Here is a 72,089-nt window from a genome sequence, read left to right on the forward strand (position 1 = left end):
TAGGCCCGCCCCAGGAGATGGATAAACCCAGCATTTCATGAACACTGTGATGGAGACCTTTGGTTTGTGTAATGTTATAAATACTCGGATACTCCCCAGAGGCTCCAGACTTTTACATAAAGATATTATATTCAGTCCTGTAGAAAGTTATATATTTAAAAATATATGATCCTCTCTGGTTATTCTGGGATGAATAACTCTGAATCACTTTATGGTAAATAACACACTATGTGCAAAAAACTGTGAAAGAATTCCAGATGACAAGTTTGTAGTTCAACATACAAGTGACGACCTTTGACCTTCATCAGGTTTTATTAAATTGTGTTAGAGAAAATCTCATATGCTCTTCGTGCAGCTGAGTACATCAAGTGTTTAAAACGGAAACTGTGCAGGTCTGAGATCAGCAGCTTTCTGAAACACCAAACTGAGGTCCTGTTAATGCTGATATATAGTGACACAGTTACATGAGTGATTAATCCTTTTGTTTTTTTGTCTTTAACTTTATCAATAAAACAGCTGCAGCTTTCACTACACCGCATTTGGTACTTTAACCTTTGTACTGTTTTCATCAGTTCATTTTGCAGTTAACATGTTGGATGATCTGTCTGCTCTCACTGGGTGGTGCTGAGGTCTGAATCTGAGGGCAGCTCCTGTAATTACAAAGACAACAGAACCATCAAACTCAGATATAAATTTTATCCCTCAAAATTGAAATAAAGCAGATTCTTCTGTCCTCACACACTCAGGATCTGAAGTTCTTCTCTTACATTTTTTTTCAGTATTACAGTACACTACAGTACTTTATTCCATAGTTCCTGATTAATGAGGAGTTACTGAAGTACAAGCTTTTAAAAAATGTTACTATCTTTACAGAGGTGGCAAGAGACTGAAAACATGCTGCTGTTTGCACATATTTAATATTCACCTCTGCACAGGAGCTGCAGCAGGGTGCAGCCTGTTGCTTTTTGAAGTATAATACTTGTAATAAAAGTACAGTAACAGTAATTAGTGACTGAGCAGCCCGGGGCGTTTCTCTTGATTTCTTTAGTCAGGGTAAATTCATTCATGTAACCGAGGACAAGGTATGAGTAAACGGGGCAAGGAAATAAATTGATCATTTATTTATTACATCAATTAGACATACAATTTCACAGTTATTTCCAGACAGGACTTACGACACATCCTGCTGATATCCCAGCTGCACATGAGACTTACCACACAAACGTGCGAAAATAACAACACTGCAACCCGTCACACCCCGCTTAGCGACACTGCAATCGTGGCACGCACTGCAAACAATTCGGGTCTCAGCGGAGCTGGGAAACAGCGCTATGCATGGCCTGCGATCTGGGAGATAAAGGGAAGTGGCACAAACAATTAAACAAAAAAACAAAAAGGGAGGTTAGTCCGCCCTTACACAACCCACTCTCAATCAATAACCGCCTTTACGGCTGGACGGACTAACCCAAAGAAAATTACAAATCAATCAAAAGAACGAAGAAACAGGACAGCAGAGACAGCACAGCTGAAAAACAAACACATTATCAATTAAAATTTTACCCAATAAAATACCAACTTTATGAAACCATTCAAAATCATGAAGCTAAAACAAACACTCAATATACCTACAATATTGATCAGTTTCCCTGCGCGCAGTCAGGGCTTGATCAATTCTTCTATTAAAATTCGTGGTCAAAAAAGTCCAACGACACATTAAAAATAGGCACATACAATAGCAAATGATCCCCCCAAAAAATGGCAAAAGTCTCTTACCGACTGTATACCCACTCGCACCCGAGTGAATTAATTGCCTCTGGTTTTTTCCACAGAAGAGCGCTGACTTCACCCCACACACCCACTACCTTTTCACAGTTCTTCAGCCAATCACCTGGCAGAGAGCAACAAACTGCCAGGTGACACTTGTTACATTCACCTTCACAGATTAGCTAAACGAACCCTGACAGCCGAGTGCTCATTTTAGCTAGCTAGGTCTCAGGACCGAGCTAAGGACGGTAGTTACGGATTAGCTTACAAACACGTTTAACTTACCGAAAAAGTGCAGCGGGGCCTCGGGTCCTTCAGTCGGGTAGTCCAGTTTCAGGGCTCGCAAAATTTCAAAATCCCTGGTAGCCCTTCGGGCAGGGACTCTTCAGTTTTTGGTAGCCCAAAATAAATTTAAGTAGCCCGAATAATAAAGGGAGCAATTTTTTGATTGATGTTTTGTTTCCTGTTTTGTTTCCGTTACAATATTATTCATTAAAGTATAATATTGTAACGGAAACAAAACATTAATCAAAAAATTGTTGAAACACAAATTACAACATTGTATAAAAATTACAATCATCAACTCAAATACTTGGTTCTAATTGAACAGAAATTTCTATGAACTTGTAAGAACTGTGTAGAACATGAATCAGTTTGTGTCAGATCCTGAATTTGAAATTTCCACTTTAGTCACGGGTAAGAGGCAAGTGGAACCAAGATCTAGGCCATTTGCTTTTTGAAGTTTGCAAAGACTGCTAAATTGTGCCAGTGGTAGTTCACTCTTTGCAACATAGTACACTTTTCTAAACAGATTTTTCAGGTTTATCTTTAGTATGTTATTTGCAATTGGTGTTTGTTCTGGGAAAGGTATTGCAGACTGAGCAATAATGCATTTCTTGCATTTCTCATGGATTCTAATGGGGGCCTTTCTTAAAATTACTGGTCCCAGTAACAAAGGCGCTTGTCGACTCAGAAATCGAGGGAAATCCAACAACACACCCGGCAGAACATTATGTTATTTACACGGGTGCACATAAGTGGTCCGCATGTGCGCATTCGCTGTCAAAATAAAAGACGCGCACCAGATAAGAAGTTGCAACGCGCGTTTGCGTCCATATAAAAGGCACTGTTTTTGTCCGCTAGAGTGGGATTTTCACGGCACATTCTGCACCAAATCTCTGTGCGTTCATCATTTGTTTGAAGCCAGCTCACCTCCTGCAACCACTTTTCCGAGAATACGCGCTTCTTTTGTGGTTCGGACTCCTTCTGACGTTTCTTTGGAGGTGGAGGAACACCAAAGTAACTGCTTAAAGGAGCTTGCTTCTTCGACATCTTTAAGAGTTCTAAACAAATGTCTGTCCTCCTCCAGAAAATCTTATGTACGCAAACACGCGTTGCAACTTCTAATCTTGTGCGCGTTTTTTATTTTGACAGCGAATGTGCACCTGCGGACCACTTATGTGCACCCCTGGTTATTTAGCTTATTGCAGCCACAGAAATTCTTTTGTCCATGAAACCATAAAGTCAATCAAACAAAAGTCAAACAATCAACCTCTCACATGTTTAAGCTTGCTGCGGGAGATTTCACTTGTCATGTTTGCATAGTAAGCTATATTGATAAGACGATGTCAGAGGAATTGGTGCGCAAATTATCGTCACTCACCAATCAGTACTGTCGCTCTCTATACACAGTTCGCGCGATTGCAAAGTGAAAGCAAAAAACAAGCGCAAATTCAAACGCGATTTCAACATGTCACATATTGACAGTGGCTCACCGATGCCAATGATATAATTACCCAGCTACATTTCTGAAAGAATGCTAAAGCATTGACATATATTTTTCCTTCCTATGATAGCCCGACGGGCAGGGCAGAGATAGATTTTGGTAGCCCGACTGGAAAAATCGCTAGCCCCGGGACGTCAGGCTAGCGATTTTGCGAGCCCTGCAGTTTACTGAAGAACACCTCAGGCTGTCAGGTTAAAACACTCGGCCGTGTTTTCGTAGCGTAAACGCTGGGCGTCCTCTCAGAGCCTACGCTCTATCTGCTATTCCCGAACAGAGATACGCAAGTTTCTCCGTGACTTCAGCTGCCAGTCAAAGCTGCTATGATGACGTTTCACCCCAATTTAACATCACCGTGGTAGGAATTAGAATCAAACTTATGGGAAAGGAGACCTCTTGGACATCAATCAGCGTGATGAGAACTATTGATAACAAAAGAAAGAATCTTTGGAAAAAAATTATCTGAGGAGAATAAATTTATTTTTAGTCTGACCCCAGTCCCATCCGCTAACATGGAGGAGGCGGGGTTTTTGACCTATACTGCAGCCAGACACCAATCAATCAATCAATCAATCTTTATTTATAAAGCACTTTTCATACAAACTGTAGCACAAAGTGCTTTACATGGTTAAAAGCAGCCCACCCCACCCTCCCACTCATTCCCCGCACTGTCATTAACAGAAGCGGTCATGATACACACATTCCCCCCCCCCCCACACACACACACACACACACACACACACCTAAAGAGTAAAATTGGGCTGGGTGCGCATTAGCCAAGTGAGGAAACACTATCACAGGGAGCTGTCTGCACCGGGAGCCGATCACAGACCGCAGCCTCCAGGCTGGGCACACAGCAGGAGGGAGGCAAAGAAGCCCCCAGCCAGGCTCAGGGGACCCACAGGGCCCCAGCAGCCACGGTCGATCACAGCCCCGGTGCAGAGAGCCCCCTCCGAGGAAACACTGGAGATATGACCTAATAAGAATATAAACAGGATAAAAAGATAAAATAAATAAGAGTGGGATATAATATAAATATAAGTATAAACAGAGTAAGAAGATAAAAAATGAATAAGAATACAATCAATCGGTATTAGGTAAAACTAAATGAATAATATAAATAGAATAGCAGGATAGAATAAATAAGCATTAAATAAATAAACGTTAGGTAAAAGCTAAATTAAAAAGGTGGGTCTTGAGCCTGTTTTTAAAAACATGAACGTTCTCTGCGGCCCTGAGCTCCTCCGGCAGGCTGTTCCACAGTCGAGGACCATACCACTGAAAAGCTGCCTCTCCGTGAGTATGTGTCCTGACTTTAGGGACAATCAAAAGGCCAGTACCAGAGGACCTCAGGGTCCGCGAGGGTTCGTATGGTAAAAGCAGATCTGAAAGATAAGAAGGCCCAAGACCATTAAGACATTTAAAAACCAATAAAAGAACTTTAAAATCGATCCTGAAACACACGGGGAGCCAATGCAGCGATTGTAAAACCGGTGTAATGTGGGCCCGCCCTCTGGTCTTCGTCAGCACACGAGCTGCAGAGTTTTGCAAAAGTTGCAAAGGTGAAATATTCTTTTTGGGGAGACCAGAGAGCAGGGCATTACAGTAATCAATGCGACTGGTAATAAAAGCATGCATCAGCATCTCCGTGTTGGCCTGAGAGAGAATAGGGCGGACTCTGGCTATATTTTTTAGATGATAAAATCCAATTTTGGTTACATGTTTAATATGTGGGATAAAACCAAGCTCAGAGTCAAGAATAACACCCAGGTTTTTCACTTGTAGTGAAGGGCATAGTGAAAATGCCTGTAATTTAGACAAGAGTTTCTCTCTCTGAGCCTCAGGACCGATGATTAAAACTTCAGTTTTGTCCTGGTTAAGCTGTAAAAAGTTTTCTGCCATCCAAGATTTTATATCTAAAATACAGTTAAAAAGGGCATCCATTGGTCTGGTGTCATCAGGAGACACGGAGATATACAGCTGAGTATCATCAGCGTAACTGTGGAAGTTCACTCCATGCCTCCTGATGACGCCGCCAAGAGGGAGCATATACAAATTAAAAAGTACAGGGCCTAAAACCGACCCTTGAGGCACACCACATGTCATTTTATGGATCTTAGAGGAGCATGTATCCATACTCACCATAAAAGTTCTGTCTGAGAGATAGGAAGTGAACCAGTTGTGTACAGCACCAGAGAGGCCCACCAGGGGGCGAAAGAGACGTTTTGGCTTCATTTTTGGGGAGCTGTCGCGTCGTCCATGTTTTCTACAGTCAATGGAAGAAACGGTAAAAAAAAAAGCACTCTCCGCCTGTGAGCAAAGACAAAACCAAAACACCCCCACCCTTTCCCATTGGTCAAAAAATGTACCATGTTGACCAATCAAAACATGGCATTTAATTGTTAAGAAACGGAAGTTGTTAAGAAGAGGAAATTTTAGGAGTGACGGCGGTGTTTTGAGATGTGAGAGATTTGCGACGTTTAGCGCAAATCTTGTGTAGTGAGTGTGTAGTGTAGTCAATAGTTTTGTTGTGTGTGTCAGAACAATGAGGTGACTGCTGAAAGTTACAGGTGTTACAGGAGTGATACATCTCCTGTTGTCAGGCCTGCAGGTATCAGGCTGGTGTTCTCCTTTATCTCATAGTGGACAGAAATTATTTTTTGGAGAGGCACAAATAATTTGTGTGGCATCAGATTTGATGCAGGACACCTGATTGTTCTGTAAATAGTTTGAAATGTTTGTTTAAAAAATTGCCTTAGCAGCATTTTTAGGTAAACAGCTGGAAAAATCTTTGTTGTTTGCAATACTCAGCAACTTTTTTGAAGAAGTAACTATATAATTAATTGCCCAGCATTGGTCTTTATACATTGTATTTTGCAGAGAGAGAGTTTCAAAGTGGTGCTCCATGAGAGTCCTGTAGACGAGCAGGGAGGAGAAAGCAACTGCAAACTGCTGTTGCAATGCAGGAACATCCGCTTTATTGGAATGTGTGAGATGTTAACCACAATGACTCTTAAACACACTGTCTGAAAACTTCATGCCAACAGCACGTTTTTAAGGAAAATCAAACATATTTTCCTTGAAGATCATTTCAGAGTTTTTAATGAGCTGCAGGATCCTTGTTCTGTGTGAGTGGAGAACAGCCAAGTCGCCTCCTGTGATAAACCTCCACATGTACCACTGAAAACAGTTAAATTAGTTTGAATCTGAAATCATGGCTCAAATTACTTGTTCTGAGACCATTTCTTTATTTTTCACACCAAACTGTTTAATAAGACAAACGTTACACAGAGTTCATCAAATATAACTAACACTTTAACATTATCAGGATTTCATAATACAAACTTCAAATCAACAAGAAAACAGCTGCAAACATGTGGATCAAAATTCATTAAAATAACAACATGTGGACTTCAAGGACTAAATACACTAAAGTGAAAGGAGGAGCAAAAAATAGAGGTTTAACAGAATTTGAATTAAGTAAAATTAGTCACCTGTGATCTTTAAAATGGTCCAGATGTGTGCTGCTGTTTTTAACTTTCAACATTTCTTTGCTGCCACTGTGAATAAGATTGTGTTCTTTGCCTAATTGAATAAAGGTTACACTGACTCACTGCTCCATCTTCTGGTACAAACTGGTATTACATGGAAGTACAGCCCAAAACCAGTTTAGCTTGAGTTTCTTTTTTCTGGACATAAAGTCACAGCAGGTGTTGTTTCAGAGCTGGTGGACAGATTTAGTTCATTTTGGAGGTTTTAACAGCAACTGTTGTGAAATTATTTGCAGTTTTGGGAGAAAATGATTTAAGAGAAGATTTTACAACAGCAAAAGATTAAATATGAATGTAGAATTGAAATTTAACTGAGGCAACACATTAAATGAATACCTTAAAAAGAAGTTAATTTTGGAAAAACTAAGAAAGCTAAAATAAAAGAAATTGATATATAAAACCATATCTGCAATTTTGATACATTATCTGTTTGGTAAAAAAGGCATTCCTATAACTTTAATAATACAGTAACAAGTACAACTACTAAACACTACTGTGTCCTAAGGAAACAAAGACTAAAATGTAACAGGGATAACATAAACTTGATATGCATATCTATACATGCAGCTTCCTAAATGTAACATTCAGGATTATTCACTGCAGGTCCAGAAATCAGAGCTACCTCATCAGATCCAAGTGTGACATCAGCTGACACTCTTTACAGGAGATTCCATCTGAACTCTGTGGAGCCTGATTTCAAGGTTTTTAAGTCTGACCCTGAAACCAGAAGAGGATCTTTCTCTCTCTTCAGATTAATTGTGATCCAGTGATTTCAGTCCTGCATGATCAGCCTGATGTTTGCACAGAGCAGATAATGAAGTGAATGTTTTTGCACATTGGTAACAGTGAAACAGTTTATTTACAGTGTGGAATTCTTTGTGTTCGGAGTATGAACTGACATTCCTGAAGGTCTTGTCACACTGGTCACAGCTGAAGTTCACTTCCATGTGTGTACATTCATGTTTGTTACGATGACCTGATTGTGAGAAGCTTTTGTCACAGTGTCTGCACTTGTATGGTGTCTCTCCTGTGTGGATTCCCTTATGCTTTTTCTTTAAGCTCACGTGCAGTGGTGAAGGATGACCCACACTAGTCACAGATGTGCTTTTTGACCCCACTGTGGAAGACTTCATGTATTTTTAATGTACTTGGTGTGGGGAAGCCTCTCCCACATTCTTTACATTAGTTCATTTTGTCTCCAGTGTGTCTACGTTGATGTGGTTTTAGGTCCTGTTGATGATTGAAGTTTTTTCACAAAGGTCACAGAGAAACTCTTTCCCACCACCAGTGACGACAGGGTTGAGAACTGGATCCATCTGCGTCGCTCTGCTTCTAAACAAAGACAGTGTAAGTCAGGGAATTCCTTCAACGTTTTTATCCTGAACGTCGCCTGAAATAAAGAGCATCTCTGCCAACGTCCAATTACATTTTACTGTTTACATTATAACACTCAGCTTACTGAGTGAAAATGAGTCTTTATTTTTCTAAACAGTTCATTCAGTATAACTCCATAAGTTTACTGATCAGACTTGTTCCAAACACTCAGGTTACAATTACAAGATAAAAATAAATACATACCTCACAGTAACTGCAGTTGTAGAGTTATTTTGTGGTGTGGATCCGTTGGTGGATATTCAGGTGATATGGAGATTTAAAAGTCTTCTCACACAGGTCACATTTATAAGGTCTCTCCTCAGTGTGGCTAAACATGTGTAGTTTTAATTGTGCATCTGTTGCAAACAGTTTCCCACACTGATCACAGCAGTAAACATCATTTCCAGTGTGAATCCGTAGGTGAATATTTCGGTAGTGTTTGTCACTGAAACTTTTTCCACAAAAGTCGCAGCTGTACGCCTTAATTCCAGAGTGGGTAACTAGATGCTTCTGTAAGTTTCTACTTTGAGCAAAAGCTTTACCACACAACTCACAGCTGTATGCTTTATATCCACTGTGGAGGAGTTGGTGTGTTTTTAAACCTCCAGCCTGGGTAAAAGACTTTCCACACAACTCACAGCTGTAAGGTTTAACTCCACTGTGGAAGAGTTGGTGTGTTTTTAAACCTCCAGCCTGGGTAAAAGACTTTCCACACAAATCACAGCTATACGCTTTAACTCCACTGTGGATGAGTTGGTGTTTTTTTAAACCTCCAGCCTCGGTAAAAGACTTTCCACACAAGTCACAGCTGTATGCTTTAACTCCGCTGTGGAAGAGTTGGTGTGTTTTTAAACCTTCAGCCCGGGTAAAAGACTTTCCACACAAATCACAGCTGTACGCTTTAACTCCACTGTGGAAGAGTTGGTGTCTTTTTAAGCTTCCAGCCCGGCTAAAAGACCTTCCACACATCTCACAGCTGTAAGGTTTAAATCCACTGTGGATGAGTTGGTGAGTTTTTAAGCTTCCAGCCTCGGTAAAAGACTTTCCACACAAGTCACAGCTATACGGTTTAAATCCACTGTGGATGAGTTGGTGTATTTTTAAGCTTCCAGCCCGGGTAAAAGACTTTCCACACAAGTCACAGCTGTAAGGTTTAACTCCACTGTGGATGAGTTGGTGTGTTTTTAAGCCTCCAGACTGGGTAAAAGACTTTCCACACAACTCACAGCTGTAAGGTTTAACTCCACTGTGGATGAGTTGGTGTGTTTTTAAGCCTCCAGACTGGGTAAAAGACTTTCCACACAACTCACAGCTGTAAGGTTTAACTCCACTGTGGATGAGTTGGTGTGTTTTTAAGCCTCCAGGCTGGGTAAATGACTTTCCACACAAATCACAGCTGTAAGGTTTAACTCCACTGTGGATGAGTTGGTGTGTTTTTAGACTGTCCGTCCGGGAAAAATCCTTCCCACACTCATCACAGCTGTATGTTTTCTCTCCCTTTCTTCTGTGAAGTTTGTCCGCCTCCTGAGAGCGCTGACTTCTTGCTCCATGTTGGTCCTGCAGTGACAGAGATACAAACAGAGGCAGTGAGTGAAATGCAGTCGTGGAACAAACTGAAACTCCTTCCATTAGTGGAATCAAACATGTCAACAAACACATTGTAGGTGTGTTAGCACCACCTTCTAGTGATAGTATCACATTACAATGATGTGCTACAATGAGAGTTGTAATGAAAATGACATTATTGAAGAAATATTGATCAGTAGAGAAACTCTTTTACTTAAGAAAAAATTCAACTGATGATATTGTCGTTTCAATGTGTGCTTATAAAATATGATTTTTGTATTTTCGAGTAACTTCTGTGGTTTTTGGTTGTGAATGTAGATTCTGTATATATGGAGGAGCCCAGGATGGAAAAGATAAAGCTGCTGTTAATGGGTTTTTAAAAACCAACCAGCTGTGCACACAGTTTCAATAACAGTGTAACTGTGATACTTTCCTCACCTTTTGTGTTGAAGTCATTGTTTCCTCTGTAGTGGCTGAGCTGAGTCCAAAATTGTCCCTTTGCTGCTCCACCAGACTCCTGTTACTCAGCTGGGACACACACACACAAAAAATATACACACACACATATGTATATATATACACATATATGTCTATATATACACACACACACACACACACACGTACGTATACGTATATATATATATATATATATATATATATATATATACGTATATATATATATATATATATATATATATATATATATATATATGTTACTGGTGTCAGCTACTCCTGACACCAGTAGCTGGATAGCGTAGTGGTTAGACTACACACCTTTGGAGCAGAGGATCGCAAGTTCGATCTGTATCCAGTAAGGGTCCTAAGGCTAGACCCCCTATGCTAAGCAAGCCTACCGCAGACATGAGCGAGACAGATAAATATGAAGGCATGCCGGCTCGGACGTCGCCCGGATCAACAAGGTCCGCGTCAGGTGTTGAGGAACCAGGGCACCCTGACGACAAGTGGGCTACTGGAACAAGAAGGCATCGGTGGGCAAGAGACGAAAACAGGGCGTTGTTGGAATGCTACTACGCAAGTAACCCTGGCGGAAGGGGCTACATGAATAGGATGAGGGACCTATGCATTCTTCGATACCCAACATCCACAATGACGGCGAAACAACTAGTAGCTCAGTGTTACAACATTCGAAAGAAGGGACTGCTCTCACAGCTAGAGATTGACGAGGTACAACATACATGCTACGGCAAGGAGGAGTCAGGACGCTAGGTCAGGGGGGAGATATCATCACCCCCACCCGAGATCGGGTACATAGGAGTTCTGACTACCTTCCCTCTCTTTGTTATCATCCGACTACACTTCTCCATGGGTTTTTAAAAACCCATTCCAATGTCGGAGAAGGATCGTTGAGTGCGAAAGGAACTGACCTGAAAAATAGGATCATGGCCAAGCTTGAAACCTGGATCCCCCGTAGCCGGTTAACAAGATTACGTGAAGTACCCTCAGAAGGTCTGCTAGATGATATTAATGCAGCACTACGGATGATACCTACAACCACGATTACCGACACTAACAAGCTGATCTACACTACGGCAGCAGTGATCAGTGAGATGCTTGGCTACAAGTTGAACAGCCACAAGGGGCAGTACCCTCCATGGAGAAGGAGGCTAGAGGGCAAGATCAAAGTAGCACGGAGGGAGGTTAGCCAACTGACGGAGTTGCAGAAAGGTGCGACAAAGAAGGTGCATAAGAAATACAGCAAGCTGTCCATACCAGAGGCCTTGGAAACTGCCAAGCAAAGACTCACAGCCTTGGCCAGCCGCTTGAGGAGGTACACCAGAGAGATAGATAAAGGAGGAGAATAAACCAGCTGTTCTCCACAGAACCAGCAAAGGTGTACTCTCAGTGGCAAGGGAACAATAAGAGAACAGCACCACCAAGGCTGGAGACGGAGCAATACTGGAAGAGCATATGGGAGAAGGACGCAACCCATAACGGCAATGCTCAGTGGCTAGTGGATCTGAGGGCAGACCATAGCGACCTCCCTGAACAGGGTCCAGTAACCATCACAGTGGCAGACATCCAAGAAAGGGTCTCCAGTATGAAGAGTTGGACAGCACCAGGGCCCGACATGGTTCACGCCTACTGGCTGAAGAAGCTGACTGCACTCCACGAGTGTCTGGCAGCACAAATGAACCAGCTGCTAGTTAACGAGAGACACCCGGAATGGCTAACTGAGGGTCGGACGGTCCTGATCCCCAAGGACCCCAAGAAGGGACCGGTCCCATCCAACTACCGACCAATAACCTGCCTCAGTACTACATGGAAGCTCCTGTCAGGCATCATATTGGCTAAGATGAACAGGCACATGGGTCAATACATGAGCGGGGCACAGAAAGGGATTGGCAAGAATACCAGAGGCGCAAAACACCAGCTACTGGTAGACAGAACAGTCAGTCGAGACTGCAAGACCAGACGGACCAACCTGTGCACAGCCTGGATTGATTACAAGAAGGCCTATGCCCCACAGCTGGATACTGGAATGCCTAGAATTGTACAAGATCAACAGGACCCTAAGAATTTTCATCAGGAACTCAATGGGGATGTGGCGTACAACACTAGAGGCCAACTCCAAGCCCATAGCACAAGTCACTATCAAGTGCGGGATCTACCACTGATCTGTCCCCACTGCTGTTCTGCATAGGCCTGAACAACCCTCAGTGAGATCATTAACAAGACTGGCTACGTATACCAACTACGAAACGGAGCGGTTGTCAGCCACCTCGTGTACATGGATGACATCAAGCTGTATGCCAAGAGTGAACGAGACATGGATTCACTGATACACACTACCAGGCTATACAGCAATGACATAGGAATGTCGTTCGGACTGGAGAAGTGTAGTCGGATGGTAACAAAGAGAGGGAAGGTAGTCAGACCTGAGGGGATTGAACTACTAGAAGGCAACATTGCAGACATAGAGGACAGTTACAAGTACCTGGGGATCCCGCAGGTGAATGGGAACCATGAAGAGGCCGCTAGGAAAGCTGCAACCACCAAGTACCTGCAGAGGGTCAGGCAAGTCCTGAGGAGTCAGCTGAACGGTAAGAACAAGATCCGGGTCATCAACACCTACGCCCTGACCGTGATCAGGTACCCTGCTGGGGTAATAGGCTGGCCAAAGGAGGAGATAGAAGCCACTGACATAAAGACAAGAAAGCTCCTGACCATGCATGGAGGGTTTCACCAGCACCCTGAGGCTGTACACTAAGCGGAAGGAAGGGGGCCGGGGACTGGTAAGTGTCAGCACCACAGTCCAGGATGAGACAAGAAACATCCACGAACACATCACGAAGATGGCCCCAACTGACAGCGTGCTCAGTGAATACCTCAGGCAGCAGAAACCCAAGAAAGAGGAGGGAGACGAGGAACCATCATGGAAGGACAGGCCCCTGCACGGCAATGTTCCCTCTAAGCTGCGCACGTGCGCAATTGCGCACTGCTGGCACAGTCTGTGCGCACAGAAAATCTGCGTTGCGCACACAAAAAAAAAAAATCTAACCTGAATTGAAATTAAAATTAATACTTTAACAATTCTGTTTTGCAGTGTTAGTCAGTAAGTGACTGGCTGCTCCCGTATGGGTTTAGAACGATGCCACCTTATCCCATAGTTCAGCCAATAATGAGTATATACGCAGCCAATCAACGTCGTTGACAGGCTATGACAGCGTCCTTATGTGCCGACAACGGTGTTTTAGCTAGCAAAGCAGCCTGGCTGATGTGAAGTGAAGCCACGTTAATGACAAGGTGTACAACCATTGGAGATGTGAACAGGACAGACGAACAATTGACGGGAAAAGGGTGGACTTTATACCAGTTTTTAAATCGTGTTGATAGGCCACGTAAAACCAGAGTTATGATAAAAATATCTGCAATGTTTGGTTTTCTTCCTGAATACTGTTGTTGTTTATATTTACTGCGGGAAGAAACAGTAAAAACTGCGTTTTATAAGAAAAAAAGGAAAGCACTCTCCACCTGTGAGCAAAAACAAACCCCACCCCCCTCTTCCTTTACTATTCGTCGACCAATCAAAAAATGATATGGCAATGTGGCATCTAGTTGTTAAGAAACGGGGGGAAGTTTTAGGAGTGACGGCGGCGTTTTGAGATGTGAGAGATTTGAGACGTTTAGCGCAAATCTTGTGTAGTTAGTGTGTAGTGTCGTCAATAGTTTTGTTGGTGTGTCAGAACAATGAGGCGACTGCTGAATGTTACAGGTGTTACAGGAGTGATACATCTCCTGTTGTCGGGCCTGCAGGTATCAGGCTGTTGTTCTCCTTTATCTCATAGTGGACAGAAATTACTTTTTGGAGTGGCACAAATAATTTGTGTGGCATCAAATTTGATGCAGAACAGCTGATAGTTCTGAAAATAGTTTGAAATGTTTATTTAAAAAACGCCTTGGCTGCTTAAAAAAAAACATAGCTGCAAAAAACTGTTGTTTGCCAAACTGAGTTACTTTGTTGAGGAGTAACTATATAATTAATTGCCTAGCATTGGTCATTATATACTATATTTTGCAGATAGAGAGTTACAGGACTCTTTCCCAGACCACAGACTCAGACTCATAATACAAGTCAGAGCTTTATAGAAAAATAAAATAAAAAAGAAAGTTGTGTTTTCGAAATTGGAGTAAAAGTTATTTTTACTTCCAATAGTGTTAACATACTACACAGGTCAATGACTAGATTTTTTTTTATTTTCATTGTAAGTGGGCTAAAGCAGTTAATTAAAAGTAGTCTAACATAAATGTAAATGCTGTAATTTGATTATTTTATTAAATCATGTAACTTGGATGGATTAGATGCCGGTGTGACCACAGTGCACACGTCTGATGTCGCTCACAGTGGTTCAAGGGATCGCTCAGGGAGTTTGCGTGTTCGCTCAGACATGTGAAAAATTAGAGGGAACATTGCTGCACGGTATGTACCACCGGCAGATAGAGGAGGTGGCTGATATCCAGAAATCCTACCAGTGGCTGGACAAAGCTGAACTGAAAGACAGCACAGAGACACTAATCATGGCAGCACAAGAACAAGCTCTGAGTACAAGATCCATAGAGGCTGGGGTCTATCACAACAGGCAAGACCCCAGGTGCAGGCTGTGTAAAGATGCCCCAGAGACAAGATGCACCCTGCTGTTATGGTAGAGGACCCGAGCTTGAAGGATAAACCGCCCGCAGGGGCAAGATGGGTGGTTTTTTTTTTTGTTTTTTTTTATATATATATGTTTTCTTAGTGCTTATTTTCTAAATTTTATTTTGTTTTATGTATTTTAATTATAAAGGCCTGTACTGGTAGACAGAACAGTCAACCGAGACTGCAAGACCAGACTGACCAACCTGTGCACAGCCTGGATTGATTACAAGAAGGCCTATGACTCATTGCCCCACAGCTGGATACTGGAATGCCTAGAATTGTACAAGATCAACAGGACCCTAAGAGCCTTCATCAGGAACTCAATGGGGATGTGGCGTACAACACTAGAGGCCAACTCCAAGCCCATAGCACAAGTCACCATCAAGTGCGGGATCTACTAAGGAGATGCTCTGTCCCCACTGCTGTTCTGCATAGGCCTGAACCCCCTCAGTGAGATCATTAACAAGACTGGCTACGGATACCGACTACAAAATGGAGCGGTTGTCAGCCATCTCCTGTACATGGATGACATCAAGCTGTATGCCATGTATATATTTATAAAAAAAAAACACTCCTGCAAGTCTTTACATTAAGATTAGAGGAACACACTCTGACATGACGTCACACAAGTGTAGGAAATATTTATATATACACAGAGGGGCGATGAGGGGAAGTGGAGACAGTTGAGGAGATTGAAACACAGCTGAACTAAATCACAGACGATGAGACAAATAAGCAAAAGTAAAAGCAAAGCACACTTTAATGATATTGAGGTCACCTCAAGGAGCTTGAACACCAAAGAACAAAGGAAACGCTAATTCAAAAACAAAGCACTAGATACAAAAAACAAAGGGCGAAAATATGAATAAATTAAACCAAGACTGGCTACGGATACCGACTACGGAATGGAGCAGTTGTCAGCCACATAAAGCTGTATGCCAAGAGTGAACGAGACATCGATTTACTGATCCACACTACCAGGCTATACAGCAATGACATTGGAATGTCGTTCGGACTGGAGAAGTGTAGTCGGATGGTAACAAAGAGAGGGAAGGTAGTCAGAACTGAGGGGATTGAACTACCAGAAGGCAACATTGCAGACATAGAGGACAGTTACAAGTACCTGGGGATCCCGCAGGCGAATGGGAACCATGAAGAGGCCGCTAGGAAAGCTGCAACCACCAAGTACCTGCAGAGGGTCAGGCAAGTCCTGAGGAGTCAGCTGAACGGTAAGAACAAGATCCGGGCCATCAACACCTACGCCCTGCCTGTGATCAGGTACCCTGCTGGGGTAATAGGCTGGCCAAAGGAGGAGATAGAAGCCACTGACATAAAGACAAGAAAGCTCCTTACCATGCATGGAGGGTTTCACCCCAAGTCCAGCACCCTGAGGCTGTACGCTAAGCGGAAGGAAGGGGGCCGGGGACTGGTGAGTGTCAGCACCACAGTCCAGGATGAGACAACGAACATCCAAGAATACATTGGGAAGATGGCCCCAACTGACCGAGTGCTCAGTGAATACCTCAGACAGCAGAAACCCAAGAAAGAGGAGGGAGACGAGGAACCATCATGGAAGGACAGGCCCCTGCACGGTATGTACCACCGGCAGATAGAGGAGGTGGCTGATATCCAGAAAGCCTACCAGTGGCTAGACAAAGCTGGACAGAAATACAGCACAGAGGCACTAATCATGGCAGCACAAGAACAAGCTCTGAGTACAAGATCCATAGAGGCTGGGGTCTATCACACCAGGCAAGACCCCAGGTGCAGGCCGTGTAAAGATGCCCCAGAGACAATCCAGCACATAACAGCAGGGTGCAAGATGCTAGCAGGCAAGGCATACATGGAACGCCACAACCAAGTGGCCGGCATAGTGTACAGGAACATCTGTGCCGAGTATAACCTGGAAGTCCCGAGGTCAAAATGGGAGATGCCCCCAAGGGTGATGGAGAATGACCGAGCTAAGATCCTGTGGGACTTCCAGATGCAGACGGACAAAATGGTGGTGGCTAACCAACCGGACATAGTGGTGGTAGACAAACAGAAGAAGACGGCTGTAGTGATTGATGTAGCGGTTCCGAATGACAGCAATATCAGGAAGAAGGAACACGAGAAGCTGGAGAAATACCAAGGGCTCAGAGAAGAGCTCGAGAGGATGTGGAGGGTGAAGGTAACGGTGGTCCCCGTGGTAATCGGAGCACTAGGTGCGGTGACTCCCGAGCTAGGCGAGTGGCTCCAGCAGATCCCGGGAACAACATCGGAGATCTCTGTCCAGAAGAGCGCAGTCCTGGGAACAGCTAAGATACTGCGCAGGACCCTCAAGCTCCCAGGCCTCTGGTAGAGGACCCGAGCTTGAAGGATAAACCGCCCGCAAGGGCGTGCTGGGTGTTTTTTATATATATTATATATATATATATATATATATGTACAGCGGGGCAAAAAAGTATTTAGTCAGCCACCGATTGTGCAAGTTCCCCCACTTAAAATGATGACAGAGGTCAGTAATTTGCACCAGAGGTACACTTCAACTGTGAGAGACAGAATGTGAAAAAAAAATCCATGAATTCACATGGTAGGATTTGTAAAGAATTTATCCGTAAATCAGGGTGGCAAATAAGTATTTGGTCAATAACAAAAATACAACTCAATACTTTGTAACATAACCTTTGTTGGCCTGTGATGGTGGGTTTCTTGGGAACAGGGATGATGGTGGAGCGTTTGAAGCAGGAGGGAACTTCACACAGTTCCAGGGATCTGTTGAAGATGCGAGTAAAGATGGGAGCCAGCTGTTCAGCACAGGTCTTGAGGCAGGAGGGTGAGACACCGTCTGGTCCGGGGGCTTTCCTGGGCTTCTGTTTCTGAAATAGTCGGCTCACATCCTCAGTGTGTATTCTGAGTTTCAGGGAGGAGGGAAGGGGGTGAGAGGTGTGATGGAGGTCGTTGAGTCTGGATTGGAGAGGGTGATGGTCGTCGTTGAGTCTGAAATGGGGAGGGTGGTGGTGGTCGTTGGGTCTGGATTGGGGAGGGTGGGGGTGGTCGTTGACACTGGATTGGGGAGGGGAGGGTGAAGGGGGAGAAGTGGAAGGTGTGTTGGGGGTCATTGTCTGAAGCAGTGTCTCTGGGGAGGGGAGGGTGAGGCGTGGGAGTCTGTCCGTCTCAAACCTGCAATAGAATGTATTTAGCTCGTTGGCCAGGTCTTTGTTTGCTTCAACAGTGGGTGCGGGGCGTCTGTAGCTGGTGATTTCCTGCAGGCCCCTCCACACTGACGCAGGGTCGTTGGCTGAGAGCCGTTCTTCCAGCTTCTGGGAGTAGATCCTTTTAGCTGCTTTGATCTCCTTGGTCAGTGTGTTCCTGGCTTGCTTGTACAGGGCCCTGTCACCACTTCTGTAGGCGTCCTCCTTGGCCTTACGAATATGTTGGAGTTTAGGAGTGAACCATGGTTTATTGTTGTTGTATGTGCAAAAGGTCTTTGTTGGCACACACACGTCTTCACAAAAACTGATGTATGATGTCACAGTGTCCGTGAGCTCATCCAGGTTATCAGATGCAGCTTCAAAAACAGTCCAATCAGTGCAGTCAAAACAGTCCTGTAGTTCCTGCTTTGCTGCGTTAGTCCACTTCTTCACAGTTTTGACTACAGGCTTGGCACGAGTTTTTGCCTATAAACTGGAATAAGATGGACCATGCAGTGATCAGAATGTCCCAAAGCTGCCCGGGGCACAGAGCGATAGGCATCTTTTACAGTGGTGTAACAGTGATCCAGTATGATGTTGTCCCTGGTGGGGCAGTCTATATGCTGTCTGTATTTAGGGAGTTCGTGGTTGAGGTTTGCTCTGTTAAAGTCCCCAAGGATAATTGTAAAGGAATCCGGGAATTTCCTTTCCAGGGTGGTGATCTGGTCAGCCAGCTCGCACAGTGTGTTGTTCGCGTTGGCCTGAGGAGGGATGTAAACTCCGACCAGCATGAAGGAAGAAAACTCCCGCGGTGAATAAAACGGTTTACAATTGATGAAAAAACTTTCCAAGTGTGGGCTGCAGTGTTTCTGTAACACTGTGACATCAGTACACCAACCTTCATTAATGTAGAAGCAGACTCCACCACCCTTTGTTTTCCCTGAGAGCTCCGTTTCGCGGTCCGCCCGGTGAAATTGGAAGCCCGGCAGATTTAAAACAGCGTCTGGGACTCGCTCACTGAGCCAGGTTTCAGTGAAGCAGAGGGCAGCAGAGCGTGCAAAGTCCTTGTTAGTCCGGATTAAGAGCAGTAATTCGTCGACTTTGTTTGGAAGAGAGCGGAGATTCGCGAGGTGAATGGAGGGGAGAGCTGTGCGGAGTCCTCGCCGACGTAGTTTCACCAGCGCACCAGCGCGAGTCCCCCGTCTACGTCTCCTCCAGGAGCCACAGAGAGCTGCTGCGCCTCCAACTAAAATCTCCAAAAAACTTTCCGGGTTTGTGAAAAATGGATAACAACTATAGTGAGACGACTGTCTGATGTTTAGCAGTTCATCTCTGGAGAAAGTGATGTGGTCTGAGTGACCAAAAGCGCAGAAAATGAACAGAAACAAGAAAAGTGCGAGAGAGCGCAGAACCGAGGCTGCCATCCGCGGCGCCATCTGTATATATATATACGTATATATATATATACATAGATTATTTACAGTCTGACTAACTCCAGTGTATACCAAGCAATCTATTATTCTCAACAGAGCTAAACTCAACATAAACTGAACCCACATTAAAGTTAGCTCGGTGCTTACCTTTAGATGAGCCCACAAACCGAGAGAAACTCCGCGATGAAGCTGGAAGTCTTTCCAAACAGGAAACAGATCAGGGAGCAGAGACCCACGTGATTCACGCTGATCTCAGCTACGATCCAGGAGACAAGGGTGTGCAGATCGATGCAGATATCGATCCAAACGTTGGTAGTGGTATATGTTCCTGTAAGTTCACTACTTTACTCGCGTTTCATGAAAAAGCAACTCTCTCTGCTCGACTCCTCTCCTACACACACACTTTCTCCTCCCCCTTTTCCTGGCTCTGTGGTGATTTGTTACTGTGCGGTCACGTGACTCAGCTGCACAACGTAACGACGTGGGGTGTTATTTTAAAATTAGCGCCTATCTCCTTTTCCTAAACTCTTTCCCTTGGCCTCGATGAAATCGTGGGAAGAAGAATTGGTAAGTACTCAGGGAAAGAGAGGAGCGGTGCTGAGAATTGGAACAGCCTTAGGCTGTATCCCAATTCAGGTTCTGCAGCCTTAAAGTGCGCAGCCTTAACGGTCCACAAGGGCCGCGTACTCAAAGACCGCTAAGGCCGGAAGTGAGAGGCTTGTGAAATGGGACGGTCTAACCTCCGTCGCGCTGCCCAGGTTGCCTAGCAACCATGATACTAACCGCTGGAAACGTTTCATACAGCTTTGTTTGACAGAAATGAAGAAGAACATATTTCGTTCATTTGTTTGTTTGTTTCTACACGAGCTTTGTGTGATTTAATAAGTATCTGATGTTGAGACCACATGACTGTAAAACATGATTGTTGGGCTTCATTTCTGTACTGAACAGTCATTTAAGATTAGCTATTAGCTAATGTTGTTCATGAGACTAAAGTCAGTGTAAATATAATATGGCCAATATTATAGTTATTATATTAATCATTATTAGTTATTACAGCAGTGAGTTTGAAGTCTCAAATGAAATCACTTTTATTGTCACATCACATGTGCAGGTACACTGGTACAGCACATGTGAGTGAACTCTGTGTCAAATACTGAGCTTCAGTAAAGATTCAAGTTGCAGTTGTTTATATTTCCCATCACCTTAAATCTTCACTCAAAGACAAGTTTCTTTGACAGTGTATATATAGGTGTATTATATATATAAGAGACAAATATTGTTCCTTCAGTATGTTGGCATTACTAAATTTGGCTCAATGCTTACATACATGTGTAAAAAGCAAATGTACGAGCTGTGATAACTGTGTCTGATAAAATGAAGAGTAGACTGATATATTAAATATTCCTTTATTGGGTGAGAAAATCAGAGCATGTCATAACTGCTTTAAGTCACACAGAATAGATATCAGAGCCTTAAACAGGCTGACTTCTGCTAAATGGGTCAAACTGGGCAGAAAGTACACAAACACATAACATCCTTATAGAATATGATGTAACACTATAGATCAACTTACCTCAGAATATATAAAGCATATAAACAATTACAGCAATATGATGCAACAAACACAGCAGTGCTACTAATCCAAAATACTCAAAGCTTCATAGAACTGAAACAAACATTTATTTTTAGCTCCATTCTGCTGCTGATACATACTTTAGGTTTCTGAACATTAAACTTGTTTCTGCCTTTCATAGTGTGTAACTTGAAGGCCCTGAGTACTTTCTCCCACACTGAAAACACTGGGATGATAACATTATTTGAACATGACCTAATAAGACTGATTCAGGACAGACAATTAGTTATGTTAAACTTTTCTAGCAGTCCTTCACAAACAGGGAACAGTCTGTCTATTCTCTCCATCTGTCAGCTGCTGCTGGCTCTTCCTCCTCCTCTTCCTCACACACTGCTGAGTTTGTCCTGGTGGATCATCAGGGGTGCAAAGCCTCACAGATGATGTGCAGCAGTGGGTCCCTCAGTCTGTCCTCACTCTGGACACTTGCAGTTGTCACACATGGAAATCAAATGTGTGATAAGCTGCAGGATTCAAACACAAGTGTAACTTATAAATACATGTTCATACTTTTATTCCACAATCAGAGAGAAAGAAACAGAGAGAGAGTGCAGGACAGACAGACAGGTGACAGTCTCAGGTGTATACACTGCTACAAAACAGCACAAGAGAAGGAGGATTTAGTGTTTGTGTTATTACGAGTGCTAAACAAGAAGAGTTCCCAGTTGGTACAGTGGACCCATGTGTGACTCCTGTGATTAAAGCATCTTTCTTTCAGCTTAACGAGTGAACCATCAGCTCGTTCAAACACACGTTAAAGTCCGTTTGGCTCGACACCACCGAACAGAGGCAGCAATATAACATAGCTAACATTAACAGTGCAGTGAATCCTGCTTGTGCCGTGATATTCAGGACTGCAAACCGAGCAGCATCACTGACTTTCAGCTTGTTGTGTTTGTGGATGACTGACTTTAATTATCCACAAAATCATCACATTCTGTGTACGATTAAGGTCAACTATTGTATTATTATATTTTAAAGGCTTTAAAACCAAGTAAAGCACGTTTAAGCTTGATCAGCTGCTGTTAGAATTTATTTTATATTAATTTCTAGTATCAGCTGATGTTTGCTGGAGCCACAACTCAAGAGTTGAAGGGAAGTTATGAACTGTTTCTGAGAGACAAATAACATCAAGCTCCTTTTCTAAGTAGCTGACAGCTGGTAACTGTGCAGGGGCGGATCTAGCAAAGCTTTTGCCAGGGGGGCCAAGTAGGACATTAACAGGGAAAGGGGGGGGCAGAAAGATATACTTTTCTTTCTTACAGTCATATAAAATATTTAGCTTTTATTAAATAGTTATCTGAATCTTACAACCAAAGTTTGTATAATAATACACAAGATTGGCTGTAGACCATTGTTAATCATTCAGAACACTGTGTAACAATAACAAAAAACAAAAAGTGAATGCAAACGAATAATCTAACTCTACACATCAGACAGGCTGCTATCATCAATCTCTTCAAATGTAATCTAAAAACACATTTGTATTCAATGGCTTTTAATACAGTATGAGATCATTTTGGTAATAATATTTTTCGTTATATTGTATTTCGTAGTAATAGTTTTGTACTTCTGTACAGCACTGGATTACAGCACAGCATTACTGTTGTAATTACATGTGCTACATAAATAAAATGAACCTAAACTCCTTTCAGAAAATTTATCGCTACAGTGGCTCCACCACATGAAAGATGCCAACACTCAGATCACCCAGTATTATCTGGCCCTACACCCATTTAACTTCAAGGTGGTCCATAGGCCCGGGGCACAGATGGTAATGGCTGATTATTTTCTCCGGCTCACAGGGCAGGGATAGGCTTGGCCTGATGGGTCCCTGGCCTCAGTCGGGTATGGGACCTGTGTGGTGGAGGTGTGCTCTATAGCTCAGCTGTAGATGACAGGTGGTGCAGCAACTTCAGGAACCAAGGAAGGGATATGGAGTAGTGCCAGATCCGTTATGTAGCATAAGTGAACGATTCAAAGAAAAGGAACAAAGTGCAAGTATGATTAACAACTGAGATGATATTGACATTTGTAAATTTGAAACTATACTTAGTAGGTAAAAACTTAATATGGACGAAGAAAGAACAAAGGATGGTAAGTTTCCCAGAGGATCTTTTTTTGAGTGATTTGATTTTAATTGGATCTGAAAAGCTAGCCCTCCACATCATTGGTGGGATAAGGTTATCATGTTAGCTTCAAAATTTGCAACCATAGGACTAGCAATAAGAGTCATGTGAGAAAGGATTCCCTCTGTCAGTGCGCCCCAGGGTGGCTGTGGCTACAATGTAGCTTGCCATCACCAGTGTGTGATTGTATGTGTGAATGTGTGTGTGAATGGGTGGATGACTGAATGTGTAAAGCGCTTTGGGGTCCTTAGGGACTAGTAAAGCGCTATACAAAAACAGGACATTTTGTTTTTTATTATTTCACAGTAAAAGTGTGACTGGGTGAGCAAGCACAATTTACTGGAAAGGAAATTCTTGCGCAGTAGTCAAAAAAGTCACTGCTGTAGTGCGGGTGAAAGTAGCAGTGAGCAAACCAAGGAGTGAGGAACTCAGTATGGTTAAGAGGAGGACACAGAAGGCGGAATCACACAACATGAGCTCACTCTCTGTACAGCAAGCAAAAACAAGGGTCAGATACAGGTTTTTTATTTGGAATCCATTTTACCTTTGTTTTATATGGATATACCACATGTGTATTTTTAGTAAAACTCATTTAATTGTTTGGTAATAAAGTATTTATTTTAATCTAGACACAAATAGAACAGCCTTGTATAACCTTTCCATTCAATTCAATTTTAATTTTATTTATATAGCGCCAAATCACAACAAAAGTCGCCTCAAGGCGCTTTATATTGTACAGTAGATTGCACAATAATAAATACAGAGAAAAACCCAACAATCATATGACCCCCTATGAGCAAGCACTTTGGCGACAGTGGGAAGGAAAAACTCCCTTTTAACAGGAAGAAACCTCCGGCAGAACCAGGCTCAGGGAGGGGCGGCCATCTGCTGCGACCGGTTGGGGTGAAAGAAGGAAAACAGGATGAAAGACATGCTGTGGAAGAGAGACAGAGATTAATAACGTAAATGATTCGATGCAGAGAGGTCTATTAACACACAGAGAGTGAGAAAGGTGACTGGAAAGGAAAAACTCAATGCATCATGGGAATCCCCCGGCAGCCTACGTCTATTGCAGCATAACTAAGGGAGGATTCAGGGTCACCTGGTCCAGCCCTAACTATATGCTTTAGCAAAAAGGAAAGTTTTAAGCCTAATCTTGAAAGTAGAGATAGTGTCTGTCTCCCGAATCCAAACTGGAAGCTGGTTCCACAGAAGAGGGGCCTGAAAACTGAAGGCTCTCCCTCCCATTCTACTTTTAAATACTCTAGGAACAACAAGTAAGCCTGCAGAGCGAGAGCGAAGTGCTCTAATAGGGTGATATGGTACTACAAGGTCATTAAGATAAGATGGGGCCTGATTATTTAAGACCTTGTATGTGAGGAGCAGGATTTTGAATTCAATTCTGGATTTAACAGGAAGCCAATGAAGGGAAGCCAAAACAGGAGAAATATGCTCTCTCTTTCTAGTCCCTGTCAGTACCCTTGCTGCAGCATTTTGGATTAGCTGAAGACTTTTCAGCGAGTTTTTAGGACATCCTGATAATAAAGAATTACAGTAGTCCAGCCTGGAAGTAATGAATGCATGAACTAGTTTTTCAGCGTCACTCTGAGACAGGATATTTCTAATTTTAGAGATGTTGCGCAAATGGAAGAAAGCCGTCTTACATATTTGTTTAATATGTGCACTGAAGGACATGTCCTGGTCAAAAATGACTCCAAGGTTCCTCACAGTGTTACTGGAGGCCAAGGTAATGCCATCCAGAGTAAGAATCTGGTTAGACACCATATTTCTAAGATTTTCAGGACCGAGTACAATAACCTCAGTTTTATCTGAATTAAGAAGCAGAAAGTTAGCAGCCATCCAGGTCTTTATGTCTTTAAGGCATTCCTGCAGTTTAACTAATTGGTGTGTGTTACCTGGCTTCATGGATAGATAGAGCTGCGTGTCATCTGCATAGCAGTGAAAATTTATGCTATGTCTTCTAATGATGCTGCCTAGGGGAAGCATGTATAATGTAAACAGAATTGGTCCTAGCACCGAACCCTGTGGAACACCATAATTGACCTTAGTGTGTGAAGAGGACTCTCCATTTACTTGATCATGGCAGTACGTTTCTAATGCACTAGGCAGCTCATTCCCTTTCCTTTGAGAACACTTAAAAAAGAGAGAGTTTTAACACACTTCAAAGAAAAGCAAAAGACAAAAGGAGTTTCCTTTGGTATTATATTCAAACAGCTCTGTCTATCTATGGAGGATGAGCTCAGTAGTTTCATTTTCACTTGCAGACAAGATGGAGCAGTTTGAGGAGTATCTCACAGCTCTCTGACAGACACTATGAGCCCTTTACTAACACTTTCTGAAAATCAGCATTTTCTTTGAAAATTAGTGATGAGAAGATTTTGTAAATAATGATCGGATACTTTACATGATTCGATTCACTTCTATTTAATTGAGTGTCATTTTGAAGTGCTGTCACAACAACAGTATGTTGTCATAATAGTTTAAGGTGCCACTGCAAGGTAAAGAGCAAAAATATACGAGAGAAAACTCCATAAATCAGAGGATCCTCTATAAGCAGGTCTTGGTAAAACTTTTAGCATGGATACTCCCAACTTAACCAGAGTCAGAGAGCATCAGCCATCTGGATACTTCCAGAGACTAGAAATGTTGATGTGAAATACCTTTGGATCAGACATGTGATATCACATGGTATACATATGATCAGTGGCGGTCCTAGCCTGTTTGGCGCCCTGGGCGAACACCCCCCCACACACACACACACACACACACACACACACGAAGAGAGAGTATGCATAGTATGGAAACGGCTACTAAACAGGCATCATAATTCGTCATACAATCAGAACAGGACAAATCAACAATTGACACTGACTAATTAATATTATATTATTGTATATATTGTTTGGAGTTTAGTCTGTTACTGTTACTATTTTTACCATTTCTTCTTGGAGGAACTGTAACCCACATAATTTCCTTAGGGAATAAGAAAGTATTCTGATTCTTAATGTTTTAGGATGCATGACCTGCCATTATCCAATGACACATCTGCTTACCTGTATCTTTTGCTCGTTTCTCCTTGTAGGAGCCATAATTAAATGTATTGAATTTTAATGATCACTGGGTTTTCATTTGTTTGGTTGCTATGGTGATGTGTAACGGGAGTCACGTGGGTGGTAGGGTGACATTAAGAGGGCGTTGTCAGTCTGTCATTCACTGGTTTGATTTTGACGGAGCAGGGCTGGGTAGCCGTAGTTTTTGTTGACTGCAGCACAACGAGTTTCTCCTTGTTGCATTAGAGCCTGTGATGTTTTAAGAGTTTGAATCGCGAGCCGATCACATTGCTCTGTAAACTTTTCAAGCACTTTAATAAACAAGCAAGCAATTTCACCTCTCGCTACACTCCTCCTCTTCTTTTCTCTTTTTTTTAAACTTTAAAAACGGGTTGTGTGTGAGACTTTAAATCAACAAAATATAAAATATACATTTTAAATTGTTATTGATCCCTTTACCCCGAGTCCTAAAGTGTATATTTTTTTTTTTTACTCTTAAATATTTATTGTTCGTTTACTTGCACTGCTGTAACTGGAGCCTCGTCGTCTCGTCTCTCTATATACTGAACTGCATGTAGTGGAGATGACAATAAAGTTTACTTTGACTTCAGCAGCGAGCAGGCGCACCGAGGGCTCTCGTGCTCACTTTTCGCGTATAGAAAATTTTGAAAAAACATCGGTGCAAATTATAAGTCTGTATCATGATGTCTGGTGTTTTCGTGTTTGTTGGTTTGTTTTTATTTTGTTTTATTTTGCGAGTTGTTAATTTTTGCTGCTCCAGCCAGCCAGAGAATCCCCCGCCGCCCCGCCCTCTCCTCCCTGTCCCGCAAGCAGCAGGCGCACCTCGCAAACGGAGGGCGCCCTTACTCCCAGCAAATGGGCGATAGAAAACCGATCGGTGCTGACATTCCCAATATGCGCTGGCATGATGTCGGGGCAGCATGAGTACGAGCAATCTTTTTTTTTTGCCGATGCCCGTGATGCCGCCCCCCACCACGATGCCGCCCCGGGCAACCGCCCGTGTCGCCCGTATCTAAAACCGCTACTGCATATGATATCCAGTATATGATTTTATATTACAGTCGTACTTACAGTAAATAAAATCTGCCTGATCAGCCCCCACCCCCTGCAACTATGGATGACAGCTTCTAAAATGTCACACAATGTTTATGTAGTTTAAAGATAATTAACACCAGAACCACAACAGGAACTGACAGACGAAGGATCAGTCCAAGAGATCCATCCTCTGTGTCTCCTCCTGTCTGACCTGCAGGTGAGAAACAGGTGTGAGGTTTGAGCTCTGCCCCAAACAACAACTAAGTTGTTGTTTGGGGCAACTAAGTTGTTGTTGTTGTTTGGAGCTTGACATGGCACAGTAACATCCCGTCCAGAGTCAGCTGTGATGACTTTATGCTCTGGAAGAGAAAACACAAAGCAGACTTGTAAAACAGTTGAGGTTTTTTTTTTTGATAAATTACAATATTTAAAGGAGGGGGGGAAATTACAGTAGAAAACTGTATTTTTAGTTGGTCACCCAGAGGGACATGTTTCACTGCATGTTTAAATTGCTAGCTGTCTGAGTGGTGGTCCTTATATATAATTGGGAAATGAAGCGAGATCGATCAACTGTAGACCAGACAACAAACGACGGAGGCCCAGAAAAGTGCAATCAAACGATGAGTTTATTGACAACGGAGAACAACCATCAGCATATGGCTTATTTGCTCTGACAAAAATACACTGAGTTCTGGTTTTATAGCATAGAGGATCACACCCCCACATACACGTCAATACAGGTCAAAAATACATTATGTCCAGTCATTGTTTACAGACAAGGGTACATCTTGTACATCTCTAATAACTATGAACAGACATATAACTTCTCTTTTTGATAACACCTTCCTTTTAAGGTAATAACTTCAAGCTTCAGGGCCTCTAAGGGCTAATAATGGACCCTCGTCCTCAATCACTAAGTAGACTGAATTGGCGCAGGTCTCAAATAAGAAGCAGAAGACACTTGGGCCTTCGCTCAGGCCTGCTACTAGATTTATGTGTATTGTAAGCATGCATGCAATTAACCTGCTATGTTCTCATCTTCCCTCAACATGTATCACCTGGACACTCTCACCAGTGAAGCTTAAAACCCTCTTGGATAGAACATCAACTCTAAACAAGCACAGTTATGCATTGTGTATAGAATGAACTCAACCTGTGAATAGAATGAATGTGATGACAAACATATTCAATGCAATATGAACCCTGTAAACAATATTACTGATAAAATAATACTGTAGAACATGTTATTAATGCATTTATCATAAGGCAGATTATATGGCAGCAATAAAAGAATCTCTGAATCCCAACAGAAACTAAAAACCTTGTCTTGTTAGCAGAGAGAGCATCCATTCCAGTTTGGTTGGAGCAAAACGCATTTTTAAAAATATGGCCAAATTTATCAAAGCTGCCAAAACAAAAGGGGCTTTAAACACCATACCACAAATCATCAAAAAGTGATTTGAGGTTAATTTAATCCTAGCTCAACCAAGTCTTATGCTAGACTGACTCTGACCTGCATAGACGTTTTCAAAAATTGTAACTCTTATAATGATTTCCGTGAAATTTTGGCTTTATATGTCAAATGCTTTAGATTAAAAAATGATTTTACGTGATCCTTCACTATAACGCGGTTCACCCTTTTTTTGGTGCAATTTTGTATGCTTTCTTATTTTTATTTATTTATTATTAATTCTTTTTCTTTTTTTACAGCGCATTGTGTTCTGTGTCCTGATTGGCTGATTGGTCAAATTTACTTAAATCTTCGATCTCTAGCAGTGTGACTCTAAAGTGCTGTACTGCATGTTTGTAAGTTTTCTCCCTAACAAACACAACAATGTCAACTAAATTTTTTGCACTGTGAAAGGCACCTGAGGTAGAGGAAGATGCTAACCATTGCACAAAAACTTGGACTTCTGGACATGCTAAAGGAAGGTAGAAGTTACCGTATTTGTCAGATTATAAGGCGCATTAAGCAAAACAAAACAGTCAGATAAGTCAAACTATACTCAACTCCTTCTTCTTGCTTCCTCCACTTCCGTAGCATTGATTCATTAATGTTGAATTCTCTCGCAGCTGCTCTATTTCCATGTTCAATCTCTCAATTTTCCTGCAGAGATAATGCCGGATACGCAATGGTTGGTTGTGTTGTGTGCCTGGCGACAAGATGGAGGGCATTGAACGAATATACCTATTCGGAACAATGTTAGCAGAGTTCTGGCTGATTAGAGCTCGCTTGGACCTGGCTGATCGAAGAACAAACAAGCGGATCTGTCCAGTGTCAGAAGACTGGCAGCAGGACTGGGCTGCTGTCTACTTGGGTTAATCCTGACTCCTTGGATTTAGGAGACAAACACCCTCCCTACTTTGACATTAGGCTTTATCTTCCAAAACAAGGCCCTTTGAAGCGACTGATGTTGTGATTTGTCGTGATAGAAATAAAATGAAATTGAATACATTTTTTAAAATTTATATATTATATTTTTTTTTTTACAGATTAGATCCTGAGTTAAGTTCCTGCATCATTCAACGTTTAGTTGAATATCTATGACATGACAGAAACATGTTCTGATAATCAGTGAGAGAAAGCAGCCTCTCATTATAAGTAGGGATGCACCGATATCGATACTGGTATCGGGTATCGGGGCCGATACTGTAAAATGTGTGTGTACTCATACTCGTAAAAGTTAACCGATACCATGAACCGATACTAACTTATTTCATTAATCAGAGAGTGGCTTGTCATTTCTGTTGTAGTTTTTAGATTGGCCACTAGGGGGGGGGACATCCCGCGCTAAACAGGCACAGGGTTAGGTGAGTGAGACTGGCGGCTCCAGATAAAAAAGAGAAACTGGAGGCTGCTGTAGCTAGGCTAAACAAAATGTCACCAGTGTGGACCGGAACAGCCAACTTTAACTCAGGTTTTGGAAAAGCGATGAAAAATGTCAAGAGAAAATCCATGGGCTGTTAAAATAACAGAGACTCTGACTCATTTTATTGCTCTGGATGACCAGCCAATGACGGTCGTGGAAAACATAGGATTGCACCGTCTTCTCAGTATACTTGAGCTGCGATATGAAATTCCCAACCGCCCATACATCAGGGAGATAATGGTGCCAAAACTTTCTGAAGAGGTAAAGACAAGCAGTATGTGCGCGATGTCAGTCCTTGGTTTAACGGCACAGTGGACTGATGATCCACCGGCAGATGAGGAGTTTGTTCGTCAATGCCAAATACTTTCGTTATTTTGTTTGTTTGTTTACAATATGGACACTCTGCAATAATTTAAAAGTTTATTTTATTCTCAAACCTAATTTGTATTTATTTTATTCCAAACAGAAGTGTTTATTTATTATTCTGAAAGCTCGAGACAGTGCCAATAGTTCAGTGATATTTTGTTAAATTACAATGTGGAGACTCTGCAAGAATTTAACAGAAGTGCTTATTTTTCACTTGAAATTTTTTTGTGGTCATTTTTATTAAGATTTTATTTTTTATCGGCAGAGAATAAAATAAAACCAGGCTTCCAATTCATTGCATTTGTGTGTGTGTGTGTGTGTGTGTGTGGTAGAAGTATCGGTTTTTGTACTCTGTATCGGCAAGTACTCAGATCCAAGTATCGGTATCGTATCGGCTTGAAAAAATTGGTATCGTTGTATACCTAATTATAAGACACTGTGAGTCTCTGCATGCTGCCTTTATGTAGCTACAGCTGTTTGTATACACTGAACAAAAAGCTTTGTAGCTGTATACCGACTCCTGACACTACAACACATCACACTGACACACACATTACACTTCTTTGTCTCTGTGCTGCAAACTGGAAAGCAGTTAAAGTGTTACAGCTCACATGAGAGACCAGTTCTCAATCTGCTTGAACATGCACAGACATGCAGAATCAACATGAAATCAATTTGACTGTTCTTACTCTTTATCTAAGAAGGAAACACTGATTTGATTTAAATCTTACCTGCAGAGACAAACATGAAGATGCAGATAAACAGGAAAGTCGAGCAGAGCGACAAAGTTACTGCAGACATTTCCACGTTACTCCGGCTGATCTGACTCTTAGTATTTCTAAATGTCTGAGCTTGTTGGTATTTTAAATACAAAACAGAACCTGAGTTTAAAACTTGACTACATGAAGATACATTTTAAGCTTTAAATAAAGCTGAAAGTAACTGACTGTGAGTAAAGGTGAGTAAAGGTCTGCTCATCCAACTCCCTCAGACTCAATACTTTCTTTTCAGTCTCTCTTTCGGAAGTCACTTTGAGTTACTTTTAGTAGGTTGGACTTCATCATGATGTCACTGTGGAAAAATACATAATGAGAATGGAGGAAGCTGCATATAGCTGCAGGTGCACACGTACAGATCTTGAACAATGCTTCCTCCATGCAATAACCTCTCCCCCTCTGGTTGTTTCCCCAACTCATCTGAATATTTAGCTTTACGACAGGTGTGTCATGGTTCTGTGTCAGCTTTTTCAGTATCTTGTGTTTTGGTAATATTTTGTATTATGGTTTATGTTCTGATTCACTGCCAGTATTAGTTATGCTGTTTTGAGTACCCTGTATTCCCTGATTAAGTCATTGATTGTTAGGTTCTCTGTGTATTTTGTATTTCCTAGTCCAGTGTTATTATACTCTTGAGTTTATTCTGTATTTGGTCTCGGTCTTGCCTCTGTTAGGTCTGTCATGTTTCCTCTTCTTAGTGTCTAGTCTGCATCTTTGTGAATTGTTTCCCGTTTTACTTTGACAGTTCTGCTCTACATTCAGCCTCTGTTCCCCGTCTCATCTGTATATTTATTACCAGCTGTGTTTCCCTTCTGTCTCCCATTTCCTGATTACTTTAATCTTTTATCATTTAATTTAAGCCACTGTCATCTCCTGGCTCTTGTTGTGTTGTCCCTCCTGCTGAGTGTCTCTCCATGTGTTTAGTATATATTATCCCAGTGTAGTTTTGTATCGTTTTTCCCTTGAGTCAGAAATAAAGCTACTTTTTGAGTTTACATTTTTGCCTCCATTAAGTCTGCTTTTGGTTCCAATCTCCTGCCTGCCACACATGAATCATGACAAGGTCAGTCTAAAGTCATTTCATGTGACACTATAAGAATCAGTGACTGTTTGATTTATCAGCCAGGCGCAGCAGCTGTTTGAGCTGAAAAAATATACTGTAAGAAAAATTCTAAACTTTGAAGTTAAAGCAGATTCAACCTCACAATGTACTCATCAAGCAGAGATCATCTGGTACTAAGTAATTTAGTCATCAGCTGCAAATAGTGACGAACTGACTGAAACTGAACTATGATAGAAGAACAAAGTAATCTGAGTATTATTAAAGTGAGACCGAAGGGCTAAAAGGAAGTTAATTAACATCTGCTCCACTTTGTTGTTGCTTGCTTTCATGAATGGTCGGATGATTAAGTATCGGACGGCATTTTCAGCAATGAGTTAATAACGGAAGAAATTTCAGCTCATTTTCTTAGTGCTTTAGGGATTCTTATTGCTTGTCTTATTGTTATGGCTCCCACACAGATACTCGTGGGTCACTTCTGTCAGTCAGAAACCTTGATAAGCAAAACATGCTATTGGATAACAAACTTAGTTTTCTTCTTTTCCTTTGGAGGCCAGAGCGAAAACCAACTCTGACCTGTTGGATCTTTACACACAGGCCTCGAAATGCAATCTGTTAAAATATTACCTTATTAGTTTTAGCTACAAATGTTGATATGACACATGGCATTAGGTCAGAAACACTGTTTTCCATGTTACATATTCAGATAAAAGTGAGCATTAGTCCATGTTAAACAGGTTAAACTACATTTAGCTTTAGTATATAACACTAAAATGTGGAGTAATCAATGCAGTATCAAAAATATTAAAGTTTGCTGGCATGACCCATGGATTCCAAAATGTCTCTAGCTCCTGTAATAGAAATTTTATATTATTCTCATTTAAAGTATTTAAGTGCTTATGCATACGCTTAGTTGTGACACTGTTATAGACTGTTCTATAACATGTGGCAGGGCTTACAAGCCATCACTAACTACAGGACGACATCACCTGCCTGTGATGGTGACGGCTCCCTCCCAGATGCGCTGAACAACTTCTATGCTCGGTTCGACAGGCAGAACGACGTGGCGGCGAGGAAGTCCACCCCTCCTCCGAACGACCAGGTGCTGTGTCTCACTACAGCTGAGGTGAGGAAAACTCTACGCAGAGTCAACCCACGTAAAGCTGCTGGACCAGACAACATCCCCAGCAGAGTGCTTAGAGAATGTGCTGAACAGCTGGCAGATGTTCTCACCGACATCTTCAACATCTCTCTGAGCAGTGCCGTCGTTCCCACGTGCTTCAAGGCCACCACCATCGTCCCCGTGCCCAAGAAGTCTTCTGTGTCCTGTCTCAACGACTACCGTCCTGTTGCACTTACACCCACCATCATGAAGTGCTTCGAGCGGCTCGTCATGAGACACATCAAGACCCTGCTGCCCCCCTCACTGGACCCACTGCAATTTGCATACCGCCATAACTGCTCAACGGATGACGCCATCTCCACTGCACTCCATCTTGCCCTCACACACTTGGACAAGAAGGACACACATGTTCGAATGCTGTACATAGATTTCAGCTCAGCATTCAACACGATCATCCCCCAACAACTGATCGGAAAGCTGAGGCTGTTGGGCCTGAACACCTCCCTCTGCAACTGGATCCTGGACTTTCTGACCGGAAGGCCTCAGTCAGTACGGATCGGGAACTGCACCTCCAGCACCACCACACTGAGCACTGGGGCCCCACAAGGCTGTATGCTCAGTCCTCTGCTATTCACACTGCTGACTCATGACTGTGTAGCAACACACAGTTCAAATCACATCATTAAGTTCGCTGATGACACGACCGTGGTGGGTCTCATTAGCAAGAACGACGAGTCAGCATACAGAGAGGAAGTGCAGAGGCTAACGGACTGGTGTAAAGACAACAACCTGTCTCTGAATGTTGACAAGACAAAAGAGATGGTTGTTGACTTTAGGAGGACACGAGGCGACCATTCACCGCTGAGCATCAACGGCTCCTCTGCAGATCGTCGACAGCACCAAATTCCTGGGCGTCCACCTGGAGAAGGACCTCGGCTGGTCCCTCAACACCAGCTTCCTGCACAAGAAAGCCCAACAGCGTCTCTTCTTTCTGAGAAGACTGAGAAAGGCCCACCTTCCACCACCGATCCTGACCACCTTCTATAGAGGAACTATCGAGAGCATCCTGAGCGGCTGTATCACTGCCTGGTTTGGGAACTGTGCCATATCGGACCGCAAGACCCTACAGTGGATAGTGGGAACAGCAGAGAAGATCATCGGGGTCTCTCTCCCCTCTATTAAGGACATCTACACCACACGCTGCATTCGCAAAGCCACCAGCATTGTGGCTGATTGGACACACCCCTCTCACACACTCTTCACACTCCTGCCATCTGGAAAAAGGTACCGAAGCATTCGGGCACACACATCCAGACTGTGCACCAGCTTCTTTCCACAAGCCATCCGTCTCCTCAACAAAAAGGGACTGGACTGATAAACACACACACACACACACACACACACACACACACACACACACACACACACACTATCACTCAGCTCAACTCAACTACCTCAAAGCATTGAGACTGGACTTACACATCAACCTGTAAATGCTCTTTTTGCACAATATTTTTATGTTTACTGTTCCTGCACTACCTACATACCAAGTATGTTTACTGTTTCCTTTGCACTACCTACCTAGTTAGATAGTTAGTTTTTGTTAATTTATGTTGTAATTTATGTTAGGTCAGTCTGTCCTGTCTCTAGTTAGCTAGTTTAGTGTTTTCTGTTAATTTATGTTGTAAATTTATGTTGCATGTAGCACCTTGGCCCTGGAGGAACGTTGTTTCGCTTCACTGTGTACAAACTGTATATGGTTGAAGTGACAATAAAGCCGACTTGACTTGACTTGACTTGACTTGTTCAGTGAAAGTTTCTAAAACTAGATGAACTTACTTCAGCATCAGCAGTTTGAGAAAACAACTTCCTTTACAGGTGCTGATAAGGCCAAGTGCACAAAACAGCATACTCATTGATCGGGTAGGTTTGATTCTGTTAGGTTTTGATGTAAATCAAATCAGATCTTAACTGCTTACAGTTAAGCAGCCTGTTCATATTTAATTGAAATATGATCCAATTAGTTTTTTTTTCTTTGCTTATTCCAAGATAGTCTTTGTGGAAATCCTGTTTGGCTTTTTGTCATTTTAATTGTCTTTTCAGTTTTCCAGAACAGTTCTCCACAGTCACTGTCCACATGGGTCAGTGGGACCAAGCAGCACTCTGCTAATGTGTGGACCCTGACCAGCAACATCCAGCAAGACCCAGACAGCGTTTTCTATCTCCCAGCTGGAGTTTTTTATTTGTATGTAGCCGGATGGGCTACTCGCCTTTCTTTTCTCTCTCGCTCTCGCTCGCTCTACTGCTCTCACTCGCTCTACTGCTCTCGCTCTCTCCTGCTCTCGCTGCGCAATTACGTTAATTAGGAACCCATCTGTATATTGATTACAGGGTGGTGTTTACGTGTATAAAGGGAAGCCGGTTTTTCTTGTTGGATCATTCCTCCCGAGCTTCTGGTGCGACACAGCAGTAAATGCTGGCCTATTGGTTAATTTACCGATGCGATCAGATCGTGTGACTGCTACAGGTAGGCCTCCTTTTGATCTCTGATTCCTCTCAAAAGTCGGGAACTAGTAGTCATATTTCTGCGGCCCGCTACAGCGCGGCTGTTTCTCTTTTCTTTACTCCAGCCGTGGTGGAGAGACGCGTGAGTTGCGTCCACCGTGCAGTACAGCGCCTCCAGTCTTGGGGTAAGCCGCTTATATTATAGCTGCTAGTATTTGTAAATTAAAGCTGACTAAGGTCAGCTTTGCCCTTGATTGTTTGTAGGGTTTGATTGCTGCCGCACCCTCTCAGGGACCAACTGCCTGATTTTTAAGTAAAGAGTCGAGGCGCCTGCTCTGCTGCTGTCTTGTCTTGCCTTGTTTTATATTGTGTTCCAATCTGTTGGCTGTCCAGTTTGTTCCTGCTGCTTGCCTCGCCTCACCCCTGGGGGCTTTGGGTGTCCCGCTAAGCCCCTTTTGGACTATCGTTTCACTCTAGCTTTCGCAGCTGGTCGGGGCGATCCTCAGCTGCATATTGGGCTGGTCATACAAAACTGGTACTGCCTCTCCCTTTTCTCCCAGTTGTGGAGAGCTGCACGAGACTGAGTGGGCTACGGACAATCGGAACCAGCACCAGCTGTGGGCTGGTTCGCAGAGTAAAAGTATTTCCAATCGGTGCTCCGTGGTGTGTATGTGGGTGTGTTTTATTGCAGATCTCAGTTTTCGTTTTTTTAGTATATAGTGTTACTCCCCTCGAGTCTTAATAAAGCTCAACTTGTTCTTTGCATTTAAACTGACATTTATTTCGGACAGGAGGATTCCTCGACATGCCTTAACATGTAATGATGTCCAACCACAGCCGATACAATGCCGTCAGAACTAAAAGAAATACAAACTTAAATGAATATTCTTAATAAAGCCCTTAAGCATTATATAAAACGAAACATTCCAACAAAACGATCAATAAAATACACATTACACTTCACACGGCGGTAATTGCAGTGAAATATCACGCAATACTAGCGTATTTACATACAACGATAATAAACAAAAGAAAACATTTACCTCATTGGCCTCACTCAAAGGGAATAAAACTTTAATCCTAACGTCGTGGGGTAGTCCAAAGAAGGCACTCTTTTATTTATCTTACTGTAGACGTGCAAACCTCGTGGCTCATCTCTTAATTAGCTTGCTGAGTGTGACAGCCAAAAAATACCCTCTTAGCAACAACAAACGGAACTATAGAAAAGGTTCCTATCTAATTGCACAGTTAGCACAAATACACATTTAACCATATAAATCTAATCAACAAACATGAATTACTATTTATTTATTATTTCTTAATATTTCAACTACTAATTGTTTCAACATTAAATCCAATAAAATGAACTTAAATGCGAGAGTTGCCTTTGACGGCAGCTACACTCCCACCAAATCACTTGTGATTTTCACCCATGAACTTATGAAATGTAAACTAATCTGCTTCTAATAGTGTCACAGTCTTGTGTATAGGTCTGTCAAGTAGAACTGGTTTACTCAGTCTCTTTCCATGGTCATCTAACAATGAGTCACTCATTAACAGTTGTACTTTGCGTATATATCCATCTTCACTCGGGTGTATGGCAACAACTTTGACAAACTTCCAGTCGTTTCTTGATGCTTGGTCATCTTGTACGAGCACTATGTCATTGACCTTTGCATTTCTGTTTGTTTTGTGCCACTTTTGTCTTTGTTGTAGGCTCAGTAAATACTCTTTCTTCCATCTGTGCCAAAATTCATTGGCCAAGTACTGGACTCTACGCCATCTTTTGTGAAGATACAAATCTTCCTTTACAAAGTCTCCTGGTGGTGGCGGTATTACTGACGACTTCATGGTCAACAGAAGATTAGGTGTAAGTGGCTGAGGTCCAGTAGGATCGTTGAGTAGATGTGGGGTGATAGGTCTGCTGTTGACTATCGCCATCACTTCATAAACATAGGTTCTTAGAGATGAACTGTCCAATGATCTGGATGACTGATCCAGAATGGTTGTCAATACACTTCGGATCGTACGAATTTGCCTTTCCCAGGCTCCACCCATATGACTGGCAGAGGGAGGATTCATCACAAACTCGCAGCCTAGCTGTTTCAGACTTTCCTGATCCATTTCCTTTACTGCTTCCAGAAACTCACGTCTGGCTCCAACAAAATTGGTGCCTTGATCTGACTGCAACTGACGTACATTCCCACGCAAAGCGATGAAAGAACGCAGTGAGTTTAGAAAAGCGTCGGTTGACATATCATCGAGTAGCTCTATGTGCACCGCACGAGAGCATAGACAGGTAAACAGAAGCCCATAACGCTTCAGCTCCTTTCTTCCTTCTTTAATGTAGAACGGGCCGAAACAATCCATCCCACAATATGTGAAGGGAGGAGTTGTCTCCATTCTCTCACTTGGTAGGTTTGCCATCTTTTGCTCTTCTGCTCGACGTCTGAATTTCCTGCACTTAATATAGTTGTGGATAAAGGATGATACTGCTTGACTGCATCCTAGTATCCATATCCCATTCGATCTCAGCTCATTTATCGTCATGCCCCGTCCTTGATGTTTCACCCGCTGATGATAGTGATCAATCAGTAACTTTGCGATATGGCAAGTCTTTGGTAAGATGACTGGGTGCTTGACGTGTGGCTCCAAAGTAGAATGCTCTAATCTACCTCCCACTCTAAGAACACCCTTCTCATCCAGGAAGGGATCGAATCGATAGAGTCTATTTGTTCTGTCCTTGGGTAGATCCTTTCGCGTTTGAAGTGCTTTGATTTCCTTGCAGAAGACTGATCTTTGTACAATGGATATGATTTTAAGCTCTGCTTCTTTCCTTTCTTCAAGGTTAGTGGCCTTATTGCTCCTCCTTTCCAAGCCCTTAAACTCTTTCACAAATCTGAGAAGTCTTGCCATAGCTTTGACCAACTGGAGAATTTCAGAAAACGTTCAGCCAAAGAATCTGTTTCCGTAGTTGTATGGAGTACACCAGCTTTGCGTACTTCTGGATCCTCTGCATCAGGTTTTCCCACCTTGACTTCTCCGTGGGGAAGTTTCTCTTGCCAAAGAAAACTTGGACCACTAAACCAGTTGGAGGTAATGAGGTCTTTGGCCTTCAGTCCGCGCGATGCATGGTCAGCTGGATAGAGATCTGATGCCACAAACTTCCATTGCATCGGTTGAGTGCTTTCCTTAATACGCTGAATGCGATTTGCAACGAAAACATGGAAACGTCTTGCATCGTTGTTGATATATCCCAAGACAACTTGAGAATCTGTCCAGAAGAATTCCTGAGCATCTTCTAGCTCCAACTCTGCTTTGAGCATGTCACTAATCCGCACTGCTACAACTGCTGCAGACAGCTCCAATCTTGGCACCGTAGTAACCTTCGTGGGTGCTACTCTGGACTTGGCAAAGACAAGAGAGCAGTGGACTTGTCCTGCTTCACTGACAGCTCTCAGATACGTACAAGCACCATACCCTGAAACACTTGCGTCTGAGAAATGGTGAAGCTCGTACTTCTGAACTGTTTGAAAATCTCTTGGCACGTAACATCTGTCAATTTTGACATCTGCTAGATTTTTTAGATCCAACAACCAGGACTCCCACCGTGACTTCAATTTGCTTGTGAGTGGTTCGTCCCAATCTGCTTTCTCACGACACATCTGCTGTAGTATCTGCTTCCCAAGTAGAACAAAAGGTGCCACAAAGCCAAATGGATCGTAACTAGAGGCTACCGTGGACAACACTCCTCTTCTGGAAAGTGGCTGCTCGTTCACAACTACTCGAAACTGGAAATGATCCGAGTCGATGCACCATTTGACACCTAGGGCTCTTTCAATTTGTTGCTCGCCCAGTGACAAGTCTTTTCTTACTGTTTCTGCACAATCTTCTTCCGGCAGCGAATTAAGCACTTGCTTACTGTTTGAAACAAACTTGTGAAGTCGCAAGCCTCCTGTGCTGCAAAGTTCCTTGGCTTCCTTCACCAAACGAATTGCCTCTTCTTCTGAGTAGAAACTGATAAGACCATCGTCCACATAAAAGTTTCGCTCAATGAACCTTATGGTAGCTTCACTGAACTTGCCTTGACCTTGTGCAGCAATATACTTGAGACCAAAGTTTGCACAGGCAGGGGAAGAAGCAGCTCCAAACAGGTGTACGCGCATGCGATAGACAGATGGAGTAGAGTTGAAGTCTCCATTGTCCCACCACAAGAAGTGAAAGTAATCTTGATCTTCTTCTCTGACTCTGAATTGATGAAACATGCGCTCAATGTCGCACATCACTGCAACTGGACCTTTCCGAAATCGACACAGGACCCCCACCAGAGAGTTGGTTAACTCTGGCCCTGTAAGCAAGTAGTCGTTCAAGGACGCTCCTTCGTACTTCGCTGAACAATCAAACACCACTCTTATTTTGCCAGGCTTTTGTGGATGATACACTCCATGGTGTGGAATATACCAGGCAGGGCTTTTGTCCAGGTCTACAGAGGGAACTCTTTCTGCATCACCACGCTCTATAGTCTCTCTCATGAACTCTGTGTAGTCTTTGTGGTATTGGTTGTCCTTCTCAAATCTTCTCTTCAAATATTTGAGCCTGTGTTCTGCACAGCTCCGGTTGTTTGCCAGACTTGGTCTGTCTTCTTTAAATGGCAAAGGTAACTCAGTGTCCATCTGCTTTCATCTTCACTCCTTCTTCCATTATGGAGATGAACCTTAAATCTTCTTGTGAGAAGTGTGAGTCTTCCACCTTTCTTTCAATGAAGTCTGACTCGAGCACTTTAATTACATCTGCGGATGTGACCATCTCTTTGACTTGTGTGCGACAGATGTATTGCACTTCTTTGACCAACTGCTCAGCTGACTGATTGGGTGTCACTTCCTTGACAATGATTTTGTGGCTACATCCTATGGCATCCCCATAGTCAACACATGGATTAGTTCCTCCAACTATTGTCCAGCCAAGGTCTGTTCTTTGGGCAAAAGGTTCATCTTTTCCTGCCACAACTTCTCTGGGTACCAACACTTGTGAGCAATTGTAACCAATGAGCAGACCTACTTCACATTCAATCAGTGGAGCAATTTCTTCAGCCAAGTGCTCTAAGTGTGGCCACGCTCTTGCTGTCCTTGGTGTGGGAATATGACTCAAATTCGCAGGAATAAACTCTCTTGTGTATGTCACAGGAAGAGGAATTCTCCTTGAAGAATAGAAACCTCTGACCTGTAATCCAGACAACCTTTGACTTGGTACTAAAGTATCCTTAGAAGACATTGTCGAGAGCTTTAACTGCACACATTTCTTCTCTGCATCCAGAGCATCTGCCTTTTCCTTCAAGACGAATGTCGTGTCACTTTGGCTGTCAAGAAGAGCATAGAGAAGAATCTCATGTTCAGGATTGCTTGTTGTGGATAACCAAACTGGAATGATGGTAGACGTGAGATTACTTCTGTCACTTTGAATCACACGGTTTGATATTGCTTCACTTGGTGCTTCCTTGGGTTTGGTTTCTCTACTCTCTTTATTGTCTTCCATCTCTTTCATTTGTGGTTCCTTGTCACTTTCCTTTTCTTTCCTTTTCCTTGAGAATTTGTCTCGTTCTTCATGCAAACATGTCAGGTGTTTCCCTTTACATGTGTCACACATCTTTCTCTTTTCACATTTCTTTGATTGGTGTCCAAAGCCTAGACATCCAAAGCACAGTCCCTTGGTTTGCACAAACTTGACTCTTTCACTCAAGACCTTGTCCATAAACTTCCTACATGTGTGAATGCTATGATTTGAGTTTTCACAAAACACACATCTTTTTTTGTTGGACGTCTCTTCTGCAGCACTCACTAGCACCTTTGCTCCAACACTTCTTGTCTTGGAAGATTTCATTTTCTCTGAGTCACCTGCTTTGAGTGCATGAAGCGATGTTACTGGATTGCACGCAATCTTGGCCTCTCTCGCAATGAAGTCAACAAAGTGGCTAAATGTTGGGAAAGAACCATCTTGCTCTTCAATTTCAATGACCTTTCGATTCCATCTTGCTGACAACCAATCAGGTAGTTTGCTTAGCATTCTCTGATTCTCATTGCAGTCATTCAAAACTTCAAGACCTTTAACCTGAAGCATGGCCGCTTCACATCCTCTGAGAAAATCTGAAAATTCTCGAAGTTCAATGCTATCCTTGTTACCAATCCTTGGCCATGATGTCAACTTATCTCTGAAAGCCTTGGCGATTACAAATGAACTTCCGTATCTTTCCTCCAAAGTGCTCCATGCTGAGTAATAAGCACGCTCTGTTCCCAACAGAAAATAACTCTCAACAGCCTTTCTCGCCGGTCCTCCAGCATACTTGCGAAGATAGTAAATCTTTTCATTCACTGGGATGTTCTTTCTGTCTATCAGCATTTGAAACGACAATTTCCAATCCTTGTACTTGAGAGGATCTCCGTTGAAGACTGTAGGCTCTGGTACTGGTAGGCGACTTATGTGAATGGACTCAGCTAGAGCTTGGGCCAATGTTGTGGTACTATCTTCATGTTTGCTTTCTCTTGGTTGTGACCTTGAGGTAGCTTGTGGCATATCAAACGGCTCTGCATTTGCATTAAGTTGCGAATGTGCAAACTGATTCATCGGTTTAGATGTGGCATTTCTCTGTTTACTCCTTTCGTGCAGAAGATCTGATATTTCTTCATCTGAGTTTCCTTCTTCATTGTACACTTTCAAACGTGCTTTAGCAGCATTCATTTTCTTTACTGTTTCTAGCCTTTCAAGCTCTCTTCGCTTTTTCTCTAAGGCCTTCTGTTTCTCAGCATTCTCTGCTTCAAGGATTTCAAGTGCCTTTCTTTCACTTTCCATTTCCTCCATAATCTTCAGAGTTGCTTCAGTAGCCGCAAGCTCTGCAGCTGCTTCTTGCCTCTTTACAGACAACTTACTTGAGCATCTTGATTGCCTGCTATTTGAACTCTTGGATCTTTGAGAGGTTGCAGAATTGAATGCTGATCCTATATCACTCCAGTGAACTAATCTCTCAGAAAGTTCTTCGTCTTCTTCTGCTGCTAATTTTTCTTGAGCTAGCCTTATCATCTTCTGAGAAACTGCATCACAGGTGTCCACTCTGCGGCGAGTGTCTGCATCAGCAGTCTCATGATTGCGCAGTTCATCATAAACTTGTTTCACTTCTGCCGAGGTATGTTCAACTCGGTCAATAAGCTCTTTAAGTTTTGCACTAACAGGTTCTTCAAGTGCCTTTTTGCCTTGTTTTGCAACAACTTTCCACCTTTCATAACTGACTTTAAAGCGAGCTTGAAGCTTGTTCACCTTTTCATCATGTAGTGCTTGGCCCCTTTCAGTGAACTTCTTAACTCTTTGACTTTTCCTCAAACTTCCTTCTTTAGTAGCTTTACTTGTGCATGGTTCTTGCAAACTTTCTTGCTCTTCAAAAGCTTCTTGCTGCTCCACAGCTTCAGTGTCACAGCCTTCTTGCTCCATGTCACAGACAGTCAAAGGTGTTATACTACACTCAAGTCACCTAGGTCCACTTAAATACGTGAATAGTCACCTTATGAAGCACCTAGGAACTTAAATTGCTTTACTTTAAAGAGTCAGCTTAAATATATGTCACCATCACTTAAACCAAAATAATAAATTGTTCTTCACTTGTAGTTAAACAGAAAATAACCTTCAATGTCAAACAAAATACTATAATGTGACCTTTAAATATCTAATGCAGTCTTAAAAATAAGCAAACCCTTATAATCAACTTAAACGTACCTTAATTGCAGTTATTTAGTATAAACAACTAATAACATGAACTTAAACTTTTACTCCAAAACCACCACACTTCCCCTTTCATTGCTTGACAGAGTCCCTTTAAGATGAGCTAAGGAAATCTACTCTCCACATTTAACTTGTATAAACGTGTTACTTATTTGTAGCTTAAACAAGCTGCACTACTGGACTCTGGTTGCCTTATGGGATGTCTGTGTGTGTGTTTGGGTGTCTTTGATGCTTGAGAGAGACGCGAGCTTAACCACGTGACCCAGCGCGCTGTCGGCTCAGCTCCGCTCCCACTTGGCTCCGCTGCGCTCGGCTCCGCTGCGGCAGACCTCTTTCTCCTTCTCTCTCCTCCAGCACGAAGCAGGCTGAGTTCTGACTGTTACTCCCTTCGAGTCTTAATAAAGCTCAACTTGTTCTTTGCTTTTAAACTGACATTTATTTCGGACAGGAGGATTCCTCGAAATGCCTTAACATGTAATGATGTCCAACCACAGCCGATACAATGCCGTCAGAACTAAAAGAAATACAAACTTAAATGAATATTCTTAATAAAGCCCTTAAGCATTATATAAAACGAAACATTCCAACAAAACGATCAATAAAATACACATTACACTTCACACGGCGGTAATTGCAGTGAAATATCACGCAATACTAGCGTATTTACATACAACGATAATAAACAAAAGAAAACATTTACCTCATTGGCCTCACTCAAAGGGAATAAAACTTTAATCCTTACGTCGTGGGGTAGTCCAAAAAAGGCACTCTTTTATTTATCTTACTGTAGACGTGCAAACCTCGTGGCTCATCTCTTAATTAGCTTGCTGAGTGTGACAGCCAAAAAATACCCTCTTAGCAACAACAAACGGAACTATAGAAAAGGTTCCTATCTAATTGCACAGTTAGCACAAATACACATTTAACCATATAAATCTAATCAACAAACATGAATTACTATTTATTTATTATTTCTTAATATTTCAACTACTAATTGTTTCAACATTAAATCCAATAAAATGAACTTAAATGCGAGAGTTGCCTTTGACGGCAGCTACAATATAGAGAGCCTGTTTATGTCCCATGTTTTTATCTTTTTAATGTGTATGTCTTGTGCTTTTATTCCAGCGAACTGAGGATCTACCAGCGGCTGTGGGACCTTAGGTGGCGGGTTGTTTTCCACACTTCTTTTGTTGTACAGCACCAGGTGAATAGACTATAGTGGGGTTTTTTGTGTGGTTTTCTTTTGGTCCACCGCTGCTGGTAAGTCCCAGTTGTATGTTTATTTTTATTGTAATTTGGGACACTGTTTTAGACATTCAGTGCGCTGTTGTTGTTTTGTTTTCATTTTACATTAATAAATAAAATTGTGTTCATATTTGAGCCGGCCTCAGTGTGCATCCCTGAACCTGTGCGAACGTTGTTGTTTCAATTACATTTTATTTCTACAGTTCATATTTCCTGGGGGCTAGAATTTCCCCCCAGGTGGCGTTATCATTTTATTATTTCTTTTAGAACCCCACCGACCACTTGGTCACATGTATGTGACTGGAGAGTCAAATTTTGGTTTAGGCTGGAGGAATGCCTCTGACTTGCAGAGGTAAGTCAGTTTGCAGAGATCCCTCCCACCCTAACTTTTATGTCCTAGATTTCATATCTGAAACAGTAATATTTCAGTGACAGCTGCTTATACCACAGGTTAATACACTCTACTGATCCCTGATGGGAGAATCTTCACCTCTGCCAACAAAGAAGCCTGATGGATGTTTGTTTACAGTCTGACGATGGGACCTCATGCTCTGCATGTTTGTCTCTCGATTGTTATTCATACACAGTAATGTGAAGTATACTCATATCTAGTATAACTGAACCAACCTGGTGCTCTTCATTTATGGAGGCTGTTGAGTCTGAATGTTGGATGTTGTGTATCTCGTGTTCTCTGGGCTTTATTGTCCTCAGTCTTTTTGCAGGATCAGAAAACAAAACCAGGAGGCGCGTAAATGTTTCTTCTCCAATTGGATGATGGTAAGACTGTGACACGGGATGCCACCTTTACAGGTGTACAAAACATTTACCAGCAGCTGTGATTGAGCAGCAATGTCCATCTAGCTCTTTTCATGGTTGTTGTAGTCGTGATAATTTTGTGAGGCCACATTGAAAAGCCTCGGATACGGAGGCGTAGAGCTGCCACCCAGGCAAAAGAAAAATAGAGCTATATCACGTTAACATGAAAAGTATATTGTTCTAATAATATACTTTTCATGTTTGTACAATATACCTTTCACGTTTGAACTATATAATATCATGTTATTAGAATATATATAATAATCACATTCATACAATATAAATATTATATTGTACAAATGTGATAATTATATTCTACAAACGTACAATTGAGATTTGAACTTAATCTGGAATTCATTACAAACTGTTCGTGCGGGATATGAATGACAAGGTTTTTTTTTTGTTTGTTTGTTTTTTCTTTTTCAACAGGAGTTAGTAAAAAACATCTCCAGTGTGATCAAAATTTCTTGCCAAACATCTGCAGCTTGGCAGTGTATACAGCACTATAATGACCAGACCTAATTCTTTTGAAAGCCTTACATCTTTCCACAGGTCTCCACTTCATCAGACATCACCTAGACACAGAGCTGGATGAGGTCAGCACAAATAGCGGCCTATTCGACGAAGATGATGGATCCATGGGGTCAGGAAAGCCAGAAGCAGGGGAGCTGGAGAGGTACCTTTCATGTCTATTCCCATGTCTTGATGTCTTTCCCCACATCAAGAAGCTGTCAATCAAAGTCAATACAGCTCTTCCTGCATCTGGAGCTTGTGAAGGACTTCTTAGTCATGCTGGACTCTGTTCACTGCTAAACAGTTAGAGCTTCACAGAAAGAACCTTGAGAACAAACCACTGCTGAAGCTTAACCATCACTTCACTGAGTGAAGAAATGGCACATTTTTGCTAAACATGCAGAAATAAATGCACACCCATACAACTTATGGTAAACTGAGCTGCCTTGTATGAACATATGTTGAAGATGCCTCGTTCTAATGTTTTCTCTGAGGCTGCTGTGCCATTTGGAGCAAAAATGAATATTTACAAGTTTACAGCATATCTTGTCACTGGAAATTGTTTGCACTGTTTATATATTTATATTATTTACTGTATGTATTGGTGAAAAAAGCTTTATGTTGTGAAAAACTGAAATCTGGAAATTAGAATTGTTGTGCCTCATTTTGTTGATGTTTTTACATATATTCCTTTTGAAAATACTGAAATTTGTATTTTTATGTATTTGTATATTTATTTATTTTTGTTAGTCTGTTAGCATTTATTGATAAAATAAATCGGACATTTCAAACAGTTACTCACTACTTGAGTAGCCTTTTCACCAAGTACTTTGTTACTCTTATTTGAGTAACTTTTTTGACGACTACTTTTCAGTTTTACTTGAGTAATAATATTTTAAAGTAATGCTACTCTTACTTGAGTACAATTTTTGGATACTCGACCCACCTCTGTGCAGGATTAAAGGAGCCAGGCTTTGTTCACACAGCTAGGGGTGCATTTTACACTGGCCCTGGGTCAGTATAAGTATCATACAGTTTAAACAAAGCACTGAAACTTGCACATATTTATTATAGATGCAAGATAATCTGTCAATAATTTACGGTCAATCTGTGGCTACAATTAATCACTTTACTGGAAACTTTATTAACTAGTAACTTCATCAATCATGACAGAAGCTAATATTTCTGTCCTAACATCATTTAAACAGTAACAGCTTTACTACAATATAAGTTATGTTTACACCGTAACTTTAGGCTAGCACCATAAAGACGGTAAAACACGAAATATCTACAAAATTTAATTTTGTCATTCTATAAATGCTGTCCGGTTAAATGACCTTACCTGTACACACTGCTGTAGCCACTGGATTCCAGCCAGAGTGGATTCTGGAGTCTTCTTATAGTATTCAATAAGAGGACCCTGCACGTCAATTCTCAACGCGAGGGGGGTACCCTGCGCGTCGATAAGTGAAACAGAGGGAGCCTGACCATGCGTCACACGTTTGACGTGTGTTGGGCCGAAGCGGCGTCTATTAACCAACTCGCAAAATAAAAAATAAAAAAATAAAAAAATGAAAATAAACCAACAAACACAAAAACACCAGACATTATAATACAGACTTATAATTTGCACCGATATTTTTTCGACATTCCACATGCAAAAAGTGGGCGCGAGAGCCCTCGGTGCGCCTGCTTGATGCTGAAGTCAAAGTAAACTTTATTGTCATCTCTGCTACATACAGTACAGTATATAGAGAGACGAGACGACGAGGCTCCAGTTACAGCAGTGCAAGTAAACAAACAATGTATATAAGAAGAGTAAGAAAATAAATATACACTTTAGGACTAAGCATTGAGCCAAATTTAGTAATGCCAACAAATTAACTGAACAATATTTGTCTCTTATATATGATACATGTATGTGTAAAAGATACTTGTCTTTGAGTGAAGGTTTTAAGGTGATGGGAAATATAAATAACTGCAACTTGAATCTTTACTGAAGTTCAGTATTTGAGTTCACTCACATGTGCTGTACCAGTGTACCTGCACATGTGATGTGACAATAAAAGTGATTTGATTTGAGACTTCAAACTCACTGCTGTAATAACTAATAATGATTAATATAATAACTATAATATTGGCCATATCATATTTACACTGACTTTAGTCTCATGAACAACATTAGCTAATTGTTATTTACTAGCTAATTTTACATGACTGTTCAGTACAGAAATGAAGCTCAACAATCATGTTTTACAGTCCTGTGGTCTCAGCCTCAGATACGTATTAAATCACACGAAGCTCATGTAGAAACAAACAAACAAATGAACAAAATATGTTCTCCTTCATTTCTGTCAAACAAAGCTGTATGACACGTTTCCAGCGGTTAGTATCATGGTTGCTAGAAAATCTGGGCAGCGCGACGGAGGCTAGACCGTCCCATTTCACAAGCCTCGCACTTCCGGCCTTAGCGGTCTTTGAGTACGCGGCCCTTGTGGACCGGTAAGGCTGCGTACTTTAAGGCTGCAGAACCTGAATTGGGATACAGCCTAAGGCTGTTCCAATTCTCAGCACCGCTCCTCTCTTTCACTGAGTACTTAGCAAATCTCCTTCCCACGATGACGTTTTCATCGAGGCCACGGAAAAGAGTTTAGGGGAAGGAGATAGGCGCTAATTTTGTAATTACACCCCACGTGGTTACGGTGCGCAGCTGAGTCACGTGACCGCACAGTAACAAATCACCACAGAGCCAGGAAAAGGGGGCGGAGAAAGTGTGTGTGCAGGAGAGGAGTCGAGCAGAGAGAGCTGCTTTTTCATGAAACGGGAGTAAAGTAGTGACCTTACAGGAACATATACCACTACCAACGTTTGGATCGGTATCTGCATCGATCTGCACACCCTTGTCTCCTGGATCGTAGCTGAGATCAGCGTGAACCACGTGGGTCTCTGCTCCCTGATCTTTTTCTCGGTTTGTTTCTCTCGGTTTGTGGGCTCATCTAAAGGTAAGCACCGAGCTAACTTTAATGTGGGTTCAGTTGATGTTGAGTTTATCTCTGTTGAGAATAATAGATTGCTTGGTATACACTGGAGTTAGACAGACTGTAGAGTTTGTGATTGTCTGCAACATTATATTATGGCGGTTGATGGAGGGTAAGAATACATACAGAAAAATAGTCTTGGAATATGAACAAAAGAATGGGGTGCAGGGCAGCAGGAGAACAGCCAACCCCCACCCCCAGGAAGGCACAGATACAAGCCTGGGGGAGGGCAATCAGCCTTCATAGATGCATCTGTATTTCATGTACTTCCAGCGCAAATAAAGCCGTCTGATTTTGTATATATTGTGTGTGTGTGTGTGTGTGTATATATATATATATATATATATATATATATATATATATATATATATATATATATATATATAGAGAGAGAGAGAGAGAGAGAGAGAGAGAGAGAGAGAGAGAGAGATAGATAAGATAAAACTTTATTAATCCCTCGAGTGGGTTCCTCTGGGAAATTCGGTTTCCAAAAGCACAGCACCGACAGAAGTTAGAGAGCGTGAGCGGAATATTATATATACACACATATAAATACAGAGACATATATAAATAAAATATACGAAGTGGATAAATAGAATAAATAGGAATAAAAAATAAAAATACAAGTGAATTGCACATTTCAAGTATTGAAGTCTATTGCACCGTTGACTATTAACAAAAGTATTGCACAAAAGGTATTGCACAGTGAAGTGAAGAGGCACTACAGCTTAGTTGTTCCCCCCTCCTTTGTCCTCCTGTTTCCCCTCCCTCTCCCCTCCAGAGAGGAGTTAAACAGTCTGATGGTGTGTGGGACAAAGGAGTTTTTAAGTCTGTTGGTTCTTGTCTTTGGGAGAAGCAACCTGTCACTGAACAGACTCCTCTGGTTGTTTATGACCGTGTGCAGAGGATGCCCAGCATTGTCCATAATGTCCAGCAGTTTTTTTAGTGTCCTTTTCTCTGCCACTGACACCAGAGTGTCCAGCTTCATGCTGATCACAGAGCCAGCCTTCCTGATCAGTTTCGCCAGCCTGGATGAGTCCTTCTTTGCTGTGCTGCTCCCCCAGCACACCACAGCATAGAAAAGTACTCCAACAACCACTGATTGGTAAAACATCCTCAGGAGCTTCCTGCAGATGTTAAAAGACCTCAGCCTCCTGAGGAAGTACAGTCGGTTTGTCAGTTTGTTGTCCACCCACAGCCCGAGGTACTTGTACTTGTTGACCACCTATATGTATATATATATGCAGGGCTCGCAAAATTTCAAAATCTCTGGTAGCCCTTCGGGCAGGCACTCTTCAGTTTTTGGTAGCCCAAAATAAATTTAAGTAGCCCGAATAAAAAAGAGAGCAATTTTTTAATGTTTTGTTTCCTTTGCAATATTATACATTAAAGTATAATATTGTAACAATATTATACATTAAAGTATAATATTGTAACGGAAACAAAAATTAATCAGAAAGTTGTTAAAATACAAATCATAACAACTGTATAAAAATGACAATCATCAACTCAAATACTTGTTTCTAATTGAACAGAAATTTCTATGAACTTGTAAGAACTGTGTAGAACATGAATCAGTCTGTATCAGATCCTGAATCTGAAATTTCCACTGAAGTCAAGGGTAAGGGGTAAGTGGAACCAAGATCTAGGACATTTGCTTTTTGAAGTTTGCAAAAACTGCTATATTTGGCCAATGGTGGTTCACTCTTTGCAACATAGTACGCTTTTGAAAGATTTTTCAGGACTTCTTCTTGTGCTTGGTTTATTTTTAGTATGTTTTTTGCAATTGCTGTTTGTTCTGGGAAAGATATTGCAGACTGGGCAATAATGCATTTCTTGCGTTTCTCATGGATTCTGATGGGGTCTTTCTTAAAATTACTGGTCCCAGTTACAAAGGCGCTTGTCGACTCAAATGAAATGAAACTCACGACACAACCGGCAGAACATCATGTTATTTAGCTCATCATATTCCAGCCACAGAAATTCTTTTGCCCATGAAACCAAAAAAGCTGAGCTTTCTTTTTGCCTCATAGTCTGATTTGTCATAACTTTTCCGTTTTGTGGTCGGCTTTTCTTTGGCTGCCCCTTCTTCACCCTGACCTCTCTTATTTGGCTCAGCAGAACTAAAATACCGGCGTAAATCCTGCTGCTTTTACACGCACTCACATAACGGACAGCGATTCTCTGCGCAATCAACCTCTCACATGTTTAAGCTTGCTGTGGGAGATTTCACTTGTCACGTTTGAATAGTAGCTAATGAGTGATAAGACGATGTCAGAGGAATTGGTGCGCAATTAATCGTCACTCACCAATTAGTGCTGCCGCTCTCTACACACCGTTCGCGCGATCGCAAAGTGAAAGTGAAAGCAAAAAACAAGCGCAAATTCAAACGCGATTTCAATATGTCGCATATTGACAGTGGCTCATCGATGCCAATGACATAATTACTCAGCTACATTTGCGAAAGAAAATGCAAAAGCATTGACACATATTTTTCCTTCCTATGACAGCCCTACGGGCAGGGCTGAGATGGATTTTGGTAGCCCGACTGGAAAAATCGCTAGCCCCGGGACGTCGGGCTAGCGATTTTGCGAGCCCTGATACACACACATATATATATATATATATATATATATATATATATATATATATATATATATATATATGTGTGTGTGTGTGTGTGTGTGTGTGTGTGTGTATTGTATTGTCTATGGAGCTTGGTAAGAAAAGCGTCTGGACTTCTTTGAGTTGCTTGAAGACGTTTCACCTTTCATCCGAGAAGCTTCTTCGCCTTAACGCCCACTCACATCCTGGGCCATCTGACCTCAGGACATCACGTTATAGGGTGGGGCCAGGTTTCACAATGAGCTCACCCGAAACCCTGGCTGATTGTGACCCACACCCACTTTCACACCTTGGCTCATGTGATTAGGTAGAGCAAGGGTGTTCAAACTCCGGCAAGCGGGCCAACTGTGGCCCGTGATCCATTTTTCATTGGCCCGCAAGTAATTTTATAAATAGAATAGAATATGGCCCGCACTTCAACTTTTGCTTGAGTGTATTGTACTTCTTAGTTTTAACACCAGGAGAAGCTACTGCTGATCAAGGCAGTTACTCCACCAAAAAGGACAATCACAGAAGAAATTTACCTCAAGTTACTAAACATGGCAGAACCAAAGAAGCGAAAGGTATAAAGTGAATGCAGAAAATTTCAGACACGGTGGGAGAGTGAATATTTCTTTAAAGAATTCAAGGGGAAGTGTGTCTGTTTGATCTGCACTGAAACTATGGCAGTTATGAAAGAGTATAATGTACGATGTCATTATGAAACCAAACATCAGGTCTATGCATCCTACACTGGTGCTGAGTGAGAGCAGAAATTAAAGCAAAGGATAGCTCTCCTGCGGGGTCAGCAACAGTATTTTTTTCGTGCTCAAATTGTCCAGGAAAAGGCTCCAATAGCAGCTACAGTATGAGGTCGCCCAGCTCATCGCAAGTCATGTCAAGCCTTTTTCAGATGGAGACCTCATAAAACACGGCCTCGTTAAAGTCACCGAAATAATGTGCCCGGAAGAAGTGCAGGACTTCAACAACGTCTGCATGTCCAGAAATACAGTTGTGCGACGCATTGAAGACTCGTCAGCCAACATTAAACTGCAACTGTATGATAAAGCTGTGCTTTTGATTTTTACTCCATCACATGCGATGGGAGCACCGCGGCCACAGACACCGCACAGCTGCTAATTTTTTGCGGGAGTGGACGAGAGCACGAGCGCTTTAGGTGAGTAAAAAATATATTCCACAGAACCCGTGTGTTAATGTGCAGGTACACATGCTTCAAATATCAATAATGCGCATCGATTCTGTCACTACTCTGCTTTTGCGCACCACTTTCTATGCGTTTTTCTTGTTAACACACAGAATACACACCGCTGTGCACAGCGCATGCAAACGCAAAGTCAGCTGATCTCATCTGATGCAGATCTGCTCCTTGATCAAGTGACATTTGTCCGGATTTTTGGCACGAGTGGCGTACGATCAGCACCACAGCTGGATGGCCCGATTTACATACCCAGCGCAGCTGATATTCACCAGAATATGGTGAGAATCTGGGACTCTCCACCATTTGACCCTTAGAACTGAAGAAGCTTCTTGGATGAGAGGTGAAACGTCTTTAAGCAACTCAAAGAAGTCCAGACTCTTTTCTTTCTAAGCTCCTTAGACTACGATGACCTGAATGACTGAGAACCTTCACAGACAGATATATATTTTGTACTTTTTGTGTGTGTCCCAGCTGAGTAACAAGAGTCTGGTGGAGCAGCAGGACAATTTCATCCATTTGGACTCAGCCACTACAGAGGAAAGAATGACTTCAACACAAAAGGTGAGAAAAATATCACAGTTACACTGCTATTGAAACTGTGTGTTCAGCTGGTTGGTTTTTAAAAACATGTTAACAGCAGCTTTATCTTTTCCATCCTGGGCTCCTCCATATATACAGAATCTACATTCACAACCAAAAACCACAGAAGTTACAAGAAAATACAAAGATCATATTTTATAAGCACACATTGAAACAACAATCTCATTCGTTAAACTTGCAATTTCTTATGCGTAAAAGATTTTCTCCACTGATAAATATTTCTTCAATAATGTAATTTTCATTACAACTCCCATTGGAGCACATCATTGTAATGTGATACTATCACCACAAGGTGGTCTAAGGAGCTTGGAAATAAAAGCGTCTGGACTTCTTTGATTTGCTTGAAGACGTTTCACCTCTCATCCGAGAAGCTTCTTCAGTTCTAAGGGTCAATTGGTGGGGAGTACCATATTTAAACCTAGTGGGAGTTTTGCGTCTGTCTTCCTTATCCTCCCTCGCTGGTGTCTGATCTTCTTTTCTGTGCATCTTTGCTGACTTTATAAACACCCAGTTCGGATAACCACATGTTTTAAGTGCTTCCTTTACACGTGTGTGTTCCTTCTTTTTCCCTTCAGGCTTAGAGGGAACATGTTCTGCCCGGTGGTGTAGGGTCCTGATTACTCCAAGTTTGTGTTCCAGAGGGTGATGGGAGTCAAAGAGGAGGTACTGGTCCGTGTGTGTGGGCTTCCGGTAAACTTCAATGTTGAGGTTGCCATTCTCTTCAATGTGCACAGCGCAGTCCAGGAAAGGCAAACAGTTATCCTTTGTGTCTTCCCTGGTGAACTTGATGTTTTTATCCACGGCGTTAATGTGCGCAGTGAAGGATTCCACTTCTTGTGTCTTGATTTTGACCCAGGTGTCGTCTACATATCTGTACCAGTGGCTGGGTACTCTCCCTTTAAAAGAGCCAAGAGCCTTTCTTTCCACTTCCTCCATGTAAAGGTTGGCTACAATAGGTGACACGGGGGACCCCATGGCACAGCCATGTTTTTGTCTGTAGAAGCCTTCGTTGTATTTGAAGTATGTTGTGGTAAGGCAGAGGTCTAACAGTGTGCAAATCTGATCGGGTGTGAAGTTGGTCCTGTCTTCCAAGGAGCTGTCTTCTTGTAGTCGTTTTCTGACAGTCTCCACTGCTTCCGTGGTGGGTATGCAAGTGAAGAGGGAGACTACATCAAAGGACACCATGGTTTCATCTGGATCCAGGGTAAGTTTCTGGACCTTGTCGCTGAAGTCGGTGGAGTTCTTGATGTGGTGTAGGGTGTTCCCCACAAGAGGTGCTAGGACGGTAGCAAGGTGTTTCGAGATGTTGTAAGTGGCTGAGTTTATGCTACTGACTATGCGTCTGAGTGGGACCCCTTCCTTGTGGATTTTAGGAAGTCCATAAATGCAGGGTATGGCATCCCCTGGATAAAGGCGGTGATATGTTGGAGAAGGCCTCTCTGACTCCCTGACTCTTGGTGGCGCTGTCACTTGGTGTTCGCTCGCTTTGTGGTAGAGTATCACTTCCTGTTCCTGCTCAAACACAGTGGTGTTTCTGAGTAGCTTTTCCGCTTAGCAATTTAATTTAAATCTTTTGATACATCCCTTCTTCATAGTATAATCTTAACGTGCTTCATCTGAATCACCCTTTCTGTGTACTCACTACCTAATTTATAGCCAAAGTATTCACTCACTGTCTCTTTACTGTTTCGCTAGCTTAGCTCGTAGCCGACTCGTTAGCACCATGGCTACTTCACCTGTCCCTCCTGCACTTTCCTGCTCATTGTGTCAGATGTTTAGTTACTCCTCGGCCTCCTTTAGCAGTAATGATACCTGTAACAAATGTAGCATATTTGCAGCTCTGGAGGCCAGGATTACTGAATTGGAGACTCGGCTTCGCACCCTTCATTCACCCGTAGCTAGCCAGGCCCCTGTAGCTGGTGCAGCCGAAGATAGCGTAGGCCCCGCTAGCTGTTCCCCGGCAGACCCCAAGCAGCTGGGGAAAGAGGGCGGCTGGGTGACGGTGAGGAGGAAGCATAGTCTTAAACTGAAGCCCCAGGTACACCACCAACCTGTTCATGTGTCTAACCGTTTTTCCCCACTCGGCGACACACCCGCCGGGGGTCAAACTCTGGTAATTGGTGATTCTGTTCTCAGACATGTGAAGCTAGAGACACCGGCAACCATAGTCAATTGTCTTCCAGGGGCCAGAGCAGGCGACATTGAAGGAAATTTAAAACTGCTGGCTAAGGGTAAACGTAAATACAGTAAGATCATAATTCACGTCGGCAGTAATGACACCCGGTTACGCCAATCGGAGGTCACTAAAATCAATATTGAATCGGTGTGTAACTTTGCCAAAACAATGTCGGACTCTGTAGTTTTCTCTGGTCCCCTCCCCAATCAGACCAGGAGTGACATGTTTAGCCGCATGTTCTCCTTAAATTGCTGGCTGTCTGAGTGGTGTCCCAGAAACGATGTGGGCTTCATAGATAATTGGCAAACCTTCTGGAGGAAACCTGGTCTTGTTAGGAGAGACGGCATCCATCCCACTTTGGATGGAGCAGCTCTCATTTCTAGAAATATGGACCAATTTATTAAACCCCCCAAAATATGACTATCCAGAGTTGGGACCAGGAAGCAGAGTTGCAGTCTTACACGCCTCTCTGCAGCTTCTCTCCTCCTGCTACCCCCCCAAAAACCCATCTCCATTGAGACTGTGTCAGCTCCCAAAAAGACAAAAAACAAACTAAAAACCAGCAATAAACAACTTAAACATAAAAAATCACAAAGAAAGAACAATACAGTATCCACATCTGAACCAAAGAGTAAAACAGTGAAATGTGGATTATTAAATATTAGGTCTCTCTCCTCCAAGTCTCTGTTAGTACATGACTTAATAATTGATCAACAAATCGATTTACTCTGCCTTACAGAAACCTGGTTGCAGCAGGATGAGTATGTTAGTTTAAATGAATCAACACCCCCGAGTCATTCTAACTACCAGAAATCCCGAAGCACAGGCCGAGGGGGCGGTGTGGCAGCAATTTTTCACACCAGTCTATTAATTAACGAAAGACCAAGACAGACTTTTAATTCATTTGAAAGCCTGATGCTTAGCCTCGTCCACCCCAGCTGTAAAACTCAGAAACCAGTCTTACTTGTTATCATCTATCGTCCACCTGGGCCTTACACAGAGTTTCTCTCTGATTTCTCAGACTTTTTATCTGATTTAGTGCTCAGCTCAGATAAAATAATTATTGTGGGTGATTTTAACATCCATGTAGATGCTAAAAATGACAGCCTCAACATCGCATTTAATCTGTTATTAGACTCAATTGGCTTCTCTCAAAATGTAAAAGAACCCACCCATCACTTTAATCACACTCTAGATCTTGTTTTAACATATGGCATAGAAACTGGACATTTAACAGTGTTTCCTGAAAACCCTCTGCTGTCTGATCATTTCCTGATAACATTTACATTTACAATAATTGATTACACAGCAGTGGAGAGTAGACTTTATCACAGTAGATGTCTTTCTGAAAGTGCTGTAAGTAAGTTTAAGAATATAATCCACCCACTGTTATCATCTTCAATGCCCTGTACCAACATAGAGCAGAGCAGCTATCTGAATGCTACTCCAACAGAGGTCGATTATCTTGTTAATAATTTTACCTCCTCTCTACGTACGACTCTGGATACTGTAGCTCCTGTGAAAACTAAAGCCTGAAATCCGAAGTACCTGACTCCGTGGTATAATTCTCAAACACGTAGCCTAAAGCAGATAACTCGTAAGCTGGAGAGGAAATGGCGTGTCACAAATTTAGAGGATCATCATTTAGCCTGGAGAAATAGTTTGCTGCTTTATAAGAAAGCCCTCCGCAAAGCCAGAACATCTTACTATTCGTCACTGATTGAAGAAAATAAGAACAACCCCAGGTTTCTCTTCAGCACTGTAGCCAGGCTGACAAAAAGTCAGAGCTCTACTGAGCCAACAATCCCTTTAACGTTAACTAGTAATGACTTCATGAACTTCTTCACAAATAAAATTTTTATCATTAGAGAAAAAATTACCAATAATCATCCCACAGATGTAATATTATCTACAGCTACTTTTAGTACCATCGGTGTTAAGTTAGACTCTTTTTCTCCAATTGATCTTTCTGAGTTAACTTCAATAATTACTTCCTCCAAACCATCAACGTGTCTTTTAGACCCCATTCCTACAAAACTGCTCAAAGAAGTCCTGCCATTAATTAATTCTTCGATCTTAAATATGATCAACCTCTCTCTAATAATCGGCTATGTACCACAGGCCTTCAAGGTGGCTGTAGTTAAACCTTTACTTAAAAAGCCATCTCTAGACCCAGCTGTCTTAGCTAATTATAGGCCAATCTCCAACCTTCCTTTCATATCAAAAATCCTTGAAAGAGTAGTTGTCAAACAGCTAACAGATCATCTGCAGAGGAATGGCTTAGTTGAAGAGTTTCAGTCAGGTTTCAGAGCCCATCACAGCACAGAAACAGCTTTAGTGAAGGTTACAAATGATCTTCTTATGGCCTCTGACAGTGGACTCATCTCTGTGCTTGTCCTGCTAGACCTCAGTGCTGCGTTTGATACTGTTGACCATAATATCCTATTAGAGCGATTAGAACATGCTGTAGGTATTACAGGTACTGCACTGCAGTGGTTTGTATCATATCTATCTAATAGACTCCAATTTGTTCAAGTAAATGGAGAGTCCTCTTCACACACTAAGGTTAAATATGGTGTTCCACAGGGTTCAGTGCTAGGACCAATTCTATTTACATTATACATGCTTCCCTTAGGCAGCATCATTAGAAGACATAGCATAAATTTTCACTGCTATGCAGATGACACGCAGCTCTATCTATCCATGAAGCCAGGTAACACACACCAATTAGTTAAACTGCAGGAATGTCTTAAAGACATAAAGACCTGGATGGCCGCTAACTTTCTGCTTCTTAATTCAGATAAAACTGAGGTTATTGTACTCGGCCCTGAAAATCTTAGAACTATGGTATCTAAGCAGATTCTTACTCTGGATGGCATTACCTCGGCCTCCAGTAACACTGTGAGGAACCTTGGAGTCATTTTTGACCAGGACATGTCCTTCAATGCACATATTAAACAAATATGTAAGACGGCTTTCTTCCATTTGCGCAACATCTCTAAAATTAGAAATATCCTGTCTCAGAGTGATGCTGAAAAACTAGTTCATGCATTTATTACTTCCAGGCTGGACTACTGTAATTCTTTATTATCAGGATGTCCTAAAAACTCACTGAAAAGCCTTCAGCTGATCCAAAATGCTGCAGCAAGGGTACTGACAGGGACTAGAAAGAGAGAGCATATTTCTCCTGTTTTGGCTTCCCTTCATTGGCTTCCTGTTAAATCCAGAATTGAATTCAAAATCCTGCTCCTCACATACAAAGTCTTAAATAATCAGGCCCCATCTTATCTTAATGACCTTGTAGTACCATATCACCCCATTAGAGCACTTCGCTCTTGCACTGCAGGCCTACTTGTTGTCCCTAGAGTATTTAAAAGTAGAATGGGAGGCAGAGCCTTCAGTTTTCAGGCCCCTCTTCTGTGGAACCAGCTTCCAGTTTGGATTCGGGAGACAGACACTATCTCTACTTTCAAGATTAGGCTTAAAACTTTCCTTTTCGCTAAAGCATATAGTTAGGGCTGGACCAGGTGACCCTGAATCCTCCCTTAGTTATGCTGCAATAGACGTAGGCTGCCGGGGATTCCCATGATGCATTGAGTTTTTCCCTTCCACTCACCTTTCTCACTCACTATGTGTTAATAGACCTCTCTGCATCGAATCATATCTGTTATTAATCTCTGTCTCTCTTCCACAGCATGTCTTTATCCTGTTTTCCTTCTTCACCCCAACCGGTCGCACCAGATGGCCGCCCCTCCCTGAGCCTGGTTCTGCCGGAGGTTTCTTCCTGTTAAAAGGGAGTTTTTCCTTCCCACTGTCGCCAAAGTGCTTGCTCATAGGGGGTCATATGATTGTTGGGCTTTTCTCTGTATTTATTATTGTGCTATCTACTGTACAATATAAAGCGCCTTGAGGCGACTTTTGTTGTGATTTGGCGCTATATAAATAAAATTGAATTGAATTGAAATTGAATATGTGAGGCGGTCAATGATTTTGTCCTTTTCAAGGTCTTGAAGGCAAGCTATAACTTTCTTTTTGTAGCTGCTTGTGGGGTCTCGTTTTAAAGCTTCGTAGGTGTTGTTGTCACTGAGGAGAGTAGTGATCTTTGTGTGGTAATCTGTTGTGTTTAGGACCACGGTGCACCTTCCCTTATCCGCTGGTAATATGGTGATGTTGTGGTCTTTGCTCAGGGAAGCGACGGCCTTCTTTTCTTGTAGTGTAAGGTTAGACGGAGGGACTTTCGCACTGGAGAGGGTGGCTGAGACTTTCATCCTGATTTGCTCTGCTTCTGTCTGTGATAATTTATTAATCCGTATGGCGGTTTCTGTGGCTGTGATGAGGTCCACTATGGGCAACTGTTGCGGAGAAATGGCGAAATTGAGTCCTTTGGCTAAAACCCTCTTTTCAGGTTCAGTGAGATTCCGGTCTGAAAAGTTCTTTACCCATTTCTCCCGACTGTCTTCACGTGTGTTTTCTTCTCTGAGTTGTGTGGTTTCAGACTGAGGAGTGTGGGTTTTTGAAAGCAAGGTGTGAAATTTCCTGCGTTGTCTTTCTTTTCCTTGAGAGTGTTGGGCCCGCTGAGCCTTGTCCACAAACTTGTGAACCTCTTCTAAGATTGGAGAGGGTAGAAGGGTTTCCAATTCCTGCAGAATCTGGCTGATCTTGATCTGGAGGGCATCTATAGTGAAATAGACCTGTCTTATCCTTTCACTTAAAAGGTGATTCTGTGCTCTCTGTAGAATCAAGTCTGCTCTGTGTCCCCTGACAGTGGATCCAAGGCGCAAGCTCTTAGGAACAACTCTGCTTTGTCTGCATCTTAGGTTGAAATGAAGGTGGTTCCACAAACTGGTTCACCCGAAAGACAAAACTCCAAAACACAGACTTAACAACGTGGTGTATGCTGTACAGTGCAGCGAGGAATGCCCAGACCTCTACATTGGCGAGACCAAACAGCCACTTCACAAGCGCATGGCACAACATAGAAGAGCCACCTCCACGGGACAAGACTCAGCAGTCCATCTGCATCTTAAGGATAAAGGACACTCTTTCGAGGATGCCAATGTTCACATTTTGGACAGAGAGGACAGATGGTTTGAAAGAGGAGTGAAAGAGGCCATCTATGTCCACTGTGAGCGACCATCTTTGAACAGAGGCGGTGGTTTACGACACCAACTGTCTGCCATCTATAATCCAGTTTTGAGTTCCCTCCCCAGACGCCTTAACGCCCACTCACATCCTGGGCCATCTGACCTCAGGAATTCACATGACAAGGTGGGGCAAGGTTTCACAATGAGCTCACCTGAAACCCTGGCTGATTAGGTCCCACACCCGCTTTCACACCTGGGCGCATGTGATTAGAGGATCACCAGGGGGTCCTTTGTCCCTCCTTGGGGGGATACTCCCACTGGGTTTAAATCTGGGACTCTCGGCCATTTGACCTTAGAACTGAAGAAGCTTCTCGGATGAGAGGTGAAACGTCTTCAAGCAACTTAAAGAAGTCCAGACGCTTTTCTTTGCAAACTCCTTTGACCCCTTTGACCTAGGTTACAGCCACGTCACCAGGCTCCTGATTGGTTGTCGCGGCGCGATTTGACGCTGGAGTTCAGATTTTTCCAACCCGAGCGGCAGAGGTGAAACGCGCGTATGCACAAAATGTAACACAAAAAATGACGCGCGTGGTTTTATTCGCGAGCCAAACGCGCCAGACGCGGTACACTGACGCCCATTTCATTTGTTTTCGCGAGGCGAATCTGCTCCCGAATTTTCGCGGGACCCGCAATCGCATGTCATCGCACTTTTCCCATTGACTTTACATGTAAACCTGACGCTCTGGCCGCCTCTATCGTGTTCGGTGTGAACACACCATTAGAACTGAAGAAGCTTCTCGGATGAGAGGTGAAATGTCTATGTAACACCCCTTTCAACACTTGGGATACAGATTTAAATGGTTGCCTGTGTGTTGGGCCAATAGCTGAGGTTCGACTACTGGAGCAAAGTGGATGACTAATGAAACGCTCAGAGAACTTGGTTTGATCGATTTGTATTTACAATTAAAGAATCTCACATACATACAATGAAAACAATAACAGTACATGAAAGGAAAAATTGGGCCCAAGTCATGGAAAATAATAAACAAAACACACACATCCCCGGGGGATTTGAATCAGTCTCTCTCTCGTGTCAGCCAACACCCTTAAGTGTGAGTCCAGCAATGAGGATTCTCCTTGCAGGATGTGCAAAGGAGGAATGAAGTGCAAATCTGTCCTACCACTTAAGTAGAATTTGTACAGTTCATGGCTCGTCCAAAGAATTTAGTTCTCTTCTTAAAACAATCATCTCAAGGATCCTGGAGGGGTGGCTCGCCATCTTTGGACTGGATCATCACCGAACTGTACTCCCCAAAAAAACCTGACCTGTATAACACAGTCAGAATAACATTCAAAAATCTATATTCAGTCATTTATACATATATCCTTTCTTATGTTTCGTTCATACATACTAACAAATTTGCATTCTACCTTTCCAGTATACAGAAAGAACGACAGAATATTCGAAAACATAGACAATGATAACTTCTTACCAAAGTAACCAACAAAATAGGCTCTCCTGGAGCTTCAAAATGGCGATGGTGCAGCATTGTAGCACAACTACAAAGAAACATAACCCCATTTTCTTTAAACTGTATTCACCTCACAATGAACACAACTAAGGATTGATATAGGAACATATCAACATCTACAGCATACATATAACCTACAATCTTTACAGCGTCATAGGAAGCTAACAAACTATAACATACAGTTTAATCCTTACAATCATACATGTACAGCCATGTGGCTAATAGCAATAGGCGCGATAGCTGCTAGCATGTCATCGTTAGTGGCTTAAACTCACAATATTCTTGTTCACAACAAATTAACTTACCCAGAAGAATCCGAGCAGTAACAAAACTCCTTTCTGGTTAACAACAATTCCCAGATAGTTTATTTCCACCGTACAATCCGACTGAATAAAAGCAACCACGCTTTCCACTTTTCTTCCTCTCCCTCTTTCCTGATATCCGTAGCTGCTACGCAGTGAACAGCAGGAGGCGGTACTTCCCCCTGTATACTTCAGGACCATCAGGACATTATAGACATCTTCTATTTTATTAATTCTCAACAAAATAATTTAACTTAATAAAACTTAACAGTGAACTCGAAATACTAACATCACTCATAACACACTAAAACCCTTAGTAACTCTCCAGGGTTACATCTACAAGCAACTCAAAGAAGTCCAGACGCTTTTCTTTCCACCTGGATGACTGAGAACCTTCACAGACACCACAGGGTGGTGGTAACACACCTACAATGTGTTTTTTTGACATGTTTGATTCCACTGACGGAGGGAGTTTCAGTTTGTTCCACGACTGCATTTCACTCACTTCCTCTGTTTGTATCTCTGTCACTGCAGGACCAACATGGAGCGAGAAGTCAGTGCTCTCAAGAGGCCGACAAACCTCACAGAAGAAAGGGAGAGAAAACCTACAGCTGTGATGAGTGTGGGAAGTCTTTTACCCGGGCTGGAGGCTTAAAAAGACACCAACTCATCCACAGTGGAGTTAAAGCGTACAGCTGTGACTTGTGTGGAAAGTCTTTTACCTTGGCTCAAAGCCTAAAAACACACCAGCTCATCCACAGTGGAGTTAAATCATACACCTGTGACTTGTGTGGAAAGTCTTTTACCTTGGCTCAAAGCCTAAAATCACACAAACTCATCCACAGTGGAGTTAAACCTTACAGCTGTGACTTGTGTGGAAAGTCTTTTACCCTGGCTGGAGGCTTAAAAAACCACCAACTCATCCACAGTGGAGTTAAAGCACACACCTGTGACTTGTGTGGAAAGTCTTTTACCCACGCTCAAAACTTTAAAACACACCAACTCATCCACAGTGGAGTTAAATCTTACAGCTGCAACTTGTGTGGAAAGTCTTTTACCCATCGTAAATGCTTAAAAGTACACCATATCATCCACAGTGGAGTTAAAGCACACAGCTGTGAGCTGTGTGGTAAGACATTTGCTCAAAATTGCGACTTACAGAAGCATCTAGTTACCCACTCTGGAATTAAGGCGTACAGCTGCGACTTTTGTGGAAAAAGGTTCAGCGACAAACAGTACCGAAATATTCACCTACGGTTTCACACTGGAAATGATGTTTCCTGCTGTGATCAGTGTGGAAAACTGTTTGCAACAGATGCACAGTTACAACAACACATGTTTATCCACACTGAGGAGAGACCTTACAAATGTGACCTGTGTGAGAAGACTTTTAAATCTCCACATCACCTGAAAAAACACCAACGGATCCACACCAGAAAGTAACTCTACAAGTTACTGTGAGGCTGTATTGATTTTTTATCTTGTAATTGTAACCTGAGTGTTTGGAACAAGTCTGATCAGTAAACTTATGGAATTATATTGAATGAACTGTTTGGAAAAATGAAGAATCATTTTCGCTCAGTAACCTGAGTCTTATAATGTAAACAGTAAAATGTAATTGGACGTTGGCAGGGATGCTTTTTATTTCAGGTGACATTCAGGATAAAAACGTTGAAGGAATTCTCTGACTTACACTGACTTTGTTTAGAATCAGAGCGACACAGACGGATCCAGTTCTCAACCCTGTCGTCACTGTGGTGGTGGGAAAGAGTTTCTCTGTGACCTTTGTAGAATAACTTTCAATCATCAACGGGACCAAAAAACCACATCAACGTAGACACACTGGAGACAAAATGAACTACTGCAAAGAATGTGGGAGAGCCTTACACACACCAAGTACATTACAAATACATGAACTCTTCCACAGTGGGGTCAAAAAGCACATATGTGACCAGTGTGGGTCATCCTTCACCACTGGACATGAGCTTAAAGAACAAGCATAAGCGAATCCACACAGGAGAGACACCATACAACTGAGACACTGTGACAAAAGCTTCTCACAATCAGATCATCGTAACAAACATGATTGTACACACATGGAAGTGAACTTCAGCTGTGAGCAGTGTGACAAGAGCTTCAGGAATCTAAGTTCATACTCCGAACACAAACGATCCCACACTGTAAATAAACAGTTTCACTGTTACCAATGTGCAAAAACATTGACTTCATTATCTGCTCTTTGCAAACATCAGCCTGATCATGCAGGACTGAAATCACTGGATCACAATGAATCTGAAGAGAGAAAAAGATCCTCTTCTGGTTTCAGGGTCAGACTTAAAAACCTTGAGATCAGGCTCCACAGAGTTCAGCTGGAATCTCCTGTAAAGAGTGTCAGCTGATGTCACACTTGGATCTGATGAGGTAGCTCTCATTTCTGGAGCTGCAGTGAATTATCCTGAATGTTACATTTAGGAAGTTGCATGTATAGATAGGCATATCAAGTTTACGTTTTTTCCTTTGAGGGATTTTAATTCTCTAAAATGTTATCCCTGTTACATTTTATTCTTTGTTCCCTTAGGACACAGTAGTGTTTAGTAGTTGTACTATTAAAGTTATAGGAATGTCTTTTTTACCAAACAGATCACAGGTGACTGCTTTTAGTTATCACGATTCACACCAGCGTGTATTTTTGTCTTAACGACATCATCGGGCTTCTGCTCTTCATCACTCTTTTCCCTCCATTCAAAATAAGCCTTATCATTCAAAAGATTTAATATATGTATATATACATGTATAGGGATAGGAAATTTCAGTGAGAGCCACCTCCCAAGCCCCATCCAGATGCAAATGCTGGGCAAGATCAACGCGAAAGCAGCTGCTCACATTATTTTTAAATACATTTAGACTAGCGTTTGAAGATAAATTTGCCCGCGTTGTTTATGTTTTGACAGAATTTTAAACTTGTCTGAGCAGATCAAATGTTTAGGGCTGTATTTGAACTGTATTTGTTCATAGTAAGTAATAGAAAATGCTAAGTTGCTTAAAGCGGAACTACAGGAAATTTTTCTTTGCTCCTTGGTTCCCAGAAGTTGTTCTCCTTTGCCCTAGACTGCAGTTCATTGTCACTTTGCAGTTTCCACGTCCACTTCATGAGGTAAAGAAAAAGCATCCTTACATCTTAGTACAGGGGTGACCACCTCCAGGCCTCAAGAGTAGGGATGGGTACCGGTATCTGGTACCACATAAACGGTATTAACCAGACCAAAAAGCAGCACACATTTCGGTGCTTTTTTCCTGAGATGTCATACACTTTGGATTCTAGCCAATCATTTTACGTTTCCCAGGATAGTAGGTGGGCTCAGGTATGTACGTTCTTTTCGAGCAGAGCTACAGATTAAAAATATCCCAGGCGAAGCGGTCAAAAGTCTGGCTGTACTTCACAGCAAAAGATGCAAACTCAGCAGCCTGCAACAAGTGCTTTAAGGTGATACTGTGCAAAGAAGGTAACACCTCAAATCTGATGAAACACCTGGCGACGCGTAGCGGGGTTTTTTTAAAAGCAGAGAAATGCACCTTATTTGATAGCTTGCGGCAAAACCGAGCACATCTACTGCGGGTGTGGTGCCTGTTATCGGACCCGGAGTTAGCAACATCCCCCAAGAACCCGAAGAGTAGAGTCCTGGCCCCTAGCCCTGCCAGTGTAGCAGAAATTATGACGGATGATGATGGCAGCAGCAGCCGTTCTTCTCTGCGTGAGTAGCTTAATGTTGTTCGTGTGTAATTTACGTTGAGTAGGCTAACCACGTTATTATATTAATGCATGTAAGGTGAACTAGCAAACAGTTGTAGTTACATGCGGCTGTCTTCTTGTTTGATGGCAGATACTCCCTTCACCCTATACTCCCTTCACCCTGGCCAAAAAGGCCAAAATGACCAAAGAAAAAGTGGAAAACAGCTAAACATGAGAGGCTTTTGGACAAAGTTTGTGTTTTTTCCATTCTTTAAGCACTGCTTCCAGCCAACAGTGATACCATATATGCCCTGTAGCTGCAGAAAAGGCTAACATTGTTATCTTTTTACAAAAAACAGTTAAACATGAGAGGTTTTTGGAAAACGTTTGTGTCCTCCATTCTTTAAGCACCGGTTCGAGCACCGTTTAAGCACCGGCACGGTTTCAAAAGTACCGGTTTGGCACCAGTATCGGATAAAACCTAAACGATACCCATCTGTACACAAGAGCCAGTATCTTGTAGGTTTTAGATAACACCCTGGGTCACTACAGATGATAAGTTCATTGCCAGGCCTCTAGAGAACTTCTAGAAATGCTGATGGGGTAATTCTGCCCAATTAAGTCAGCTGTGCTGGATCAAGGACACAAACCTGCAGGAAACCAGGTCTCAGGCCTGGAGTTGGCCATCCCTGTATTTGTGGATACAGTTTCAGCAACAATAGAAAGACATGGATTTGTGATTAACTTGACAATGTCCTGCATGATAAGCATTTCCTGGAAACACCTGTCAAATTCTGCAACTTTTAAATTCACTGTAGATTTCCTCGCCTCTAGTGTGCCCTTTAATGGCAAAAGTATGAGAAAATCCTCCTTCGTTGACAAGTCTTCAAAAGCCTTTCATAGCGCTTATATGATCAGCAGCTCAGAATAACCTGTCGAACCTGAAGCAGTATAATATGTTCAGACTGACAGACGGGGTCATAGCTGCAGTGATGCAAACGTTGCACCGATCTGTTGTCATGAAGAGAGAGTTGAACGTAAAAGTGAAGCCGTCGATTTACTGGTCCAGCAACGTCACTACCCTCATCTGTGGTTTTGGCTAGTGACCAAAGACTGAGGTCATGGATACATATGGTGGTAATGAGCTTCCTCTGAAGGGTCAAATTATTTTTGTCATGTGCATAGTTATACAAGTACAACACGCTGTGCTTCCACTTAGCAAACGTTTGTTTGTTTGTTTTTGTTTTTTTGGGGGGGGGGAGTGTTTTGGAAAACTATAAATAATGAATGTGATGATGACAATAATTATGTTTATTATTGTTATTTATTATTATTATCATTTGCAGTGGCACTATTTCCTCGTGCGGTTAGATATCTAAGATCTAAAATCTCAGTAATTTATAGATCAATATTTCCCCCATTTAATATATGCAAATACTATGATTACAGAACTTTGAGAACAAGATGCATGTAAGACATCTGAAATGAAAAGTAACACATTCTTCTTTCTCAGGAGGTTATGAGGTTAACGTGTTTTCATTTGTAAAGCAGCTGAGTTCCTGTAATGCACAGTTTTACCAGCAGATGGAAGCAGACATCAAATGTGATTCATGACCACTTAAACTTTTTCACTGAAAGGTTAAATGGGGGGACCTATGTGCTGGTTCAGGACATATGAAGTGAAGGTGTTCATGATGTGTGCCTGTTAAACCATAGAGAGAGAGAGAGTCTACAAATGTTTCCACAAGAGGATTTATAAAGCATGGAAACCCAGAGGAGAAGACAAACTAAACTGCTGCTGTAAAAACAAGACCATAAATAACAGTTACATTGCTTTGTACATAAAGGAACCAGAAGATGTGATGCAAATTCTGTATTGTGAAAAAGTGCATCTACATGTATGTTTATTACACATAAAAAAGACATTTGTGTTCAGGGAAAAAAAAAGACAAATATAAAAATCTGTAACATGTGGATGTCCTCTGGTCTGAGGTGCTGGGGGAACCAGTTAGAGACCAGCAGCTGGATGACAGTGGTTGGACTGGTGGACTACTTCAGTGAAGAGTAGACGACATCTGGCTCTGAACACAAACACACACAGTTCAAACAACAGGAAACATGATTACAAGCTTTGTAGTTCAATCAACACCTTCTATCTCCACCTCTCTGCATCACACACAGTCCCAGTTCAGACTTTATTGGGAACCAGCTCAAAAACAAATAACAATTCGCTGAACCACCAAACTGTCACACAGAGATAAAATGGTAATGTCATTATTTGAAATGTTAGCCATGTTTAAACTAAACAGGATCTACATGATAGCAAACAAAAGAAGAACAGGCTCAGTTTAACAATAAAAAGAAAAAGATATGAATCAATTTGTGGTTAATTTAGCATAGCATGAAGACTTGAAATAGCTAACTGTGCTTTGTCCAAAGCTAAATAGCAGCTTTACCAGGGCCACATTTTTCTGTTTTGACATTAACTGACATCTTTGGTTGTCGATGGTACGTTGACTGTAACTGAAGCACGCTCACTACAATAAAACACATCAGAAAGCACTGTGGGTATAACGAGTGCTGCTATATTATTTATTGCACTAAATCTATGGTCAGACTGACTGGCTGCATGGCTGCGTTTGATGTCTAATACACTGGAAAACGTGTGAAATATTCAAAATTCAAAAACACCACTGACAGCTGGTCCATATGAGGTGGACCTGTGGCTGAGTTGAAGCTCTGAGACACTGGCTCCTCAGATGGCATGCAGCTGAGGAGCCAGTGCATAAATACCGCTTGGCAATCAACCACAGTGACAGCTTCAGTATTGTGGTGAACATAGGTGTGCATGTGTGTGCTATGTTATTTGACTCTCTTCATATTTACGTTTATAACCTGCAAAGACTTTCCACTGTTTTTCTCTCTTTCTCTGCAGAGAAATTCAGCGTGACCAATAAGGAGGGGGGCTGTTCAGGGGGAACTCCAGGGTGGGGAAATGTTATCTTGTTTAAGTGCACACTGACACACATCATCACAGAGCACTAAAACCTCTCACAGCATAGACAATATACGTGCCCAAACTAGGACACAGAGCAGTGAGAAGTCTCACGAGGTTCATACTTCAGAAAACAAGAATGAACCAGCAGGAAGTAGCTGCAGCTGTGCTTTTACATGTACAACTTTAAAGAAGTCAATATGATTAATTGTAATAAAGCACATTTCGTCTGTTCAATTAAACAACAACATAAAGGAATAAACTGCGTACTTCTTGTCATGAGGAGTGCTCAACGTGTTATATGTTCAGTACAAACTTAGTAGTAACTAGTTGACTTTTGCACACAGGTTTAATTACAATTACAAACTTTAGATAAGTCAAAATTATTTAAAGGGACTAGAGTCAGAAAAAAAGTCATTTTAATCCAAATTATAATACTGCACATTTCACATCTTTGCAATGACATAAATACCATCACTTCTGTTTTTCCGTGCTTCTAGAAGCAAATCTTATCACTCAGCAGCCATCTTGGTAGCACTACTGGGGAGAGAGCTGGGTAGTTTTGGGTGGCTGTAGCACAGGAGGTGAAACGGCATCTACTGTTCAGAAAGGTCATGGTTTGTGTGTGTGAATGTTAGCTAGAAAGCACTTAAAGTGCTTGTGTTAATGGGTGAATGCGGCATTTTGTATTAAGTGCTTTGAGTGTTCTGGTACTGTAGAAAAGTGCATATAAGAATCAGAACCATTCTTTTTCTACTTCCCTTGTGTGTGGCAGCCTGTTATGGCAGCTCTGCTCATTTCTGAGCTGCTCTCATATTTTCCTCTTTTCTTCTCCTAACTTTTTACTTAAGTCTCGGGTTAGGTATCGTCACTGAATCAATTCGATTCTGATTCACAGTTTGATTCGATTCGGGGGAATTTGGCCTCAGACAGTCAGAAATATTATAATTCTGATCACGTATCAGTACATTTCCATATTATTAAATATATAAAAAGAAATCTGACACTTGCGAGACTTTATCAAAAGGTGTAAACATCACAGCAAACTAACTCAGAAAAACATGAAGGTGAATTTCCTGGCCTGGGATTTTATAGCAGATTACCTTAAAATATTCTGCAGTAAATCAAAAACGAAAGAAAAACAATAAATAAAGATATGAACATTACCTGATGATGCTGAAGTGAAGCAGAGCAAAGTTACAGACGTTTTATTAGAGACACACCTAAGCGTTTGCAATTTTGCATAATTTTAAAAACATTAAAATTTGCTCAGTTGCTTTCTTTTCAGGAGTAAGTGAAAGAAGAAGAAAAAAATCCAGCGGCCGACAGCGCTGTACACAACAGCAGACTTGTGCGTAATAAGCAAGCGAATAATGCAGAAAAGAGATTTTTAGATGGGAAACTGTTCTTGAAGTACAGAGAGAAAGAGAGAGAGAGAAAGCTGTGGAAGAAGTGTGATTTTATCGTGGTGGAAGCAAAATAGCAAAAGTAAGAGGGAATTCATGACGATGTTTATGTGAAACGAAATGTGAAGCATAGTTTGGATCTTCTTTTGCTGCTGGTTTAATGAATTTTGGTTGGAGAGAGATAAAACTTGCAGCTTCAGAATCAGTGCAAAAAGGGCGTAAACACAGAGCGCGGATCAGAATCAGCGAGCTGTCGGCTTTCAGCCCCGACTGTGTCCGTGCCGTCCAGGTGAGAAAGGCGACGTCTCACTGATTCTGATTTGCAGGTCTGCGCTTTGTGCTGGTGTGTACCTGCTCTCATGTACTGTTTTAGCTGTTTGGTGGTTGTTGAAATTTTGTGAGGTTTAACCTGAGATTCTGGCATTTCAGGCAAAATAAATTTATATTAAAAAATCAATTCAGGATTTTAATGAATCGATATCACGTTATCCAAGCTAGAATAGATTTTAAGCGATAAATCGATAATCAATACCTATTTTTTTTTTTTATTACTGGGCACATTTATTTGTTTCTTTATTCATTGTTTGAGAAATTTGTAGTCAGTTAAAGATGTGTGTATTGACAGTTTACACAGGATTGGTGAATCCCAACAACACCAGCATCACACACACAAA

At 42.0% G+C, this 72,089-nt stretch overlaps 1 protein-coding gene and 4 long non-coding RNA genes across 5 annotated transcripts in view; 1 reads left to right on the plus strand and 4 right to left on the minus strand.

Moving 5' to 3' along the window:
- Window positions 1-590: 590 nt before the first annotated feature.
- Window positions 591-1,921, minus strand: LOC102077450 (uncharacterized). Its single transcript, XR_268024.4, has 3 exons — window positions 1,774-1,921; window positions 1,216-1,347; window positions 591-650 (listed from the first exon to the last, which is right to left on the minus strand). It is a non-coding gene; the product is annotated as an uncharacterized LOC102077450 (long non-coding RNA).
- A 5,974-nt stretch (window positions 1,922-7,895) lies between these two features.
- On the minus strand, window positions 7,896-9,121 carry LOC112846349 (uncharacterized). Its single transcript, XR_003219284.1, has 2 exons — window positions 8,677-9,121; window positions 7,896-8,430 (listed from the first exon to the last, which is right to left on the minus strand). It is a non-coding gene; the product is annotated as an uncharacterized LOC112846349 (long non-coding RNA).
- A 46,792-nt stretch (window positions 9,122-55,913) lies between these two features.
- Window positions 55,914-56,768, plus strand: LOC112846307 (uncharacterized; the record flags this gene model as incomplete). The annotated part of the gene is made up of 1 exon (XM_025905814.1): window positions 55,914-56,768. A coding segment is annotated over exon 1 (855 nt), but the record flags the coding sequence as incomplete, so codon positions are not given.
- Window positions 56,769-62,486: 5,718 nt separating this feature from the next.
- Window positions 62,487-63,812, minus strand: LOC112846360 (uncharacterized). Its single transcript, XR_003219298.1, has 2 exons — window positions 63,288-63,812; window positions 62,487-63,010 (listed from the first exon to the last, which is right to left on the minus strand). It is a non-coding gene; the product is annotated as an uncharacterized LOC112846360 (long non-coding RNA).
- A 5,223-nt stretch (window positions 63,813-69,035) lies between these two features.
- The window catches only part of LOC102078495 (uncharacterized), a 4,503-nt gene continuing 1,449 nt past the window's right edge, over window positions 69,036-72,089 (minus strand). Inside the window, exon 3 of the long non-coding RNA XR_268278.2 lies at window positions 69,036-69,095. This is a non-coding gene — a long non-coding RNA (uncharacterized LOC102078495). The remainder of the gene's footprint in view (window positions 69,096-72,089) is intronic.

The sequence above is a fragment of the Oreochromis niloticus genome, linkage group LG3 (genome assembly GCF_001858045.2).
Source record: "Oreochromis niloticus isolate F11D_XX linkage group LG3, O_niloticus_UMD_NMBU, whole genome shotgun sequence".
Taxonomy (NCBI): Eukaryota; Metazoa; Chordata; class Actinopteri; order Cichliformes; family Cichlidae; genus Oreochromis; species Oreochromis niloticus.